Genomic DNA, 66,999 nt, shown 5'->3' with positions numbered 1-66,999 from the left:
TGTGTACCCACTGCCCACAGCGGGGTGCACTCAATCCCATGGGCCCTTTTGGGGGAGCTTCGCCACCTCCCACAAGCTGCCTGCACCAGCTCAAGCCCGTGGGGCAGCCCTGGCAAGCCGCGCCCAGCTGTGCCCAGACCTGGAGCTTCCCGGTGGGGCTGGGCCAAGGTCAGTTTTCCCCTTTACCACCAAAAAGGATGGCTCTTTAAAAAATGGGTGTCAATCCTCAAAGGCACTTGTCTGAAAAAGTACCGCGCTTATTAAGAAGGGAAAATTGTTCTTTGGGAGAAGCCGTGCAGGTTACCAACCTTTTATTTGACCAAATAAGGGCTTTCCTTACATCAGAGCCATCGCCGCTGTCACCATCACCAAGGACAAACCGTTCTGCCACCAAGCACACTGGACAGCAGCCCCGGGTTCAGGGCGGCCCTGCCCTCCCCGCCTTTCCTCTGCCACGAGCCCGTGACAGGTCGTGGCGGCTCGAGGGCGGCCATTCTCCAGGGTGAGTGGACAGGCGCTGGGGAAGAGAATGGGGACCAGCCTCCCCAGTCCCAGCCCCCACGTGCACCCCCATTCAGCGGCCAGGAAAGGAGGCTACAGACCTGGCGCCCCTGAGGCTGCGAGGCTGCAGGACTGGGGTGGCCCGTCTTCCCACGCATCTCTGGGGCTGCGCTGGCCCCGAAGAGGAGGGGGCTGGTGAGCCTGCGGTCCCACTGGAGCCAGAGGGGGGGTGGCCGGCCCCTGATGGCCACGTGGAAGCCGTGGAGGGCAGCCCCCCCACCCCACCCCCGCCATGCCCTGCGAGCCCCGCCAAGATGTTGACACGGACGGCTCCAGCCGCCTTATTTATTATCTGATAAAGGGTTCTCGGCACCGCTGGTGGACGGCGTCTGGCCGCGCTGGGGCCTGGGGGAGGGAGGAGGCTGGGTGGGGGGACAGGAGGCCAGACTAAGCCTCCACACTGGACGCTGGGGCAGGACGCACTGAGGAATCTGGACTTTTCCTTCGGCCAACCGCCTTCCCTCCCCACGGGCCAAGGAGTTCAGCTCCTGCAGAGTGGTCCCAGGGAGCTGCTGGGGGAGGTCACACCCCCTGAGACCTGCCCCCCCATGCTTCTAGACCCTGCTCCCCACCCCCACCCCCGTGCCCAGAAGACCCCCAGCCGGGGCTCCTCTCCCCCTGCCCCTCCCCCATCCCTGCCGCTGCCCATCCCCCACGCTCTCCGCTAGGCCCTAAGCTCAGACTTTCCATGATGCAAATCCAGGCTGTTTCTCCTTTGCTTCCAAACACTTTGGCCCAGGTATGGCCCTGTAACGGCACAGGTGGCCCAGCCTTGATGGCCTCGGGGCTCCCCTCTCCGCAGCTGCTTCCACTCTCGGCCCCGGACCCCGCCCGCATCCAAACATCTCTGGGTCTCGGCGTCTGCCGTCCCCTCTGACTGTGATGCCTCCCTTCTCTGCCCCTAATTGGTGACCCGGGAGCCAGGGGTCAGGACCCTCTGACGCCACGTCCCCACAAAGGCTTTCCGGAGCAGCACTGGGAGGTTGGAACCCACAGGTCCCCACCAGCAGAGCCATCGCGGAAACAAGCCAGGTGACCAAGAGAGGATCAGGCAAATGACCGGGGGAGTATATCCAGCGAGCCTTTAAAGGTCAGAGCTCCTGAAAGTATTGATGATTACCAATTATGAATGACTCCAAATTTTTATCACCCTGAGTCTTTTTGGGGGGAGTGGCGAAGTGCTGGGCCTGTAGCCTATAACAGTTCCCAGATCAGGGATCAAACCCGCACCATAGCAGAGATAATGCCAGGTCCCTAACCCACTGAGCCACCAGGGAGCTCCTCCCTGAACCTTCCTCCCGTAAGCCTTTGTGACCATGGAGGAGACAGCCACGGCCCCTCCAGGGGGTCTCCATGGCCAGCCCTGCCCACCAATGTCACTGCCCCTCATGCACGGTGGGCTCTGAGGGAGGCCTGCAGGAGGCTGTGTGGGAAGGGGAGGCGGGAGCTCTCCAGGAAGGTGGGGACCACCTGGGAACCCCGGGAGCCTGCTCGTCCTGGAGAACAGGCCAAAACCCACCTACCTCTTGCCGAATGGCACAGGGTGGGAGGTGGTCCAGCAGAGGCAGGTGGTGGTTCTGCCGCAGGCTGCCTGTGCCCGCCCAACTGGGACAGTGACGCTTCTTCCTCCCGCTGGTCACTTCTTATCTGTTCATCTTCAGCTCAAAGTCAGAGTGACCCTGCTGGCCCGGTGCTTCTCCCCTGCACGTCCTGTGGCCTTTCTGACACCTGCCCGTCCTGGAACCACAGATTTGAATGTCCTGTGCCCTCTCAGTCTCGCCCATGAGGAAACAGCTTCCCTGAGGACAGGGACTCGTCTGGCCCCTTCCTGCCCCCAACCCCATGTCCAGAGATGAGCCCAGTGACAATGGAGTGAGGGCAGTGTGACCCACGTGCCTGGCCCTGCTGACCAGCCACCCCCACCCTCCACCCCGCAAAGCCCATCCATCCACCTGGGGGGGGGGGCTTCTGACTGTCTCCCGTGACACTTCAGACCCTCAGTCCTGCAGGGGCAAAAGAGGTGGGGTGGGGTCCCCAGGGCCCTGGGTGAGGGGGGTCCCCAGAAGCACGTCCCCAGGGCAGGATTGGGGTGGGGGTGATTTTTGAAGGTGAGCTCCTAGATGCCATGCGGGGGCCAGGGAGGGAGGAGCAGCTGATGCCATTTCGGGTGTGACCCAGCCCCAGCCTGACCCACCAGGCGCCGAGCGTCCAGGATGCTCAGAGGCGGCCCTGGCCCGAGCTGTGGAAGCCGCTTTCATCCCCCACACTGGTGGGACCCTGTGCTCGCGGCCAGGGGGCTCCAGGGGTCAAGGACCAGGGTCTGCCTGCCTGGGGCTACAGCCTCGACCTCCAAGACCACCTGCCCCCACCCTCCGAGCCAGATTCCTGCCCTCTGAGGCCCCCGTCCCCAGGGCCAATTCCGATCGCGGAGACCCCAGGCCTGTTCTGGGCCGGGGGCTGGGCAGACTAGAGGGGCCCTGTGGGATTCCCCCTCACCTAGACAGCCATGTGTAGGAGCCGTTCAGGTGCCACGCGGCAGGCAGGCCTCGCCCCGGCAGGCCTGTGGACACTGGCCAGGCTGAATCCACCAGATCCTTTTTCCCAGACATTTGGAAATGACTCCAGGTGGGGGAGGGGCAGAGGGCCCTAACCTGCTCCCAGGGCTTCACATCTGACCTCTGACACTAACCAGTGACCTCTGACACTAAGTCGCGTCTCCGTGTGTAAAATGTCTAGTGGTTGTAAATTACGCAATTGTCAAGTTCGGCTCCAGCATTTCTTGGCTTTTTAACATGCAGGGGCCTCGGAACACGGCTGTGGGCAGCGTCCTTGATCTTGACCTCTGGGAGGCCCTGGTGGCCAGGAAAACCCACTGGGGGGCATCCACCTGTGTGCAGGGAGAGAGGAAAGAGGCCGTGAGCCGACAGACAGAGATCGAGGACGGAGTGGGACACGGACGCTCCGGGCTGACACCTGAGCCCCCTTTCCCCCGTGGGCTGTGCGGGGGCTTGTGTCCCTGGGGGTGACACTGGGGGCAGGAAGGACAGGGATCCTGCTTTCCCAGGCAGCAGGGGTGACGGAGGCTTAGGGAAAGCAGGTGAGGCATTTTCCGAAAGATTCTAAAGACCCGGCCCTGCCCCCTGCGGGGTCCAAATCAGGAGGGGCTGTGGGGGGAGGAGTCGGGGAGGGGCCCCCCAGCCAAGAGCCCGCCAACCTCTGCTGGGGAGCCTCCCGAATGGGGGCACCACCCGCCCCCGCCCCCCAGGCAGGGCTCAGAGGTCACCCAGGGTACTGGCCAGCTTGAGCCGGTGAAATGGGTCCTGCGGGCCCCTGGGCCCAAGCCCGCCCGAACCCACCTGAGAGACCTCAGCCCTGTGGAGGGTGGCCAGGGCTCCTCCGCTTGAACGTGGCGTCCACGGGCCCAGCTCTCACTTCTGGGGACAAGGGCTCGGGAAGGGGCCGGGGGGCTGGGGTGGCAGGCTGCCCCCTGGCTCAGGTCAGGTGGGTGGTGTGATTTCCTCAGCCAAGCCCGGAAGTGCATCCCGGACGTGTGGGGACAAAACGAGCTGAGCAGAATGACTGGGGTCCTCCCTTCAGGGACTCCCCTGCTGGCTTCCAGAAGGATGGGGTGGGGGACAGTCACCCCCATGCAGTCCTATGAGGCCTCCCTGCAGAGCCCGGAGCCCTCAATTCAGACCCAGCGGTTAGGGGGAGCATAACGAGTTTCTCTGATGCTTTAGCAAATCACAGAAAAGCCTGAATTCGGCGGCCTCCTTAACCCAGCACGCAGCCAGCGTGCGCTGCCCGCTGAACAGACAACCAGGCGGATCTCCTGGAAGCTGCGCCAGGATTTTCTGGAGAAAGACTGAAGACACGCCAGCACGGCCCCATGAACCCTCCTAACGAAAGCACGGGGCCCACGCTTCCGGCCCGCACACACTTGAAAGCAGCCACTCCCCTGGTCCCGCTCGGAGCCCTTTCCTGCGCTGTGGTCTCGGGACAGCGGAACGCCTGCAAGCGCTCATAGCCACTTGCAGACAAATCTCCTTGTTTATTTTATGAATGAGAGGGGACGTGAACGACTCCGATTAAGTACATTTCCAGGCTCCAAGGCCAAGAGACACTTAGCGCCAGCCCTTCGAAGCCCTAGAGAAGTCAGAGCCAGGTCCGCAGCGACGGCCCCTCGGGGTCTCCAAGCAGCTACAGGCTCCCCAGACCCACCATCGAGGCCCCAGGAGGATATTCAACTCTTGGGACAGAGCAGAAGGGTCTCAGACAGGCAGACAGACCAGCACTAACCGGCTGGCCAAGAGCAGGCACTGGGCCCCCTGGCGTAAGGCATCAGTCGGGCTGACCTGGGCAGGGATGGGGCAGAGTGGGGACTGGCATAAGCGCCCAGCTGCTCTGTGCCAGGTGCCCCCCTCCCTGCACCCCATCTGGAGAGCCCACGTGCTGTCAGAGAAAGCCAGTGTGGGCCTGCGTGTGCCCCCGCCGGTCCCGGGGGGCCAGCCTCAGGCCCTGTCCTCCGTATCCTCGCCACAGCCTCTGGGGCTTTTACAAGGACCCCGCAGCATTTCTGCCAGCAGAGAAAACTCGGGCAAAACCCCACAACCTGCCCTCCCATTGTCTCACCCACGAGGGGCCTGCCCAGGCCAGCGCGCTGGGACACTCAGTCCTGGCCTGGTTCTGGGGTAGAAAAGCAGGTGGCGTTCCCATTGTGGCTCAGTGGGCTACAGACCCAACTAGTGTCCATGAGGATGCGGGTTTGATCCCTGGCCTCGCTCAGTGGGTTAACGATCCAGCGTTGCCATGAGCTCTGGTGTAAGTTGCAGATGAGGCTAGGATCCCGCGTTGCTGTGGCTGTGGTGCAGGCCGGCAGCTATGGCTCTGATTCAAGCCCTAGTCTGGAAACTTCCAGTTGCCGCAGGTGTGGCGGCCACGTAAAAAAAAAACAGAAACAAAAAAAATGAAAAAATAAAAAAAATTTAAAAAGATAGAAACAAAGAAAGGAATGCCTTCCTGGGTCCTCCCTGTGGACCCCAAAGGGAGGGGCAGCCCCTGGGGCCCCAGGAGGAGAGGAGGCCACTCTTAGGTCCTAGGGACAGCCTGGCCCACTCCACTGCTCACTGGGCATCCGCTTCCTCCACTCCCAACCCCCAGTCCTCACACACACTTGCTCCCTGGACAGGGCGGTGGACTCCCAGCCTGTCGCCCCCTCCCGCCTCCCCCAGACCCCAGCTCGGGGGTGGGCAGGCAATGGGTGTTCAATAAAGACCAGTCTTGGGCAGGTTAAGGATGGAAGGGGCCCAGGGCCCACTGCAGTCCTGCCAAGAGGGGGCTGGGCACCCCCTGCCTCTCTCCGGACTCTCACGCTCCCTCCTCAGCCAAGACCCTGCTCGAAGAACCCATCAAGCCAGACAATAGGCTCTAAAAATACCCCGAAGGCCGGCGGGATTTCCCAGGAACATCGGTAAATTCTGTCCAGCGGAAGTTATAAATACTAAATAATGCTAATTCAGAGCCATTCGTCATCTGGGGACAGCCTCGTCCTTTGTGGGGTTAAGGGATGTTTTTCCAAATTCGTAATTTATTGCTCTTTACAGTTAAATCCGGCCACGGGCAAAAAAGGAAAAATGAAAAAAGCAGGGTCTTCCCTGGAGCCACTGAGAGCCGGGGCCCCAGGAGGTCCGGAGCTGGGTCAGGCGGTGCCCGGACCCCCTCTGTCCTGGCCAAGGACCATGGGCGGCCACCATATCACCCCCTCTGCCCCCACCCCATCAGCAGCCGGGACTCTGGCTCCCCTGGGGTCTCAGGGTCAACCTTGACCTCTGCAAACGAGCCAGTCCTGGTCGGCCTCCTAAATGAGGCTCCGCTTCCTACACGCAGCTCTGCCCGCTCCAGCCGTGGGTGACCGGAAGCCCCCTCCTGCCTTTCTGATGCCCCCGACATCGGTCCCTCATGCCCAGCCCTCCAATAAGAGCCCAGCAGGGTTCACGCTCATCCGCCCTCCAGGCTCTACCCACTTGCCCCCTCGCAGGCACTGCTCAGGGCCTGTCTCCCCGACGCCCTGCCCTGCCCTGCCCTCACACTCCTGGCCAGGCTCTGGTCTGCCCTGTCTAGGGGGACTGGGGTCCCGTAGGCACCAGGCATGGCCACCTGTGCACCCGGGACCCAGCAGTCCCCAGGGACACACCAGGGACTCTCCAAGGTGATTCAGAGGCCACCTGCGTCCTCAGGCACAGATCCAGCCTCCAGCCCACTGGCCGGGGAGCAACTGGGAGCCACTGGGGCTTCAGGGACCAGCCACATAGGCCTAGCCCGCCTCCAACACCGGGACACGCATGGGTCAGTTAAGAGCATCCAAGTGGTCAAGAAAGGGCAGCTCATGTACCAGCGCCTTGGGTGGGGTGGCGGAGGTTAATGGCCCTGAGGACACAGGCATATGCAGGTGCATGGGGATCCCGGGACGAAGGTCCCAGAAAGAACAACAGCCATAAACCAAAGGGCAGCGTCCCCGACAGAGGTTCAGGCTGCAGCCGGCATCCAGGGGCAGGAGGCCATGGGTGCTGGGATCAGCCGCAGCCGTGAGGCTGGGCAGGCGGGCATCAGGCGGGGATGCGGGCCGGGGATGTGGGGACACAGCAAAGGCAGCAGTGATGAAGCAGGTGGATGGCCCGCCCTCTGCTAAGCCACGTGGTGGTTAGCAAGGAGGTAGGGCAGGGCGGACACTGTGAGGGGGCGAGCCCGGGGAAGGCAGAGCCACACACGCGCGTCGCTCCCACTGTGCGCCCCAGGAGAGGCCCACTGGGGTTCGAGGGCAGCAGCGCCCCCTTCTCGTGGGAGGAGGGCCCGTGTCCAAGGATCCCTCTGAGTTCCTGCTTCTCCTCTGAGAGCTTCGCGCGGGCACCGCGGGCACACGCGACGGGCGCGGGATGAAGAGATGACTATGCCTCCCACGCGGCGGCAGAGCGCCTGCGCAGGGAGGTTTGGAAGGTGGGCGGAGCCGGGCACGTCTGGGGGCTGCCCACCCCCGGGCCACTGGGAGCTGTGGCCCGGTCCGCTCACAGCAGCCACCTCTCTGGAGAACCGCCCCGGACCAGGGGGAGCCAGGACCTGCCCTCCCAGGCAGAGCCTGGAGGCAGATGACGCCCACCAGGCAGGGGCGGCCACGGTCAGGGACAGACGGGGGAGGGGAGGGGCTCGGGACCAGCCCTGTTCAGCGGTGGGAGTGGCTCTGGGCATTTCCCGTGGGATCAGGCCGAGGCTGGTCTCCAGCAAGACGCCCTCCTTCTTACCTTCCCGGCCCCATCCTGCATCCTGCCAACCCTTCTCCTGGGAACCCCTCCAGGGGCCACTGCAGGTGGTCACCATCCCAGGCTCTGCTTCCAGGGACCAGGACTGAACAGGAGCTGAGAACAAAGCCTGGGAAGCAAGGCTGCTCTCAGGACTTACTGGTCCCTTTTTTTTTTTTTTGTTCTGTTTTTGCCTCAGCATGTGGAAGTTCCCGGGCTAGGGGTCCAATTGGAGCTGTAGCTGCTGGCCTACACCACAGCCACAGCAACGCCAGATTCCCTCACCCACTGAGTGAGGCCAGGGATCGAACCCACAACCTCATGGTTTCTAGTCGGATTTGTTTCAGCTGCGCCACGACTGGAACTCCCGCTGATCCCGTTCTTTACCAGCCTCAGGTGCAAGTCAGATGTGGGCCTCTGTGTACGTACACAAGGTCCAGGGCTGAGGGCTGCTGAGTCCCCTACACCAGGTCACGGGTTGAACGGTCCCCACAAAATTTACCTGCATGTTCTAACTCCTGCCTCTCAGAATCTGACTTTATTTGGAAATAGGGTTCTGCAGATGTGATTAGTTCAGGTGAGGTCCTTAGGGCAGGCCCTGACCCAAGCTGGCCAGTGTCCTCAGAAGGAGGCAACACGGGGACACAGACAGGCTCACAGGAACACGGCTGAGTGCGGATCGAGGCAGAGATGGGCTGAGGCGTCCTCAAGCCCAGGACACCAAGACCGCCAGCACCTCCAGAGGCTGGACAGAGGCTGGACAGACGCCCCGCGGATCCTCAGACCCAGCAGAGCCAGCCCTGCCCCGCCTTGATCTCAAACATCCTCCTCCCGAACCAGGAGAGCGTGGGCTTCTGCTGTGCAAGCCCCAGTCCATGGTGCTTTGTGACAGTGGCCCTGGTCCCTGGCACCACCTCCCACCCCTCCCCCTGGAGTGTCCACCAGGAGAGACGACCACAAGGCAGCTGCACAGAGACCCGCCAGGTGCCAGACAGCACCCTGATCCTATCCCACATGTGAGAAGATTGAGGACTGGAGCCTGGAAGGCAGAGGTCCCGTGCCTGGGTCCAGGTGGGTCGGCAGAAGCCGCTAGGGCTCTGCCCACTCCGGTCAAGGGAGCCGAGCCTGTGGACCCCGCTGCCCAGATTCTGCTCCAAGTCCGAGAAAAACAGGAGCGGCCCCCTGACCCCCGTCTTGCAAGTTGGCCTGTTCACGTCCGACAGGCCATTGCCTCTAGCTGTGACGTCCTCTGTTGCATGTCTGCCCACCGTCCAGGCCAGTACTGTCCAGTTAATCACAAGTTGAGCCACACGTGTGCCCTCGGTGTGCCGGTGGCCACGCTGAGAAAGGAAAGAGAAACAGGTAGGACGGCGTTATCAGGCCGTGCGGTAGCGGCGGTATCAGCGCCCAGCACTCCATCACACAGCAAGAGCTAGGGCACCTTCGCATCTTCCGCTCCTGCTGCGTCTCTGCGATCCGTGTGCATTTCACGCTGATGGCGCAGCCCAGCTGGGACCTGTCCCGGCAGCCGCCTGCGACTCTGGACCACCAGGAGGGGCCGCGCAGGTAGAGACAGCGCCACCGGGCTACTTCCCGTTTCCATCCTCAAACCCAGAGAGCGTGAGCACAGGCCACGGACACTTTTGCTTGTTTGCTGAGCAAATGAGTGGCCCTGCAGGGCAATGGGCAGCAACCTAACCGGCCTTGAGGCCGCCTCTGCGCCTGCGCGGAAGGGCGGGGCTGCCAGGCAGGAGGCAGGGCGTGGCTTGGAGGCGGAGCCACCAAGCAGGGAGCGGGGCGTGGTTTGGGGCGGGGCCCGCACCTGGCTCCAAGGTGTGGAGGGCGCCCAGACCTGGAAGCAGGGACCCAGGTGCAGGGGACCGGAGCTGGCCATGCCCCCGCTTCCTGGAGGTGTGGGAGAGGAGGAGGGAAAGGGGAGCCTGGGTCGCCCACGTCCCCTTCATGACACTCAGGGGAGGGGGAGGCAGGACCTCGTGTGGCCTTGCTCCATCCCAAACCCAGGAAGCTGGACTTCGACTTTGTGCTCAGTTCCCACCCCAAAGGGGAAGGTTGCGCTGGTGTTTGGAGACGAGGCCTTCGCGTTCAGAAGCCCCAGGCACACAGGCCCAGCCCCCCCACCATCCCCTCGTCCGTGACAGATGGGGTGGGTTTTCCATGCAGCCTCCTGGCGGACACCCCAGAGTGGCCAGGCCACGTAGGTGGGATGGTGGTTGTGCCAGCTCTGCTGCCAGGCCGAGGTGTCTGCTGATGCCCCAGGGAAGGAAGGGCCTGGTGGGGAGCCAGCCGCGGGGGAGGAGACTCACATTTTCCGATGATGACAGCAACACCGCCGGGCAGCTGGGAGGCCTGGGTAATGAGGGCCCTTAGTCCCCTCCTGGGTCAGCCCCAGCCATGGGTGGGGGCGCAGGGCACACCCGGGGCAGGTCTAGCCTGGACCATGGAACGTGTCCCCCAGAACCCTGAAATCGGCCGTAGGTTCCTTGCCCCAGTCTCACTGCCTACACAGGCCGCAGGGAGGACCATCCGAAAGGGAGGATGAAGGGGTGGAAGCCCCCGGCCCCCAGGGCACCTGTTCCATCCCATTAAAGCTGAAGGTCCTACAGGGCCAGCAGCTTGACATTGGTGAGCACAGGCCACTGGCCCCGGCCCCACACATCCCCCAAACCACCAGGCCTGGTCAGACGAACCACACACCCACCTGTAACCTGTCATCAGGGAGGGGCAGGTGCGGGCTGTTCCGGAGCAGGGCCCAGACCACACAGCACGCGGCTCCATTCCCAACTCTGCATGTCCTGGCTGTGTGGCCTTGAGCAAGTCACTTCACCTCTCGGTGCCTCCGACCAGTCCTGCTTGTTATTGCAGAGATCGGAAGCCCCCACAGCATCAGCAGGGCCAAAAAGAGTACTCAGGGGGGAGCAGGGGGCCGCTGAGGGAATCTCCTGGACACCCCACACCCCTCGTGCAAAACACCAAGTTGCCACGGAAGGCATTTGTCCAACCGCCACTCTCAGGTCCATGTTCCTGGGGCTGACACAGAGGCGAGGTCCTAGAGGGGAGAGGTGGCAGCCACATGGGCAGGTCACCTTTCTGCAGCCCCATTCCATGGACAAGGGCCCGGAGGCCCCCAGCACTGGGTGTGCCCCCACCTGTCACCTACAGGGCTCCCCTGCCTCACAGTCCACTGGGCTCTGGTTAGAGCTTGGGACGCGTGTGGGCAGAACCAACCCTGGCACCCTCTCTGGGGCGCTGTGGACGGGGCCGGAAGCCCACAGTCCAAGGCCTCCCTCATGAGTCCCTTCCAGCCAGGGTCTCAGACACATGGGGCCACTGGCCAGCCAGCAGGACTCCTCCCCACATTCACAAGAACGGTGGCTGCCTGAGGCCAAAGAAAGGGCCACTGACCAGAACATTCTGAAACCCCTGAGCAAGGCAGGTCTGTCACTGCCCTGAGGCATCGCAAACCCCAGGTGTGTGGGTCCCCTCGTTAGCCCCACCCCTGGGCCCTGGAAAGGGGTTGGGCCCACTCCCCCCCCCCCGCCCCCGCATTCATCTGCCTGAGGTCAAACGGGAGCAGCAGAGACCCCGGAGGGGGCCCAGGTGCTGGGCTTACCGCTTGGGAAGGCCTGGCTGTCCTGGGCCAGACTGGCCCTAGGACTCTGCAGGCAGGGGCTGTTGGTCCTTCGGGGCCTGGGGGTGACACCTGGCAGGGAGGGGCACATGGTCTGTGCCTGAGGGAGTGAGACTTGGGAGGCTCCCAGGCCCAGAGGCCAGCCTGGCCCAGCCTGGGGGATGCCATCCATTATTCAAGCCATCAAGTGCCCCCTGTCAAGTGCCCGTCCTGGGCTGTGTTCCTGTCTTGGGGCGGCTGAAGCAAAGGGCCATAAACTGGGAGCTGACAGCAACGGAAGTTTACTTTCTTGGCCTGAGGGCTGACCCCAGGGCGCCGGCAGGGCTGCGGCCCCTCCGAGGATTCCGGGGGGAGGGTCCTTCCCGCCCCTCCCAGCTCTGGCGCTGCAGTCCCTGTGTCCCTGTTCTTGTGGCCTTGTCACTCCAAACCCCTCCCCCCGGCACATGGCTGCTCCCTGGGCCTCCTGTGGACATCTCTTCAGAAGGACCCACCCGGAGTGCCCATCGCGGTGCAGCAGAAACGAAGCTGACCAGGAACCATGAGGTGGTGGGTTCAATCCCTGGCCTCACTCAGTGGGTTAAGGATCCAGCATTGCCGTGAGCTGTGGGGTAGGTCGCAGACACGGCTCAGATCTGGTGTTGCTGTGGCTGTGGTGTAGGCTGGCAGCTGTAGCTCCAATTGGACCCCTAGCCTTGCAACCTCCATATGCCGCGGGTGCGGCCCTGAAAAACGCAAAAAAAGAAAAAAAAAAAGAACTAGTCGTTGGCTCAGGGCCACTCTGGTGACCTCTTCCTGACTTGACGACATCCAGGATCACAAAGGCCCTACTTCCAAAGGAGGTCAGGTTCTGGGGGTCACATGCCTCCTGGGGACATGGTTCAACCACAACAGATGCCAGCCCCTTTGGGCTCCGTGCAGGTGGCCGGGAAGGGGGCAGAGGGGGGACCGCTCGGCAGGTGCAAAGGCCCTGAGGCATCAGCCGTCCGGAGAATGGGGTGAACAGCCTAGGAGCCCGAGGCTGCTGGGGATTCGGAGGTGAGGGATGCACTTCCTTTAAAGGGCCCTCTGCTGTGGCGCTGGGCACAGATTGCTGGGAGGTAAGGTGTGCACGGTGCAGGAGGTACGGCGGCCATGAACCCGATCCCGCACCATGGAGCCAGGACACAGAAGGATTTTTTTTTTTTTTTTTTCTTTTTAGGGCCGTACCTGCAGCAGATGGAAGTTCCCAGGCTAGGGGCTGAATTGGAACTGCAACTGAAGCCTATGCCACAGCCATGGCAACACAGGATCCAAGCTGCATCTATGACCTACACCACAGCTCAGGGCAACTCTGGATCCTTTACCCTCTTGCCACCGCAGGAACTCCCAGGGTCGGAATTTAAACACCACGCTGAGCAGGAGGACCCAGCCCAGGGGAGGCAGGTGTTTCCAGGACACCGCAGGTGAGAATAGAATGTCCCAGCTGCAGCCCACACCCGCAGGTCCTGGGCCTGGGGAGAGGGGCCCCCAAAGCTGAGGTCGGGGAAGCGGCCTCCTTCCCCACTCGTGTGTTCAGCCAGCCCTGGGCCGCGTAGGCACAGAGGGTGAGGGGCCCTCCGCATCACCCCAGGGGACACCCCTGGCTCTGTTATGCTGCCCGTAAGAATGGGGTCTCGGTGCTCCTGGGCGCCCCAAGTGCCTCCTCCAGCACAGCCCCCACGGTGCCCCAGACCCCTGGGCTCTGAGCTCAGGAGGCAGCTACCCCTGTGGGGACCTCAGTCCAGCCCAGGTCCCTCGGGCGTCGGTGACATCTCCCCTCCAGCTCCCGCCCCCGTGCAGTCCAGTAACAAATGTCCAGGTGCCCACAGAGAGACCCTGAGCAGGCAGCCCCAGGCAGGCCCCTGGGCTGCACTCAGGTATCCGAATGTCTGGGGTTGCCCGGGGGGCCCACAGGACAGAGCCCGTCTCCCGGGGGCCGGGCGCACGTGCTGGGGCAGCCGCGGGGCCTCCACCGGCCAGCTCCCTGGCGCCAGCCCTGGGCCCCAAGGCCAGGCAGCTGGCGAGGCGCCCGGCCGCTTGCTGGCGCTCACTGACCAGCACTGAGTCCGTCCCGAGCACCCTCGCTGGACAGCACCAGACATCAGCGGTGAGACCTGGGGAGCAGCGGGAGGCCGAGGACCGGGGCGGGCGGGGGGCTGCCCTGGACTCCTGACTACCTGCCTCCCGAGCCCTCACCCACCCGCCTCCGCGAGGACCACGGTGGGCTTCGCCCTGCTCTCTTCCTCCACAGGCGTCTCTGCCCCGCCTTTGATCTTCCATCAAGCCCTCGGCTTCTGCTCCGTGTCGGCCGTGACATTGACAATTGTTTATTAGTTCTAAAATAGCTGAAATTCATGTCAAACATTCCGCATGTTAGAAAAATGTTTATGAAGTGTTATCATCGTTTATGTAACTGTGTGTGTTTGGAAAGCAACATAGGATGTAGGGACCACACAGGCCTCAGCCCCAGGCCACGCCTGCCCAGCTCCGGGGCTCTCGCTGCCTCTCAAGTTCAGGGAGCTGTCCCTGGTGCCCTGGCCACCCAGGTGTGTCAGGTCCAAGAGGGCAGGAGTCCATGGCCTTCATCTCTAACGCAAACAGCCCGGGAATTCCCAGCACGGCTCAGGGGTTATGACCTGACTGGCATCCATGAGGTGGCGGGTTCGATCCCTGGCCTCACTCCGTAGGTGAAGGATCTGGCGTTGCCGTGAGCTATCGGGTAGGTCGCAGACACGGTTCAGAACCCATGTTGCTGTGGCTGTGATGTAGGCTGCCAGCTGTAGCTCCAATTCGACACCTAGCCTGAGAACCTCCATAGGCTGCAGGTGCAGCCCTAAAGTTAAAAAAGAAATAAATACAGCAAGCCCCCTGGGATGGGGGGCATTGCTGAATCCTTGAGGGGTCTCTCCCACCAGGCTGCCCAGCCCCAGTTGGGGCCAAGTGCACTGTCCTGCTCTACCCCCGGACCTTTTTTTTTTTTTCTTGCGTTTTAGCGGCATATGGAATTTCCCAGGCCAGGGGTCAAATCAGAGCTGCAGCTTCCAGCCTACACCACAACCACAGCAACTCGGGATTCGAGCCGCATCTGCAACCTACACCACACCTCACGGCAACACCGGATCCTGAACCCACTGAGCGAGGCCAGGGATGGAACCTGCAACCTCAAGGATCCTAGTTGGCTTCATTTCCGCTGCACCACAACGGGAACTCCTCCTTTCCCCAGAGTTTGATGTATCTACGTCCCTCCCACTGGATGGGCCTTGCTTTGGAGGCCGGTCCCTCCTGGGACAAAGGTGCCCACACAGGCCCCACAGTTTGGGAGGCGGCGGCCCTCGGAGCGGGGCTTCGTCGCAGACAGGCTCTGATTCTGCCCACCGCCCAGCACGCGGCCCGGACAGCTCACTTCAGCTCTCGGCCTCCGCTGTCTTATCTCCAAATTGGGATCAATACCTGCAAGAATGGCTTGAACCAAGAGGGACAAAGGGCTCTGTGGGAAAGATGGGCACCCCTGGAACTCACGCGTGCTGGCAGGAAGGCGAGGCGCTTGAGTAGACACTGCGTGACCCGTGGCGCCCTGCTGCGTGTGGGCCCTCGGAGAGGAGGACCTGCGCTCACGCAAAACCTGCGCACGAACGCCCACGGCAGCTCCGCTCACCAAACGGGCGTCAACAGGGAAGCAGGTAACAGGTGCGGGAGGGAACGCAGCTCAGCAAGAAGAAGGTGCCCGCTGGGAAGGGACCCCGTGGGTGCATCTCCAACACAACTGTGACCAGACGGGGCCACCCACAGCATGGCTGCGGCCATCCCTGGAGGCAGAGTGTGGCCCGGTGATTGTGTCGGGGACTGGAGGGGGTGAAATGCCCAGAGAGAGGCAAGAGGCAGCCCCTCCAGGCGAGGGAAGCCCTGTGATTTGGGGCCCCATCGTTATACGTGTTCATCAAAGCGCACCAAACTGGGAGTTCCCGCTGTGATGCAGTGGGTTAAGACTCCAACTGCAGGGGCTCGGGTCGATGTGGAGCTGTGGTCGATCCCCGGCCCAGCGCAGTGGGTTCAAGGACCTCATGTTGCCATAGCATCAAAGCTTCAGCTCAGATTCAGTCCCTGGCCGGGAACTTCCATGTGCCTCAAGTGCGACCACTTTAAAAACAAAAAAAAGTGGAGTTCCCATCGTGTCCCAGTGGAAACGAATCCGACTAGAAACCATGAGGTTGCGGGTTCGAACACTGGCCTCGCTTAGTGGGTTAAGGATCCAGAGTTGCCATGAACTGAGTTGGGTAAAAGCAAGTCCTCAGGGCACCCTGGCCGCGCCAGAGCCAGCGGAGCCGGCTTACGGGAGGCCCAGCTGCTGCTGCTGTGTCCAGCCCAGGACACGCGTTGGGCCCACTCTCCAGGCCTGTGAATGTTTGCACAACCCCAACAACCCTCGTCCCATCACCGTGCCTTCCTCCCCACGGGGGAGGCTCCCAGCGGGCCTCGGGTGCACAGAGGGGCTGCCAGGCCGGGTACGGGCGTCAGCGGCACCTTGTCCCCAGGACGCTGAGTCAGCAGGAAAGGATTTTGACCCCCTACCCATGTCCTCATTATTTAACTTTTTTGAAAGGCTGTAACATTCTGACTTTTAATATTTTCAATTCTTGTTTCTCATAAAACAACAATATTAGTGTTTCTGTAAAGCGCAGCAACCATTATTGTATCTTTACGACGTGTGCGGGATCCGTGGTGCATGGGCCGCGGCTTCCTGACATCACACGCCCGGTCGCGAGCCTCGTTACAACATCTGGGCGCACACAGGCTCCTCCTGCGCTGCAGGACGATGTGCTTTTACTATCGGTGAGCTGCCAGTGGACGGTGCGGCTCGGCTGCGAGCACTGCGTCACAGACCCCTCCTCCCCTAAAAGCACGATCCAGCCGTCACAACTGCCAGCGACGCGCCGTCCCCATCACCCGCTCCTACGAATCCCTGTAGCTCGTGGGAACCAAGGCCGCCCTGGGCAGACACACACGCCCGGGAGCCCTGCCATCCATCGTGGTCCAGGCTGTTTATATCCGGGGACAAATAAGCAGAAGAACGAGTTTTCGGCTTCCTGGAGTCAGGCGAGGTGGCCCAGAACTGCTGGCCCGGCTCCGGGCGGGCATCACAGCCCTAGTGACCAGGACGCCGTGTCCAGGGACAAAACCACCCTCACTGACAGCCCGGCTCCCTGCACCCGTGTCCCACCTGGCGGAAGGCTGAGGGGTCAGCGCCCTCTTCAGCCACTGACCCCAGAATGGCAACGAAAAAACAATCTCGAGTCAACTTTGGGGGAAAAAAAAAAAAAAAAAGGAGTTCCCATTTTGGCTCAGTGTGAAAGACACCCACTGGGATCCATGAGGACACGGGTTCAATTCCTGGCCCCACTCAGTGGGTTAGGGTTCTGGCATTGCTCTGGCTGTGGTGCAGGTTGCAGGCACGGCTTGGATCTGGCATTGCTGCGGCTGTGTCATAGGCCAGAAGCTGCAGCCACAATTGAACCCCTAGCCTGGGAACCTCCATACCCTGCGGTGTGGCCCTGGAAAAAGAGTGCGCTGTGGGCAGGGCTCAGCGGGCTGGGCCTGCCCTCGGCCTCCCACACCGGTCCTGCCCTCATCACATCCCCACACGTGCCAGGAGACAGGCACCCAGAAGCCACCGTTGTCCCCAAAGGAGGCTGAGGTGGGCAACAGTCCACGGCCCCAATCTGTCCCAGGCCCCTCTGCCTCCCTCCCCCAAATTTTTGAACACTCTGGAGTTAATGTTTGTCTTTTTTCTTTCCATTCCATCTTTGTTTTTAATTGTATGGCCGCACACACGGCACATGGAAGTTCCCAGGCCACGGACTGAATCTGAGCTGCAGCTGCGGCAATGCATCCTTGAACCCACTGCGCTGGGCTGAGCTGCTGAAGTCGAATTCTTAACCCACCACACCACAGTGGGAACTCCTCTTTCTGTCTTCTTATCAGCAAATAGTTCCGAGACCTGCCAGCAATCGTCCACATCTCTTCTCGACCCGTTCGCATCCCTCTGAGACCAATTCCTGCTCCACCTGGCTTCCCCGCCCCCGCCCCTGCCCCCCAACCCCAGAAGCTTCCGTGGGACCCATCCCCCCAGAGCTCCCCTGCACTCCCCTGACCGACGCCTCGTGAGCTAGGAAGCTGCCTCATGCCTCAGAACTCAATTCCGCCCTAAAATGCCTGGCAGTGAGCTGCTGGTTGATGCTTCCAGGTTTGGAATCACAGATTTGCTCCACTGCCCTCCAGGCTCCAGAAGCACTGAGGAGAAATCTGAGGTCTGCGGAATCCCGACTCCTGCCTAGGGCCTTTCCCTTCCTTTCTGGAAGCTTCCAGGGAGGCCTCTTCCTTCCAGGTCCTGGGCAACTTGCCCTGAGATGCCCAGATGTGGGGCTTGCCCATCACACGCTCTGAGCCCTCTGGGTCCCTTCCTTGTGCACCCGTGCGTACTTCCGTTTGGGGAAATTTTCTCATTTTATTTCTTCAACTGGGAATAAAGTCTGCCAGGGTCAGAATCATGCCAGGGTCCCCCATTCATGCGTTCATTTAAGAAGTGCGTGTGTGTGACCCAGCAATCCCACTGCTGGGCATCTACCTGGAGAAAACTCCAATTTGCAAAGATACATGTACTCCTATGTTCATGGGGCACTGTTCACAACAGCCAGGACATGGAAACAACCATTGACAGAGGAGTGGATAAAGAAGAGGTGGTACATACGCACAATGGAATACGACTCAGCCATGAAAAAGAATGAAATCATGCCAGCTGCAACGACATGGACGGAACTAGAGAGGATGATGCTGAGTGAAGTGAGTCAGACAGAGAAAGACAACCGCCATATGATATCACTTATACTTGCGTCTAAAATATGACATAAATGACCTTAGCCGTGAAACAGAGGCAGACTCACGGACACAGAGAGCGAACTTATGGTTACCAAAGGGGACAGGGAGGGGGGGACACGTGAGCAATCTGGGAATAGCCGACTGCCATACACACTACTGCCCAGAAAACAAACCAGGACCTACTGTGGAACATGGGGCACTGCACTCGGTATCTTGGAATAACCTAGAATGGAAGTGGCTCTGAAAGAAAAAAGAAAGGCCCACGGTACCCCACCACGTGCCTGGTGGCGGGACTAGGAGATGACAATCTGAAGTTACTCCACAGACCAGGAGGCCACTGAGACCTGCCCCCTGCAATGCTGGGAGAGGAGGGCCTGACCCAGTCTGCAGTCAAGGAGGGCTGCCCTGAGGAGGTGGTGCTGGGGCCAAGGCATAAAGGATGCCCAGGAGTCGGCTGGACAAAAGCGGGGAGCTGGCTGCAGAGGACCCCCACCACGTGGGCCTCGGTGGGCCCGTCCAGGAGGGACCAGACCCGCAGGCTCTGAGGAGGCTGCTGGCTGCACTGGGGAAATAGAAGTTTGTGCCCGGGAGCCGTTGGTGGCAGGTCGAGGACAGCAAATGTCCCCCAGAGGGGACCACCTGCCCTGGGCTGTGTGCTGAAGCTACTGCCTCCTTCAAGCAACCTGCTGACATGGGGGCGTGGCCAGCCCCCAGAGTAGAAAACAGGGACCTGCAGCCAAGCCTCCCCACCCCGGGGCCTGCCTCGGAATCCACACCAAGCTTGCACAACCCGGAGAGCCGGCACCTCCCTCCACTCTCCCTTGTCCTGTCTTTATTTAGCTAGTTTCTTTTTTTTTAGGGCTGCACGCACAGCGTATGGAGGTTCCCAGGCTAGGGATCCAATCAGAGCTGCAGCTGCCGACCTACACCACAGCCACAGCCACGCCAGATCCAAGCCATGCCTGTGACCTACACCACAGCTGACGGCAACGCCGGATCCTTAACCCAACGATGAGTCCAGGGATCGAACCCGCATCCTCATGGGTACTAGCCGGGTCCATTACCACCGAGCCAAAGCGGGAACTCCCGTCCTGTCTTTATTTAAAGTGTCCACACTTCTTTCATCACCAGTCGGGCCGGGGGCGGGGGGTCATCCTAAGGTCCTATGAATTTTGTCCTTCTAAAGTACTGCACTTCATCTTTGGAGTTCCTGTCATGGCGCAGCAGAAACAAATCTGACTAGGAACCACGAGGTTGTGGGTTCAATCCCTGGCCTCACTCAGTGGGTTAAGGATCCGACGTTGCCACAAGCTGGCAGCAACAGCTCCGATTAGACCCCTAGCCTGGGAACCTCCATATGCCATGGGTGTGGCCCTACAAGGACAAAGAGCCCCCAAAAATTAAAAATAAAAATAAAATAAAGTAAGGCATTTTAATATTATGGGCTATTTCTTTTAAAACTAAACATACAACTCCTGCATGAAGCAGCTGTGGCACCTCAGACCCCCCCTCAGAGCTGTGAAAACCTGTGCTCACAGAAACACCTTCACAAGAATGCTCACAGCAGAGTTCCCGTCCTGGCCCAGCGGTTAAGGAAGCCAACGAGGATGCATGAGGACGCGGGTTTGATCCCTGGCCTCGCTCAGTGGGTTAAGGATCCGGCGTTGCCGTGAGCTGTGGTGTAGGCGGTGAATGCGGCTTGGATCCGGTGTTGCTGTGGCTGTGGTGCCGGCGGGCAGCTGCAGCTCCCAGTCGATTCTGAGCCTGGGAACCTCCAAATGCCGCGGGTGCGGCCCTAAAGAGCCAAAAAAAAAAAAAAAAAAAAATGTTCACAGCCACTGATGTGTGGTCAGCCACCGGGGGCCCGGTGACCTTCGGGCGGGGGTCGGGGCCGGCTGCTCGCCTCCGGGTACACGGCAGATCTCCAAGCATTAGCGATAAAGAGAAAGAAGCCACTGTACAAACGGAGGGCTTGGAGGACCTCAGGGCGTTACGCTGAGAGCAAAAGCCCGTCCCAAAAGCTCGCACACGGTGGGATCCCATTGATGTAGCACTTTCGGAATGACAGAGGTCAGAGATGCAGACCAGATGAGCGGCTGCCGGGGTTTGGGGCCGGGGTTGGAGGGAGGCGGCGCGGTCACAAAGGGAATGGGGCGTGTTCTCTGTCTCGGCTTCGGCGGCGGGTCCAGGCAACTGGGGGAGAGAAAACCACGCAGGACCTTCACACACACGCAGTGCGAGGGCCCTGCCACCCCTGGGCGGGTGTGCGTGCCCGCCGTGGAACAGGCACGTGGGACTCTGTATTATTTCTCGCAGCTGCCTGTGACTCTGCAATCATCTCAATCAACATTTCAATTGAAGCGACACCAGAAGTCCCACTGCGGTGCACTGCGGTAAGACTCCGACTGCAGCGGCTCCCGTTGCTGCAGAGTCTCGGGTTCAGTCCCTCGCCCAGGAACTTCCATCAGCCGTGGGTGCAGCCATTAAAAACAAAAACAAATCAAAAAAACAAAAACCCACAGAATCCAGAAATGAATGTCACATCTCTTGACTTTTGGTGTGGCCTTGAATTTTGTCCCCTCTCCTCACCCAGATCCAGCCCCGGTAGAGACCCCCTACCTACCAGGGTCTCCTCCTGACTCGGCCGCTTGCTCCCTCCCCGCCCCAGACGTCTGTGGACCCGCCTGGGCCCTTCCGCTCCGTCTCCTGCACCGCCCAGTTCAGAGCCAGGCCCACAGCCCTTGGCCTGGAGCCCACCCAGCCGGCCTGTCCTCATCTTTCCTCAAGAATCAGTAGCACCCGGGCAGCAACCTGAGTGTCCATCGACAGGACAGTGGGCGCAGAGACGTGGTACAGACACACGACGGACGGACGACCCCTCCGGAAACGGCAGCAGCAGGAAAGCCTATGGGAAGGCGAGGTGGTTCACACGGAGGGAACCTGGAGCCGAGAGAATGGGATGCGGGCCATCAGGCTTCCAAGATGAGCCTGAGAGCGGCTCTGCCTAGATCCCCAGGGGAGTTCCTTGGTGTCTCGGTGGGTTAAGGATCCAGCGTTGTCACCACTGTGGTGTGAATTCGATCCCTGTCCCGGGAACTTCCGCATGCCGCGGGGGCAGCAAAAAAAGAACTAGATCCCCGGGTTTCGCCTCCAACCTGCCGCGTCCCGGTGTCCACACTAGCCTGGCCGTCGGTCCCGTCCATCCACTCCCTCCCTATCCAGCCAGCCAGCTATCCGCAGACCCATCTCCCTGTGCATCTGTCTCCGCCCTCTGTCCAGGCTGGTCGTCTCCTGACCTGCCTTTCACACACTGCCACAGACACACGAACAACCGTTTTCAGCAAGGACCCCGCTGACTCCAACATGAGGGTGTGCAAAACCCAAACACGGTGCTAAAGGCAGCGGGTGGTTCTCACTCGCTGCTCAATTAAATCACTTCAGGTTTGTTGAAATCCTGAGCCCTTTGGCAGCTCCCCAAAAAGTTAAACCTGAGGTCACTGTACGACCCACCCCTCCTGCTCCTAAGCATCTGCCCAAGAGAACTGGAAACAGGTGTTCCATCAAAACCGTGTAGGTGAGGAGTTCCCGTTGCGGCTCAGAGAAAGTGAACCCGACTAGGAACCATGAAGACGCAGGCTGGATCCCCGGCCTCGCTCTGTGGGTTAAGGATCTGGTATGGCTGTGGCTGTGGTGTAGGCCAGCAGCTACAGCTCCAATTCAACGCCCAGCCTGGGAACCTCCACATGCGGCGGGTGTGGCCCTACAAAAACCCCACCAAAACCACGTAGGTGAATGTTGAGAGCAGCCCAGTCCACTGCAGCGGAAAGGTGGAAAAAAACCCGGGTCCTTCGACAGGTGGGGGATACACGAAATATCTGTTCCTCGGAGGGAATAGCATTCGGCCGTGAAAAGGAGTATTAACTCGCTCTTGGTGTGGATGAACCTTGGAAATGTTATGCTCAGTGACAAAAGCGCCACCAAAGACAGCACAGGGAGTGATTCGGCTTACGTGCTGCGTCCAAACAGGCAAACCTACAGAGACAGAGGGCAGCCTCGCTGCTGTCGGGGCCGGGGGCACGGCAGCTAAGAGGTCCTGGGGTTCCTGCTGGGGTGATGAAAATGCGCTGGAATGAGGGGTGACAGCTGCACAGATTCAGGGATGCGCTGCGTGTCCCTGGGCTCTACGCTGTCCAGACGGTTAAAAGGCAGAGGGAGGCGGTGACACGGGCAGGAAGCACAGCCAGGCCGAGCGGAGGTCCCGGGGGAGGACGCGCGGTCCTCACGGAAAGAGACTTCGGCCTTCCTCGTGCTGCTTTACTGCTTTGCCGGGTGGGTCATCCTCGCAGCTCTTGCTGTCAGAAAGGAATTTTAAAGCTAGGGCGCCTAGGTCGAGGCCGCATGGAGGGCGGGCTCTGGGGGCCTCACCCTTTTCCTCCCCCAAGAAATCCCAGGCCCCCTCTGCCCTCCCAGCTGCCCGGGCCGGGCCCCTCCCCAAGCCAGGCCACCCAGAGCCAGACAGGAGAGGGACCGTGGCCCCAGACATCACCGCAGGCCCCTCTGCAGCATTAATAGGTGACACATTTATCTGGGGGCCAGGGCTACAGGGCTGCCCCTGGCCTGGCCTGGCCAGTGACCCCTACCTCCCCCCACCCCGTCCCCTCCCACCCCATCTATCCATCCAGTAACACAAACAGCAGGCACAACAGGCCCTGCTTTTAAAGGTACTTTCGCAGAAGTCTTTGAAGCCTTATCTCCGACCCTCCCAGCACTTGGATAAAAGCCCAGGCCTCGCCCCGCCAGCCTTCTGTCTCCAGCTGTCCGAGGAAGCAGGGCTGGGGGCCCAGAAGCCCCGCTCGCAGTCCCAGCCCCAACCCCAGCCCCCTGGGGTGAGAGGAGGCACCGGTGCAGGGGTCCCCTTGAGCCGCCCTGACGCCCCACTCCATGGCCTCAATCTGAAACTGAAGACTGGGAGTCAGGGGGTGACCCCCCTGCTCTGCCACCTGGCCCGGCCTGCAGGGTGGGTGAATTGAGGGTCGGTGCGTTTCCCATGAGCCTGGACAGCGTTTCTCCCACTCCCCAAGATACGGTCACATTTGCTCCTCGCATCCGCGCTGTGAAGTGGGCGTCTCTGTGCAGGCGGGGCTGAGCCCCGAAGCGGGTGTGGATCCCGGGAGGGGAGAGGGAGCGGATGGAAGCAGCGGAGCCGCCTCCGTCAGTCCAGACGCCTCCCAGACGCTCTGAGGAGCGAGGAATCCCTTTGTCACACAGCAGAAACTAGCACAACCTTGTAAATCAACATACTTCAATAAAACTAAAAAATGAAGAAAAATAAAAGCATTTAAAAAAAAACCAAGAGGATAGAGTTCCCGTCGTGGCTCCGTGGTCAACAAAGCCGTCTAGGAACCATGAGGTTTCGGGTTCGATCCCTGGCCTCGCTCAGTGGGTTAAGGATTTGGAGTTGCTGTGAGCTGTGGTGTAGGTTGTAGAGGCGGCTTGGGTCTGGCGTTGCTGTGGCTGCCGTGTGGGCCGGCAGCTGCAGCTCCCATGTGACCCCTAGCCTGGGAATTTCCTTATGTGCAGGTGCGACCCTAAAAAGAAAAAAACAAAGAAAGAAAGAAGAGAAACAAGCATGCCCACTCTCTCACCCACTTCAGGGCGTCTCAGACCCTCCCCCCACCTGGTAGCCCATCATGGACCCCAGGCCACGAGCCCCCAGGGCCAGATACGAACACAGAGGTGGGGGGAGAGTTTGAGAAACTCCTAAGGGTGTTCGGGTAAGACAAGTGCAGCCTGGGACCCAGCCCGGGGGAGGGCTCGCCTCCTCCAGGACCTCCCCCAGGGAAGGCCCCCTCCCCCCAGGCCCCCGCCTAGCACCCCACCCGCCCCCGCCACCGTGCACAGAGGGGCTGTGTGGGGCCAGGAGGCGAAGGTGAGCTCCCAGAAAAATCCCGGCTCAAATGCTTGACCGGGTGATGCCCAGAGCACCCCTCACGGGCCTGGGCTCAGTTTCCGCGGTGAGGGGCCAGGGCGGAGGGGCTGAGGCAGGAGCACCCTTGGCCGCTGGTCCGCATCCAAGGACAGCTGTTGAGAGTCGCGGCAAAGCAGGAAGACACTTATTCCTCCTGGGCTCGCAGCCACCCGGCAAACAGGTGGTCCAGAGCAGGTGGCGGGATCAGGTGTCAGGTCCAGCCACCGGCCTCCCAAGACGGGGTGGGAGCCGTGGCCTTGCCACAGCCCGGGGGCCACACCAGAACCCAGACAAAGCCTGAAAGAAATCAGGGCACCCCGGGAACATCAGGCCAGCACCCGTGTCCTGCCCCAGAGCAGGCCAGGGCTGGGGCCGACTGGCAGCCAGGGCAGGAGTCAGGGGCCAGCGCTGCGGGCAGAGCATGGACACGCCCAGCTCCCAGCCCTAAGAAGCATTTCGGCTTCTTCTTTAATTTTTTTTGTCTTTTTGTCTTTTTGCCTTTTCTAGGGCCGCTCCCACAGCATATGGTGGTTCCCAGGCTAGGGATCGAATCGGAGCTGTAACCACCAGCCTACACCACAGCCACAGCCATGCGGGATCTGAGCCACATCTGCAACCTACATCACAGCTCACAGCCACGCCGGATCCTTAACCCACTGAGCAAGGCCAGGGATCAAACCGGCAACCTCATGGTTCCTGGTCGGATTCGTTAACCACTGCGCCACGACGGGAACTCCCTCGGCTTCTTAAAAATCAGCTTTATTCTTCTCATGCAGTCCGTCCATCACGCTCCTTCATATTTACGCAAAGGTACTGAAAACTATGTCCATCCATGACCCACACGCGGGTGCTTCGAGCAGCTGTCGTCACAGCTGCCAAAACTTGGAAGCAAGCAGGATGCCCTTCAGGGGGGATGAGTAAATGCACTGCGGTCCTCCAGAGCGGGAGAGCTGAACGACCGTCACAGGAATAGCACTGGAAAGGAGTGAGCTTTCCGGCCGTGAAAAGACATCAAGGACGCGTAAGTGCCTTTCACTACGTGAAAGGAGACAATTCAGAAAGGGGACGGAACTGGTGATTTCAACCCCAGTCGAGTTCTGGAAAAGGCAAAACCATGGAGACAGGAAAAAGCTCAGGGGTTGCAGTGGCGAGGAAGAGGGGGTGAACAGGAGGAGCGCAGAGGACCCCCGGGATGGGGAGACCACGCCGGTGACACTGCCACGTGGACACGCACCCTGCTCCGTGTCCACACCCACAGCAGGTCCAGCACGCGAGCGAGCTCTCAGGGAGACTGGGGGCCCTGGGGACAATGACGTGCTGGTGCAGGTTCAGCCGTCACAATGAGGCCCCACCTGGGGGGACGTGCGAGATGGGGGCGCTGTGGGTGGGTGGGCAGAGAGGGTATACGGGACATCAGTGTCCCTTCTTCTTGAACCTAAAACTACACTAATAAATAAAGCTATTTTTTTTTCAAAAACTTGATTGGGGTAAAATTTGCATACAACACAATTCACGTTTTTTAAGTGTAAGTTGAATTTTGTCCACCTAGCCCTCCCCTGTAATAGCAACCACCACGATCAGAATCTAGAACTTTCCATCCTCCCAGGGATTTCCTGCTGCGTGTCCCTGACCCTGGTCCCCCTGGACCCTGGCAGCCTCTGGCTATCACGGACCAGAGGCTCCTTCCTGGGCTCTCATCAGTGGGGTCGGCGACACCCCCAGGGGGACGTCTGACATTGACCGTATCACGGTGTCAGAAGTCTCTCCTCCTGACCAGTGGTGTGGACGCCCTCGGGCCGTCCATCCACTCACCCGACTGAACGTGGTGCTGGGAGCACCTCGGACCCTGGGTTGTGGGGTGGCAGTGAGCTGACCTTGAGGAAACCCAGAGCTTGTGTCCTGTCAGAGCCCCTGGCCCATCTGCTGGTCAGCACCGTGAACACCTGGGGGGGGACCCTGGCGCAGCAGGTGAAGCCAAATTTGCGGCCAAGACCCTGGCTCAGAGAGGTTGGGTAACTGGCCCCAGGTGATCCAGCTCTCAAGGAGCAGAGTCAGGGTTCAGAGCTGGCTGGGGAGGGGAGGGGAGCAGCGCAGTTAGGCTGACGCTGGCCGATGCGAGGGTCAGCCCTCCCCGGGGACACCCAGACTCACACATGCAAAGCCACGCAGCACACACTCGTGACCTTGACACCCACCAGCCACACGACGAGAACATACCAAACCCACGAACACACAAGCCGAGGGGTGAGCACATGCAGGAACACACAGTCCCCACAGGCCAGGCTGTGCCCACACTCCCACGTCCACCCCCTCACCCAGGGCACACAGGCACTGCAAAGTTCCAGGGCCTGGCTGGAGCCTGGGGGTGCCCGGCTGACAGCTCCGCCCCTGGGAGCCCAGGGCCGGCAGGGGCCTCAGCAGGAAGTGCATCCCAGGACTTCGCCAGGGCTGCTGGCCCAGAGCCCGGTCCTCCTCCATGGAGACCTGGGCACCGCCTGGGGTTCACTTGGGCACCCTTGGGGGAGCTCCTGCACAAACCAGTGATGGTAACACGAGGGGTGCTTGCCAGGGTCAGCGAGGGAGGCACAGGGTTGGGGGCTGGGAGAGGGAGATTCCGGGGAGGCCTGGGGGCAGGGGGCAGGAGGCAGGGGGCGGTGTGTGGGGCGGCTGCGGCCCTCGGAAGCCAGCTCTTTTCTGCATGAGTGCTGCCACCGTGTCGCCAAGCAGAGAACAAACACGGAAAACCACAATGACCGCCTCCTCCTGCACCCTGGGCCATGGCCCCTGGGCCCAGCCCCACAGGGCACCCCAGCCCACCCTGATTCCCAGAGATGCCCACGCACCTGGCCACCTGGCCCCCCGCCTGCTCTCCATGGGCTGGGATGGGGGCGTAGCGCTGGGTGGAAGGCCTCCCGACAGGGCCACTGCCAACCTCCCTTCTGGGTTTCTGTCTGCTGAGCTCCAATAGGGACAGGCCTGCCCTCGGCGTCCCCACTGTGCCGACAAGGAAACTGAGGCTGGAAAGGCCAGCCCTCGGGAAGCCAGGGGGAGAGGCAGGAGGGGGCCCTCGGGGCCAGAGGCCCCAGCTGCCCCCCCTCCCGCCCCAAGGTGACAACCAGGACCGATGCACCTGCTCCTGCTGGTGTGCCCCTGAAGCCCCGCCCCGCCCCTCAAGTCCAGGGTCTCCCTGTGAGCCGGCTGGCCAGAGGCGCGGGCCACGCGGTAATTACGGAGAAACAATCCAACCTCTATGAGCGCTCAGACCGACCCGTTCTGCCACTTTCAGGGATGGCAGAACCCGTTGGGCAGCTTCGAGCAGTCTCTGCCTCCTTTCTGCTCCTGGCCCCGGGAATTGAAAACCAGTCTAGCGGGTTTGGCCAAAATTATGTCTTGTTCCCAAGCAAGTTCAGCGCCGGCTTCTATCTCGCAGGCGGGAGGCTCCAAATCGGAACCGAGGGGAGGGCCACGGACGTCGATGCGGCCGAGGGGCCGGGTGAGTACCCGGGGGACCCCCGGGTGGGACCCTGTCTGCCATCGGGGGCAGGGGAAGGGGGCACGTGGTCTGGGGTCGCCATAGGGGCGGTCTTCCCCGAGGTGGAGGCCCGGGCTGCTCAGTGAGTAGGAGGTGGGGCCGGCCACCTGCTGGGGGCACCCGGCCCAGGAGGCCCAGTGGGAATGTGGGCCTCAGTGAGCTCCCTGGGCAGAGGGCTTGGGGGAGCCAAGGCTGGACCTGGCACAGATGTGCCAGGGAGTCCCCATTGTCTGCGGAGGGTCTGGGGGCACCAAGAATGGACCAATGGCCAGGGTCTTCATCCTGGACCTGCCCACTGCTAGACCCTCACAGTGCAGAGCAGGTGCAGCCCGGGGGGAGAGGGGCAGAGCGCCGTGCCGCCAGCCTCAGCTCGGGGCTGGGTGCCATGGGACCCTCGGCTGCCCCCAGCTCAGTGCCCCCTGGGAAGCAGTACAGATGGCTCCTCGGGGACTCAGGTCCTGCTCAGTGTCCCCAGCCAGGCCTCAGGAAGGCAGCCAGCTCAGGCACAGCGGGCCCCCGGGGCCACCCATCCCTAAGGAGTCAGGTTGCAGGGCCCGCTGTTATCTGAGCCACGAAGCGACACCTCAGCCTCACTGAGCAAGAACGCGCACACCTGCCTGGTTCCTCTGCGTGTGTGCACATGTGCAGGCGTGCACACGCGTGCACAGCTCTCCCGGCGCCCATGCAGTGCTGTGTGCGTGGCGGGGGAGGTGGCTGAGGGTGGCACCCACGTGCACAGCGTCTGTGTTGGGCATGCACTCGTATATGGTGGAGGTGTGGGTGTCACACGCACATGTGCACGAGTGCCACGGGTCTCTGTGTCGGGCGTGTCAGAAACAGTCCCTGGAGTGGCCCCTCTCTGGACTCAACCTGCCACCTGAACCAGCCCAGGAGGTCATAGGAGGCTGCACTGGTGACTGGACAGTGACACTGCTTTGAACCTCAGGTTCCACATGTGTGAAGTGGGGGCCACCCTGGCCACTCGGTGGGCATTTGTGTGCCCCGTAAAAGCACTGCACAGGGAGCCTCTGCTGGGCACCTGGATGTGGGGCTTCGTGGACTAGTGACCACCTCTGTGTTTGATTGGTCACTGGGCGCCCGTCACATCGAGCCATCCCAACAGGCCAAAGTGGCACAGATGCCCTCCAGCCTCCAGAGCTGGGCTGGGGCAAGCCACCCTCCACGCTGTGGCCCAGACCACCGAGGCACAGCCATGGCTGGAGTTGCCATGGAGGGGCTTCGTCCATCACCGGGTGGGCCCCCCAGAGGCCGCGCAGAGACACCAGAGCCACTGCTTCGGGCCTCAGTGGCTGAATCTAGAGAGTGGGCACCTCCGCAAAGACCGCGTGGGCTCCAATCACGCGGGCAGACAATCGGGAGACCGCGGTTACTGCTGCTATCGTTGGCACTGTTATTCGGGGAGAAAGAGCAGAATCGGGGGCTCAGCACGCCCGCCTCCCAGGGGCTGCTGGAGCTGAACCCCCACAGGGAAGGAGCCCGGGGGCACCCGGCCTGGGAACAGGGCAAGAACTCTCACCCTCATGGGCTTTTCTGTTCAGCCAGGCCACGCTTGGTCCAGGGCCACAGCTGGGGGTTCAGTGGCCCCCTCCATGCATGGGGGCCAGGTGGCACCTTCCCCAGGCGCAGCCACCACGATTCAGTGGACCCTAGGACAGGCATTGTCCGGCAGGTGTCACCTGGACACGCATTACTTGTAAGGAGCCTCAGGACGAACTGACAGGGGGCTGGAAGTACCCCCAGGTGAGGAAGGAGGCCCAGAGATGGGAAGGCCTCCCCGAGTGACACAGGGGAAAGGCAGGACGGGGACACACCAGGGCTGGTGGCTTGGACACCCTTTGCCTGGGCTGACTCTGCCCAGTGTGAGTGGCATGTGGGCAGGGCCACCGGCTGACCCACCTGCCCTTCCCCCCACCTGCTCCTTCCAGGTCCTTGACCCTAGCACGGACCTTCCAGCCTGGGCATGGAGGGGCAGGGGCACCCCTGGGGGCCTTAGGAGCAGAGCTCGGGCCTCTGCTCCCCCACCACCCTCACCCCAGTGGGCCATGCAGGCCCCCCTCTCCTGCGCGCAGACCCCTGCCTCCCGAGGGCATCGCCCCTCATTATAGCACCTCCACGGCTCCCACCCCAGACCCTAGCGTCTGTGTCCAGAAGCCCCCAGGCCTGGGGGGGTGCCCGCCTACCTTGAGTTCCCAGATCCCAGCCCCCCATGCCTGGCAAACAGAGCAGGGCTACCGAGGTGCTGGCCCGCCAAGCCCCTGGTGGGAGACAGGTTGCACTTTCACAGCCCAGCCCGGGTTCTTTCCACCCACAGCCACTGAGCTCCTGCCCAAAGCCCAGGGCTGGCAGACCTCACCTCGGGCAGGGACCCGCCTCCCTCCACCTCCTCCCGCTTCCCCGGACCCTCCCCATGCTCCAAGGGTGGAGGCTGGAACTGGGGGGGCTACCTTGCCTCTGCCAAATGCATTTCTGTCGCCTGCCAGCCCAGCATGGGTCACAGCGGCCCCATGGTATTGTCACCTGGGCTGGAGAGTGCTGGTCCCTAGGAAGCAAGGGCTCCTGGCAGGATGTGAGCCTTCCAGCGCTGCTCCCAGCACCTCCTGCAGGGCCATGTCTGAGCGTCCCCCTGCCCAGCAAGCAGGACCCTTCAGAGACCCTGAGAGATGCGGCCGGGGGGGGCCCTCAGATGGTTTGGGCCATTTGGGGAACGACAAGGAGCCCAGTCTGGGGGCAGGGGAAGATGGCCTGGGCCTTCGCCAGCCCAGCCTCCACACGCAGTGATGTCATCGGAACAATGCCGGCCTCTCACTCGGACACAGAGCCCGCCCAGCCTCTCCCTCTCCTGGCCCAGGGGCACTGCAGGCGCCCCGAGGCTGCTCCTTGCTGGTCGGCCCAGCTCAGACGCAGGCGCAGGCGGCTGCTGGGAAAGGGCTGCCTGTCGGGCGGGTCCGGGTGGAATTTCAGGCACAGCGGCTCAGCCCCTCCCCGGCCCACAGGCCCCGCCTGCCCAAGCCCGAGCTCAGAGCCCCCACCACCTCGGTGCCCAGGAGCCCCACTGCCCAGCAGGGCCACCCGGGTGCGTCCCTGGTCCACGCCAGTTAAGGGCACGGCATCCTCAATCCCAAGTGGGTTCAAGCCCCACCACCCACTTCCCACTGGGCAGCCAGGGAGCGTGACCTGACCTCCTTGGGCCTCGGTTTCCCCATCTGGTGAGTGGGCTCCCTGCAGTGAGGTCAGGGTTAGACAGGCTCCAGAAGTGGGGCCAGGATGCTCATTTATACCCCCTCGAGCCCCGGCCTCCCCCGGCCTCTGGAATTGGCCTCTTGTCCCCTAGCCTGCAAGGACATCCCTCAGCAGGTGAGCTCTGGCTCCAGGCCCAGAGTGGGGGACCCTCCCAGGCTCCCCTCTCCCCAGAGCCCTCACCCACCCAACAGAGCCAGCAAGTAGGCACCCCCACTCTGCCGGCCATCGCTCAGGAGGGCCCCAGAGGCCAGGCAAGTCTGAAACGAGTTTGGACTTTGGGGAGCCCCGCCTCCCCGCCGCTCCACCCTCCAGCACACCCCAGCTGGTCCTGACCAGGCAGCTTCCGTGGCCACTGTGGGACACAGGACTAGAACTGCTCTCTGTCCTCTTGCCGGGCCCAGCCTTGCATCCCCAAGTCCAGGCTTCCCCAGGGCTCTGACACTTGAGCTGGGGTTCAAGGACCCTGCTAGGAGCCAGACTCCACTGTCAAGCCTCCCTGGGGACAGCTCCAGCCCAGAGCTGGCCCCGGCCCCTGGCTCCTCTTGGGGTCACAGGGTCTGCTCCCTCAGTTAGTGATGCCCCAGCCCCGTCACCCCAGACACCCACCACCCCAACTTCCAAGAGCCCCTTCTGTGCTCTGTGTGCGTAACTCCTGCAGTGGGCTGGCTTTCAGGTCTGGCCCCCGTTGGGCAGTGTCACCCTGTAATGGCACTGGGTGTCAGGGAGCCACCACCAGACATTCACCAGCAGGAGTTTGGGGGCTGCGGCCGGGCCAATTTTAAAGGCAAGCAAGACCACGCCCCTTCTTCAGTGCGTTGTAGGGGCCCAGGGGGGCTCTGATCACACTTTCCAGGGCCTGGGCAGCCTCGGGGGCGGGGCGGAGGCAAGGACGCCAGTGCCCTGGCCCAGGCAACACACCAGGGGTCCCGCGGTGGTTGGGCCCAGGCGGGCACCGTGAAGCAGGGAATGGTGAGGTTCCGGGCATAGCTGCTGCTGACAGTTCAGTGCGGGATGCTGGGAGGAGCCGAGAGTTCCAGGAGGCCAGCTGCTCATTTGCGGGTCCCCCTTGTCCAAGCTGGACCCCAAAGGATCCAGCAGGATGCTCGCCCATGCCCACTAGGCGGGCACTGTGGCCACGGCCACAGGGAGGAAAGGGCAGCTCAGTGGGGCCAGCGCTTGCAACAGGCAAAATCTGTCCAGCTCCCAGCGTGGGCTCTCAGCCCACACTTCATCCTCGGTAAAGGCTTCACGGATGTGAAACCCAAGCAGGAAAGGGGCTCAGGCCATGAGGGGCGGCCAGGGGCTTTCCCGCCGATGCAGGGTTGCCAGGTCCTGCAGGGGAAATGGGTAGCTGGCCCCCACAGAACCCCTGCCCACCATGGCCCCCCGGGGTCACCCATGCCACGGCGGGCACCTGTACCCCGCTGAGTGGTCTCCCCACTGGGTGCATGCACCCTGCTCACTCCCGCTGGTGGTGAGCTGGTCTCCAGTCTGCCTGAGCAGCAGGCCCACGGGCACCATCGAGGCCCTGCAGCACGCCTGAGCCCGTGCCTTCAGACCCCTGCTTTGCTGGGAGAAGCAGATTAGGGAGTTGAGGTTAAGGGGCGATGTCCCATCCCCAAATGTCCCCCTCCAGTGGGGACATGACCCAGTGGGAGCCGTGGGGTGGCCCACAAGACAGGGGTCCCACACCCACGGGGACGGGCACCCACCTCCTCTCCAGGCCGCTGCCAGACCTGCAGCCCACAGGCCCTTGCTGAGCCCCGTGGCCCTGACCCCACTTCCTACCCCACAGGCTGGAACCCGAGGGGCGGTCGAGGCCGGGGGCCTGTCCCTGCACCTGGAGCACAGAGGGGCCTGGGCCAGGGCTGTGGGGAGCCATGGAGAGCTTCGTGGAGTCACTCAACAGGCTGAAAGACATCCACGAGAACGAGGTCATGGGTGAGCACCTTGGGGAGGGCCACCCCTCACCTGGACCTCGGTCCAAGGGCCAAAGCCAAGCCGGGGCTCCCCAGGCCGCCTCCGATCCTGGGCACCTTGCCCTCCAGGCGCAGAAGGGGAGTCCTGGCTCAGAGCCCGGAGCTGCAAAGTGCCGGCGACGGGCCTCGGAGCCGCAGCCCAAGCGCGGCCCTGGAGGGGCAGTGCCCGAATGATCAGCTCGCATCAGAGCGCACATTGAAAGCCGACTCGGCTGCAGACAGCCAGGAGCTCCGGCCAGGGTGGGGCCCTCACCCAGGGTGGGGCGCCCCAGTGTCCCCCGAGAGGTCACCTACTTTTGGGGATGGGGTCTCAAGGCTCCAGGGGCCTGTCTGGAGCCTTCCAAGGACTGGAACTGAAATCCCTGCTTCCCCCCACGACCACCCCGCACCGCCCCCCCGTCTCCCCCCGCAGCAGGCCTGGGCCGGCTCCTCCCCAAAGGGCCTGGTCACCTCCTCAGAGACCCAGAGGGATGGGGAAGCGTGGGTTAGCCTAGGGCCCAGGCTGGACCCCAGGCAGGTGGCGGGTAGGGCGTCTGCTGGGGTCTCCATCAAGAGCCCATTTAATTTCCACCCTGGCAGTGTCCCCCAAAACTCTCCTGGGACTTGGCCAAGGGGGTAGTCACTCCCAGCATCAGGGTCCCTCCCACCAGAGCCAGAGCCGCCGGGAGGGGAGGGGCCTGTCCCCAGGCAACCGTGAGGCAGAGGCAGGGTGGGGGGCAGGCAGAGGGTATGGACTGGGAGCCCTGGGGTGGGGGCAGCCTCAGGAAGCCAAGGAGGGCACCCAGGCAGGCAGCGGGCGTCTGGAGAGGGCCCGCCAGACACCCAGGGACAGGAGGGGCCCGGGCTCTGCCACGGGGGTGGCCCGGGTGGCAGCACAGCTGGGCCCGACCCTCTGCCCCTTTCCTCGCTCCTCCAGGCCTGCAGAACAAGCTTCTGGAACTGAACTCAGAGAGGTGCCGGTGAGTGAGGTCAGGCCCTGGCCCGGTGGGAAACAGACGAGAAGGGCGGCAGCCGGCCGCGCCCCGCAGCCCCGGGGACGGGTGCCACCATCATCCTGCAATGCGAGGGGGACCCAGGGGAGTCGCCCGTCCAAGGTTGTGTGTCAGGTTGCTGGTGGAGCCCACCCGAGGGAACAGGGACCTCCAGGGGCTGGGCAAGCCGCGTCCACGCAGGCCAGCCCCACCCCCACCCGGTCCCAGTAACTATCAATAGCAGCACCCCCGTGAGTCCTGGAGACCTGGGGGCACGCTCCCCATACCCCCATTTCACAGAAGCCTGCGTAGTAGTCCTGTGGCACGTGAGTGGCACGTGGACAAGCCAGCGTCACCAAGGTGGCCTTGAACGCCCGCACGTGGGCACGCTGGGTCAGGCATGGCCCATGTGAGGTCCACTCCTCAAGGACGCCCCCCAGCCCCGGACCTAAGCCAGTGGCCATGGGCGGAGGCGGGCGGGGGGGCAGCAGGGGCTCCCCGGCAGAGAAGAACCTCCCCCCCTCGGCTCATCCCCCCCACAGGGACGCCCAGAGGGTGGAGGAGCTGTGTGCCAAGAACCATCAGCTCCGGGAGCAGCAGAAGGCTCTGAAGGAGAACCTGCGTGCGCTGGAGAACAGGTGGGGGCGCACCTGATGGCCACCCCACGATGGTGGGGGCGGTGGGTGGAGGGAGGGTGAGAAGGGGTCTGTGAAGAATGAGTTTGGGGAACTGGAGTAAATCAGCCAGGCAGGTCTCCCCTCTGCAGGACTTCTCAGAGCCTTAAGAACCTTGTACTTTCAAGGTTCCTTCCCAAACCCCACGCACATGAAACGCTTAACCTGCCAGGCGGGGCGCCCACAGCACATGCTGAGCGTGGGCAATGAGGTCCCAGGCGATGAGGCCCCCGGCCCTCCATGGCCCTCTTGCCCTCCTCGCCCCGCAGGCTGCGGGCTGGCCTGTGTGACCGCTGCATGGTCACCCAGGAGCTGGCCAGGAAGAAGCAGCAGGAGTTCGAGAGCGCCCTCCTCCAGAACCTGCAGCACGTCTTCCTCCTCAGTGAGCCCTGAGCCCCGTGCCCCCCTCTGGCCCCAACAGCCCCCCCACTCCCCAGGCCCCCGGGCTGGGGCGTCGCTGCCCTCCGCTGCCTCCTTCCTGTGATGAGGAGGGTCCCGGGGGTCCTGCCCACGAGGACCAGCCCTTTCCCTTGGGGAAGCCCCTCCAGGCTGGTGGTATTCCTCCGCGCCCCCCCCCACCCACGCGGGCAGCAAGCAGCTCGGGGGCACCTGCTGTAGCCCAGGCCCTGGGCCAAGGGCTGGAATCCCCGCTGGGGGCAGGAGAGGGGGGCTCCTGGGGGCTGTGCAGACCCCACCCTGCCCTTCTTATCCCCACCCCACGCCCCTAATCCGTGTCTCCTGCAGCCAATGAGCTGACCCGGCTGCAGGAGGAGAACGACACTTTGAAAGAGGAGGTGAAGCGGCTTCGGGGTCCAGGGTGAGTGGGGGTGGGGGAGGGGGAGGCATTGGGTCCAACAGGCCCAATCCACGTACCCCCAAGAGCCGGTGGAGCAGAGGGGCTCCCACCTGCCATCACCCCACGACAGACTCGTGACCTGCCCTGGTCCACAAGCCCAGGACCGAGTAATGGGCGCCTTGGGAAGGGAGCCCCCCAACCCCCACGGCGGCTCTGCCACTTGGGCTCCACCAGGACATCGGTGTTTGAAAGGCCCCAGGAGGGTGCGGCTTAGTCCCCACTGTCTTTCCTGGTCACCCGAGTGTCCCACACAGGCAGCTTGGTCCCCAGGAGGGCAGGTGCCTTAGCCTTTCTGGGGGTCCCAGGGCGCTGGCCTCCCTCAGCACCCATCTTTGCCTTCCCTCTGGAGATAGGCCCAAGCCCCCGCTCAGGGAGGGCTCCTCGGACCCCCCATCACCCCGGCTGCCCCCCTCCCTGGGCGCCCAGAAGGCCATCACGGAGAAGCCGCTGGGAGGCCACGAGGAGAGAGAGGACGACCACCCAGGTGCGGGCAGGCCCCAGGGAAACGGTGAGGTGGGGGCGGGGGAGGCCAGCAGGCTGGGCCCCCCAGGGCCAGGAGCCCTTGGGCCGGGGCTGAGCTGCCCCTCTGAGCGCCCCCCAACCGTCCCGCCTCTGCTGCTTCTCCCACAGAAAGGCCGGTGGGGTACAGGACGTCTCCCGTGGCCAAAATCTCCCCGGGGGCCAACCTGCCCGAGCCCCGGGCCCCGGACATGGTGAGGGCAGGGGACCCAGGCGCACTCCCCTTTCACAGGCAGCCCGAGACGGGAGACTGGTGGCCCTGCTCTGTGCCAGGCACCCCAACCATCCCATGGGGCACGTGCCTGTGCTCCCTCCCAGCAGGGCCCCTGAGCCCCGTGGGACCTGGGTGGAGGTGAAGGGGTCACACAGAGAAAGGGCAGAGGTCCACGCCGACCCCCACCGAGGCTGACCTGTCCACCCCGTGCAGAGCCCCCAACACATCTCCAACCAGCTGCATGGGACCATCGCCGTGTTGCGGCCGGGGTCCCGGGCCTGCTCCGCCAACCGAGGCTCGGCCAATGGAACGCCCCCGCTGCCGCCCCCCAGGAGCAGCCCACCCAGCCCACCTTGCGGGCACAGCCTCCCTCTGGACAGGTGAGGCCCCGCCCACCGCCACCACCAGGTGCCGCCTGCGTGGGGCGCCCAGTCTCCATCCTGGTCCCACCTTTCCAGAAGGGGCCAGCAGCCCGGGGAGTCCCCCCACCCCGTCCCTCCAGGAGCTCCTGCTCTTCCGGGCTCGGCTTCCCCAGGTACCCTCTGCATGGCCACCTTCTGAACAGCCGGGGCCCAGTGGGGGTCATGGGGATAGGAGGGGGCCTGAGCCCTGCAACTCCCCTCAGAAGGGCCACGCAAAGCCTCTCACGTGGACCGAGACCACTCTCGGTGTCTGAGAGGAGCGAGGGGTGCGCGGGTGGGATGGGCGCTCCAGCTGATCGGACAGGCAGCTGATGCCCAGTAGCGGCCTTGGAGGGTTGGTCCCCTCTCAGAGCCCCAGGCCATGATCGCCAGGCTCCAGGAGCTGCCCCTCCATCCTCGCCCCACCGTGTGACTCCCACTCCCACACCCCAGGCCTCGGAGGGCAGCTCCCCTCACCTCCCTGTGAAATGAGGGCCACCTGAGGGCCTTGGTCACTGGCTTCTCCTTGCCCGCAGCTTCCTGCAGCCCTCACAGCCCGCGGCCAAGACCTGTGAGTCCCTGAAGCATCCCCTCCCGGCTGAGCGCCTCTGCCTCCTGAACCGCCACCTGGCCCTGCACCTTCGGAGCCCCTACTGCAGTCCCCGGGCCTCCGCCACAGCCCCCAGTGGTCCCCAGCCCCAGGGCCTGAAGGCTGGGGAGACCGAGGCCTGGGAGGAGCCAGCGGGCCTGCTGGGCCTGCCGGGCACCCTGGCAGGCGTGCGGGATTCGCAGCTGGAAGGGGCGCTGCACCTGCTCCTGGCCCAGCAGCTGCGGGCACGGGGGCGGATGCGTGGGCCCAGGATGAGGGGCCAGCCAGCGCCGGGGGAGCCGCCACCCTCTCCGCCTGCCAGCTTCAACTCCGAGGGACCCGAGGGCGAGGCGGCCGGGACAGCATTGCCCAGAGGGCGGCACCCACAGCCCACAGCCCCGGGCAGCCCCAGCGGGAAGGAGGCCACAGCCACACAAGACGGTGCCCCAGACAAGCCCCTGGACCTCTCAGAGCGGGGCCGGGGCCGGGACAGCACCCCCAAGCCTGCCAGCCTGTTGGGGTCCCTCAGCCCCCCGATTGCCCACACTCCCAGCCCCAAGCCGCCCCAGGGAGCAGAGGCACCTGGTCAGCCTGGAGCCCAAGGACTCAGCAATGGCACCAAGGGGGCCAGAGAGCCGGAGTCGGAAGGGCCTCCAACCCCGGCGGTGAGGGCCCCAGCCCTGTTCCTGGCCTCCACCCAGAGCATCCGGCTGCCCCAGGGTGCTGTCAGCCCCTCCCAGCCAGCTCCCAGTGCGCCCAGCCTGGTGCACCCCACACGCACACGCCGAGCCCCGCTGCAGCCCCCGCCGGGGTCCAGGGCTGCCCCGAGGCTGGTCTGGGGGCAAGGAGGTGGCCTCACGTGAACTCAGGTCACTCTCTGCCTCCCCCCAGGATCCCCCACGTTGTCTCCCAGGGCCCCACCCCAGCCTGCCCTCTCCCAGTGGCACAGATGAGGACAGAGGGCGCCCCAAACCGCCCCCCCGCTCGCAGAGGCCAGAGGGAGATGGCTGTCCAGGTGCGGATGAGCCGGGGGACACGGGGAGAGGAAGCACGGCGAGGAGAGGGGCGAGTGGCGGCATCAGCCGGAGGCCCCACTGTGGGACCCAGCTCAGCCCCCTGGGCCTGGTCCACCCAACCCTGGGTCTGGGACCCCCTCTGCCTCCTACAGACCCAGAAAGGCGTCGGGGGCCCGGGGAGGGCACGTTTCTGACCACAGGGGGTGGAGGGGGAGCGTTCTAGCAATGAGGGCCTTGGAGCAGGTCGCGCATCCGTCACCCAGGGCCGAGCCGGGGGACACCCAGCTGGTGGCGACATCGCACGGGTGCTGGGGACACTGGGCCTGGATCTGACTCCAGGGCAGGTTCCTCAGCCCCTCAGGGCCTCAGGTTCATCATCTGCAGAGTTGGTCACCCCCGGCCCCAGTCTGGCAGGTCAGCGGGGCCCGTGCTTTCCCTGGACTTCCAGGCCCCCGGCCTGGCCTGACCCACGCCCTGCGCCCTGCAGAGCTCAAAGCCGACGTGCAGCAGCTGGAGTCGGATGAGCTGGACGCGTCGGACGCCTCCGACAGTGAGGTGGGTGCCGGCCCCCCGCCGAGGGTGGGGGTGCTGGGCTTGGGGGCGGGTCCTCACCATGGCCACACCCCACACCCCTCAGGTGGGCCTGGACTTGGAGGCGGGGGCCACGCGGAGCGCCCCGGGGGAGGGGCCCAGCTGCTTCTGCGCCAAGGAGCGTGGCCGGGGCCTGCAGCAGAAGAGGAAGAGGGCCTCGGACCCGGACCCGTGGAGCAAAGGTATGGGGGGTGAGGGGGACGCAGCCGCAGCACCAGCGCCCCCGCCCCCTTTTCTGGCTGCTTGGAGCCCAGAAGCCAGCCCTCGGGCCTCTCCCAGAGCGGCCCAGGAGGGAGAGGGCTGGGTCAGGCCTGGGTGAACCCTGACTCGCCTCCTCCTCCCAGGGCCAGTCCCTTCTGCCCGAGCGTCAGTGCCCTCCGGAAAGGGGGCAGTAGCCGAGCTAGCAGGAGGTCCAGCAGGATAAATTACAGGGCAGAGGGGGCGTCCTGGGCCACGAGAAGCCCCCAGGCCTGATGGCCTTGGACCCCTGTCCCCCTCCCAGTCCCACCTGGAAGGAGGTAGGGATTCCAGAACCCTCCAAAGACGAGCAGCACCCTCTGGGGGTGGGTCGGTTTGCTCCCTCTGGGGGTGGGGTGCTGCTCACCTGTTTGCCGAGGGTGGTACCCGTGCCCCGTCCCCACCCCGGCCGAGGGTCTCAAGACGCCCACCCCCCTGCCCTGCTGAGGTCACAGTGGGAGTTGGGCTGGGCCTCCAGACGCCCGCGAGGGCCTTTGAACAACCGAGCTAACACGGGATGCGGCCCTGGTGTTTTTCCAAGCAGGCCGGCCTTGCAGCTGGGCTGTGGCCGCCACAAAGCGCCATTGTTGCCAGGAAGGTGACCGCGGCCTTGTTTGCAGGGCCAGCGGTGGAGGCCGGCACGCCCGTGTGATCTCGTGGCACTTCCTCCTAGGCATCTCTGGAAGCTGTCCTGGTGGGCACAGCGGCAGCGGTGTGCCCCGCCAGCCCCCAGCCTCCACCCTGAGCCGAGCCACCCCACCACCACCTGCCCGCCCAGCCGGGGCTCCCCAGCAGGCAGCCCTAGCACTCACAGGGTGATCAGTGAGGACACAGCCCTTGCCAGCTTGCGGCGCGTGGCTCAGCGCCAGGGGCAGCATCCTTGAATCTTGTGCCCGTGGAGAGGTTCAGTGGCATCCTGTCCTGAGTGCCTTTGGGCCTCATGACCCGGCCCAGTGGGGAATGATCTCTGTCTTGTTGACGGGGAAACTGAGGCTCAGAGGCGCAGTAACTTGCCCAAGGTCATGGAGCTGGTTCGTGGGGTCAGGATTCCAGCCTGGCCCGTCTGACCCAGAGCTGGTTCTGCATCAGAGATGCACCTGGAGCCCAGCATCTTGGCGGGTCCCACCTGCAAGGGTCTCAAGGACCAGATGCGCCTCCCCCGTAGCCCCAGAGGGCAGGCCCGTGGAGGCAGCAAACCAACGTCTTAGGGACTCTGAGGGCGTTTCCTGTGAGCTGGGTTTATCCAGAATGTCCCAGACCCTCTGCAAGGAGGCACTGGGGCCAAGCCGATTCCAGGACGATGCGCCTGGGGAAAGGTCCACCCATCCCCCCAATTCCCTAGGCTCACATCCGCTCAGGGCCCCTGCTCCAGGGTCCCTCTCTGTCAGGAACAAGTCGGATCTGCCAGGGTGGGCTCTTGAGTTCCCAGAAACTGCCACGAGGCCCTGGGCGGGAGCCCAGCGTCACTGCAAGAGAGACACGCAAGGCCACTGCCATGCCTCCTGGCCTGACCTCGGCCCACTTCCCACAGCCTCCAAGAAGCCGTCCTGAGGAAGGAGTCCGGGGAGCCAGCCCCTCAGCCAGCAGCTGGGAAGAGACCCGGGGCACCACAGCCCTCCCCAAAGTGTCCCTACCTGACCGCCCGCAGCCAAGACAGCCCACACCACCAGCCCAGCAGAGCAGAGAGGACTGGGCCCCAGCCCACATCCAGAGACTGGGAAGCCAAGACGGCTGGCCTTTGGACCCCCTCTATCTGAGACATGTGCCCGCAACCCCCTTCCCAATATCTGTCCCCTTGGGGGAAGCAGGAGCCAGAGAGGCCCAGATGGCTCGGCCTCCAGCCCAGCCCCACCCCCACCCCTGCTGGGCACAGGCAGCCCTTCCTGGGCAGCAGCCCCTCCTCTGACCTACCCAGATTCCACAGCACCCCTGAGCCTGGGGCTGAGCGCCTAGCTGCCCAATCCTCAAGGGGTGGAGCTCAGAGCGGCGGTCTGGGGCGCCCCCTTGTGGAGTCCCACAAACAGGTGCTGGGCGGTGAGGGTGCAGGAAGCCCAACAGGCGGCAGTGCAGCACCCTGGCAGAGAGGGGTCCCAGGGCACCGAGACCTGAAGTCTGAAGAAGGATGGCGTGTGCAGCTGGCAAGGTCGGGGGTCAGCTGAGCATGCACCTGCCAGGGCAGGTGACTCATGAGGCTCTTGAGTGCGTCCAGGGATGGGGGGCGGGGGTCACTGCCTTTCTGAAGGGCAGGATCCAAACCAGCCCCACTCACAGAGCACTGCAGGGACCAGGGTACCCTCTGGGGAGGACTGCAGGAACAGAACAGCCCCCTCCTCACCGACACCTCTGAGTCCTGGCTCCACGCCCACGCTGACCTGTCGGCCACCTGCACGGCCACAGGGCAGCTCAGCCAGGCTTCCACTCTCAGCACTGGGAAATATTCTGCCATTGTCACTGTAGGAGGGGGTCTCAGAGCGCCTCCATGGAGGGGGGAGTCGCTTAAATAGGTTCCTGGGTCCAACCCCAGACTCACTGAACCAGGAACCGCAGGCGCCTGGGAATCTGAGTTTTAAGAAGCTCCCCAGGCAGTGCCCCTGCACGTGAGGTTTGAGAACTGGCCCTTCCAAGGCCAAGGCAGGACACAGGTCAATGCCTAGGCTGGGTGAAGCCTGGGGCAAACTGGGGGCACCGGCCTGAGTAATGGGGGCACGGCTGCCACCTTGCTCACTGTGGCCTGTCTGCCTGTCTGAGAGGCCAGAAGGACTAAATTCCCAAGAGAGACATCCAGGCGCCCTGCCCCTGTGAGCACAGGCGCATGTATACGCCGTGTCCCACTGTTAAGAGCTGTGAAAGGCTGCTTTGATTTCTCTGCAATAAAACAAAACCTGTGTGCTCCATTCACATCCGACTAGTAGACCAGGTTTGGCCCGTGGGCACCCATCTCCAGGAGCCTGGGGAGAGAGAGGGCACCAGAACCTGGACGATCCGGTTCCTCCCCCACCCCCGTCCCTGCAGCACCCCCAACACAGTGCAGCTGGCAGGGGACAGATCCTGAGCAGACGGCATGGTTTTGGAGCTGAGGGGCAGTAACACGGTCCATGTCCCCTATGTTTTCCTCATTTGGTATCAAGTTAACTAAGAGCTACCAGTGGGTCAGCCCCCACCTGCCAGGTGCTCCTGCTAGTAAGAGCTGGCCAGCAGAGCCAGGCCCTGGGGCCCTAATGGATGTTGATTCCAGCCTCCTCCTGCAAACAGGAGCTCCACCCCCACTCCCAGCACCTGCTCAGAAGAGAGAAGTGTTGAGTGCTGCCTGCAGTTCCATGCAGGAGCATCCACGGAGAGGCTGGGCAAACCCCACCAAGTACCCCATCTCCAGGCGCCCCTGTCAACCCCCACAGCATCCTGCAGTCGGAATCACTGTGCCTACCTGAAGGAAAAGTAAGCCCACAGGCAGAAAGGTGGACAGAGCAAGCCAGTGACACAGAGGTGGCTGCGGGACCCTGCTTCCCTCCCCCCACCCCCCAAGACACAAGGGAGTTCCTGGAGGTTCCAGAAGGCAACACCTGAAGCAGGAAGCCACAGGCTCTGAAGTCAGGGGTCCTGGGTACAGAGGAGGAAACAGGCCGGCCCTCCTCCCCACACTCAAGGTCGCCTAGATGCCGAGGGAGGTGCAGGATTCTGCCTGGGGCTGAAGGCCCCGCCCTGGCCCCGCCCGCCTGCCACCCAGGCAGGTGCCTTCTCCCCTCAGACCCGCGGTCTCGTCTTCCGTCAATGAGGGGGGCCCGGTGGTACCGCGGGCCATTCCTGGGGCTCCTCGAGGGGCGACCTAGACCCCAGACGGCGGGTGGCACAGCTCCAGCCCCTGCAACCCAGCCTCCGCCCCCGCAAAGATACACCCGGAGAGGGAAAGTCCGTTGGAGCCTAAAGACGAGGCTCGAGGGAGGCCGCTAACGTCACAACCCGGCAAGGGGAACCGGGCACTGCCACCCCGAAGCCGTGGCTGCCGAGGCGGGGAGGCGAACGTGCCGCCTCGCCGCTGCGAGGCTCCGAGCCAGACCTCGCGGGACCGGTCGGCGGGCAGACGTTCCGCTCCCGGCTCCCAGGAGCTTCATCCGATCCTCCGAGACCCGGGGGAGCCCACCCCCGGCCCCAGCCGCCCGCGCCGCTCTGGCCAATGGGAGGGCGCGATGCCGATGTATTTGCATGCGGGTGCGCCCCGGCCAATGGGCGGCGTGCGCGTGCGCGTGCGCGGCCGGCCGCGGCGCGCGCGGCCGGCCGGCGGGCTCAGTCGGAGGATGGCCGCGGCCGCGGCGGGTGGAGCCGCGGGCCCGTCCCCCGGCCCCGCCGCCAGGGCCCCTCCGCAGGCGCTGCGGCGGCGTGGGGACTCCCGGCGTCGCCAGGCCGCGCTCTTCTTCCTCAACAACATCTCGCTGGACGGGCGGCCCCCGAGCCTGGGCCCCGGCGGCGAGAAGCCCCCGCCGCCGCCCGCCGAGGCCCGCGAACCGCCTGCGCCGCCGCCGCCGCCGCCGCCGCCTCCCCCGCTGCCCGCGCCCCCCGCCGGCCTGCCGCAGTCTGGTCCTCCCGGCAGGGCCTCGGCGCCCCAGGGTCTGCTCAGCCCCGCGCCCGCGCCCACCGGCTTGGGCCTGGGCCTGGGCCTGGGCCTGGACGGGCAGCGCCAGAGGTAAGTGCCACCCGGGTCTCCTGGGGCCTGGGGGCGGCGGGGTGGCCCCGGGCAAGGTCAGCGCAGGGGTCGGGGGCTCTTGTCAGAGTCACCCGGGCTCAGGGTTGGGGTCACCTGAGGGTGGCAGAGTGGCCTGGAGCTGGGTCAGCGCAGAGGTGAAGGTGGCCTGGGGACCTCACAGCCCAGGACAGAGGGTCAGGGTGACCTGGGGGCCTCCAGCACAGGGGGCAGGGTGGCGAGGCGGCCCAGGCTGGCCCAGCTCCTAACGTGGGGGTGAGGCGACCCTCAGAGGATCCGGATCTGCTGATGACATGGGGTCAGAGCGGCCGGTCAGCGTAGGACTTGGAGATGCGGAGGTGCCCCTCGGCCATGCGACCCCCGACACACGGGCGGGGGGTCCTGGGCCCGGTCAGGGCGCAACAGGTTGGGATCTCCTGGGCCTTGCCAGCCCTGGAAGGGAGTCTTGCCTGGGCCCCGCCAGCCTAAGATGTCCCCTGGCCCTCTGTCACCCCTGGGATGTTAGGGGTTCCTGGAGCCCTGTCCCTGGGCTTAAGGGTCATGGTCCCTGAATTCCACCCCCACCCCGAATGTGGGGTCAGGGCCCCCGAACACGGGTCAGGGTTCCCTCGGCCGTTCTCAGACCGCAGACACAGAGCCTGTCGGCCCTGGACACGCCCCCTCCCCAACCCTCTGTCCTCAGCGCTGTGGACACAGGGGCTCAAAACCCTCCCCTGTGTGCTCCCCGCATTCTCTACACTGGGCGGCCGCCCCCACGTGGGCCGGGGTCCTCCCCATATTGTGACATCTGGCATCAGAGTCTCCCGCGCCAGGCCAGCCTCCCTGCCCCCCACAGCACAGCTGGTGGTCCCCAGAGCCCCCCACGCCCCCGCCTCCATTGTCCCGGCTCTGCTCAGCACCCCTGAGCCTGTAGACTCCCAGGTTGCAGTGACTTCCCTTGTGCCCCACCCCTGAGCTCTGCCCGGCTGGCCTGCCTTGTGCCCACATAGCGCCTGGCTGCTGGACACCCCACTTCTTCTCCCAGAGACCCTTCTCCCACAGCCCCCCCACAAAGCTGCAGCTCCCGACACCTTTGCGCACTGGCCCCCGGGTGACCCCTCTCCTCGCACCCTTCCTCCAGACCCCTGCACTGGCCTGGGCCCAGGACTGGCTGCTCATCACCTTCCCTTCTCAAGGGCCACTGTTGGCCTTTGGTCTGGGGGCAGAGCTGCTGAGCAGGCTCGCTCCGGGGCAGGCTCTGGAGCTGTGCAGAGTCCTGCAGCTGGTGCCCCGTGTGGGTGGGTGAGACCTGGAAGCCACCGTGGTTCCCTGGTGTCCGTCCAGAGGTGGCTCTTCTTACCTGGAGGTCACCATGTGGTTGCCTCGCACCCCTGGTCCTCAGGCAGGTCAAGGTGATGTGGGGTCTTCCCAGGGACTCGTGGTCGGGATGGAGTCCAGGATACAGCGCTTCTGGCCACACTGCTTGCCCTCACAGAGGTCTCCGTGGCCCTGAGGCCACCGTCCCACCCCATAGGTGGACAAGGGGAGGCAGAGGATGCCTGTGGCCTGACCCTATCCGCCGACAGGCCAGCCAAGGCTCCGGAGGGGCTTAGGGCCCCGGTGGGACAGAGGGAGCAGTTTGCCTGACACCTCGCCCCCACCTCCCCGGGGAGATGGAACTGCGTCTCTGACGGGGCACTGATGCTTCTCGGTGGAAGGCCGTCCAGCTGGTCCTTGGCAGCCTGTCCCTGGCAGTGGTCATGCCCCCTGGCGGCCATCGGCCCAAGGACAGTCCCTCGCCACACCCAGTCTCCCTGGGGTCACTGTGACGCTCCAGGGCAGAGCGGTGACACCTTACGCTGTGTGAGGCCTCACATGCGCGGATGCGCGAGTGGTTCAGCAAGCAGTGCAGGCGCCCGGGTCGTGGGCCAGGCCCATTCCTGTGGGAGGGGCTTCTGGGAGGGTGGGCATTGCAACCCAGCGCCTGGGACCAGGGCCCTGCTGGCAGCGCTGCCTGGTGATGCTCTTGCCGTTTGTGAAGGCCGTGTGTGCAGAGGCCTGAGCTCTGAAGGACATGGGGACGGCTGGGACGTGGCACACCTGCTGCGCCCTCCACGGTCCCCTCGTCCCTCCACGCCTGCCCTCCCTGCCACTTGGCCTTCAAGTCCCATTCAGATGTCTTCCAGGCCCTTCGCGCAGTCGGCCCCTTCTCGGGCCCTAACAGCTGACGGCTCCCAGGGCAGGCACTGCCCGTCTTGCACTGCTCCCCAGGCCCAGAGGAAGGGTGGCTGGCCTGGCAAAGGGGGCTGCCAGCTACAGGCTGTGGACTTCGAGGGTCGGTTATTTGGGGAACAAGATGCAAGGGTCTCTCCCCAAAATCTGTGTTATGAGTGCGGCGGTGGGGCCCAGGCCCTGGGAGCAGAGCTGCCTGGAATCCCAGCCCCACTGCCCAGGGGCTCTGTGACTTGGAGCAGGTGGCACTGGTCTCTGAGCCTCCGTTTGCTCCTTTGTGAAATGGGCTTGCGTTAGGCACTACCTGCCTGCCAGAGGGCTGTTGTGAGGTCAGATGCCTGGCAGGGGCTCAGCGGGGTTGGCAGAGTGGCCAGGGCCAGGCGTTATGTCCAGGTGGCCCAGGGGGGTGCTCCCTGCTCAGTGCACCTGAGGCGGGGGTGGGGGGGGGTCCCACCCTGGCATGGCTTTTTTCTGCTAAGGACCACTCATTCAACAAGCACGCACGAGGGCCTGCAACGTGCCGGCCCGAGCTCAGGCCAGATAGAGTGGGGTGCTGGCTGACCGGCAAGACCGCCGCCCACCCTCTCCAGGCAGAGCAGGGTTCAGTGTCGTGCTGGCACCTGTCCGCTGCCCGACGTGAGAAAGCGGTCACAGCAGTGGCTCGGCCGGTTCCCGGATGGTCTGACCCCCTGACGGCAGCCCCTTCGCTGGGCCCCCGGCCGGCTCTAGGTGGTCCCCAGACCTGACCGCAGTCCTTCTTCTCTGGCTGGGTGTGCTTTTCCGTTACAAAGTGAAGGAAGTTTATCCGGCACGGAAACAAGGTGGGAAAAGCAGCCGCGGGCCCCTGTCTGTGAGCGCGTCTCGGGGCAAGGCGGGTGTGCAGAGGGGCCACCCTAAGCGTGAGCGGGGGGCGGGCAGGCCCGAGATCGACGCAGTGGTCGCTGTGCCCTCTTGACAGCCTCCCCTGCCCCGACCCCTCATCCCTAAAGAGGCAAACGCAGGGGGCCTTGGGCCAGTCGCAGAGGACGCAACTGGGCTCGTGTGACGTGGGCGCGGCTTAGCAGAGACAGGCCCCTGGCTCCCTGGGCCTCGTGTCTGGCTGGACGGCCGAGGCAGCGGAAAGCCCGGGCTTTGTTGGTGGCAGTTTGTGTGAGGCACTTGTACACACAGCGGGGGCGGGGGGGGGGGGGGTGGGGGGGTGGCGCAGGCACCCGGCACCGCCCCTCCCCACACCCGGCGCACCGCGGGGGCTGCTTCCAGTGGGGTCCGCGTCCGGGCGTGTGAAGGCGGCCTCCTGCTGACGGCCGGGCTGCTTCAGACAGAGCTGCTGGAAGGGTCCCTTCCAGCCTGTGGGACCTGGGGCGGCCCATGCTCAGCATTCGGACGGATTCCAGGAGTTTCCAGAATGGCTGAGCCGGGCGCGCAGGGTGCCGTCCTGCTGGGGGCCACGGGGGTCCCGCCTCAGGACTCCCAAAGGGCGACCGGCTCCGCCCGGTTTGGCCCCTGGGAGGCCTCCTGTCCACCCGGGCCCCGTGCCTCCCGTGGGGCGGCATGGCCCCCGTTTCCCTTGCTCTCTGAGAGGCGCGGGGCCCAGCGGGGTCCCCTCAGCACCTGAGCGCGGTGGTGTTCCTGGGACTGTGCAGACCCCTTCTCTCCCACTCTTGAAGTGTCACACGGGGACGTCCCAGTCACCCGATCACCGCTGTGCTCGGAAGCAGCCTGAGGCTCGGGGAGCAGGAGGCGGGCCGCGTGGCCGGGGCTGGGCCTGCGGGGCTCAGGCTCCGGGCCGCCGTCGTCCGCCTTGGCCCAGCCTTTGGACCCAAACCGCACCACACAGAGCACGCCGAGTTCAGGAGCGGAGCCCTGAGCAGAGCAGCTCACCCGGGGTCGGGAGGGCCGTGCGGCTCCCGCCAGCTCTGTGCCTCCGGGTCCCTCCAAGCTGCGGGTCGTGAGCATGGAGCGTGTGTGCCTGCCGTGTCACAGAGGCAGAGAGAGGGGAAGCCCTCAAGACGGAGACCCGCGAAAGCCGAGCTCTGAGAGCCGAGGGGCCTCCTCCGGCGCTGAGCCGAGACCCACAGGGAGCGAGCCGCGCCGCAGGGCTGGCTCCCCAGCGCCCGGGGCCCCGCCGGGCGGTCCTCAGCTCTGCAGATGAGGCCCCGGGGAAATTACCTGAGGAAGCCACGCGGGATCCTCCCCGGGCGCCGAGCCCAGCCCCGCGGGGCAGGACACACACACCCCGCCAGGGATGGCGCGTCCCCGCAGACCGGCTTGGCTGCCCGGCTCGGTCCTGCAGGCCCAGCTCAGCAGGGCGTCCTCTCAGGGCATCGCCCGCTGTGGGGCCCTCCTCACCTGCCCCTTCCCAGGCCGCCTGGGATGCTGGGGGCCTGCCTGGCACCCTCCCCGCTGCCATCCTGGCCGCTCCTCCCGCCTGGGTCTCCCCACCGATTCGGCCTGCACGTTTGCATCTCCCCCACTTGCCTCCTGGCCGGGCCGGGCCCCTCCTCCACCATGTGGGGCAGGCGGGCGCACAGCCCCCTCTGGCTTCAGGGCCACCATGGGGCACCCTGCGTTTTACTGGGTTTCTCTCTTCAGTTCTAGTTTCTTTTCAACCAGTTTCTGTTGCCTTTGTCATTTTAAAGACTTAAGTAGAGCAGGGCCCTCACGTCAGGGTGTCAGCTGGCTCTGATCTTGGGCAGGTGCCGAGCCCCCTGTGCCACCGAACGCAGTTGAGCACTGGTGTGCGGTGGCAGCTCCAGCGCCCTTGCTGGCAGGTCAGCCCCAGCGTGATGGTGCCTGTCCCTCTCGCCAGCTCCTTGAGGACACGCTGGCTCTTAGTGATCTGGGCTAACCAACCCCCAGGGGGCCTAACCACGCCCAGGGGTCCTGCTGGGAGTGGGGGGTGGTCCGCAGATGCAGCGGGGAAGGTGGCGCCTGGACAGGCCTTAGCTTCCGGACATGGCCTCGGTGACGAGCCCTCCTCCGTGTCCCCTCCATGGAGGCCCAGGCCAGCTCATGCCTTATTGAAATGGCTGCTGTTGACCATTTCAGGACAGGACCCGCCTTGCTTTGCCTCCTAAGCGCGGAGCCCCACGTGCCAGGAGCCGTCCCTCATGAGGCAGTGGGCACGGGGCCCCCCTCTGTGGCTTTGACCTAATCCGTCCCTGCTGGTGAGACATGCATGTTGGCCGAGACCACAGCGGTGGCCTTGGTGGCAAGATTTGTGATCTTGGCCCGAGGGTGCAGCCTGCCAGTGCCAGTGCCTGGGGTGGGGGTACCTCCTGGCTCCCCAGTGCGCACCGGGTGCTGCTAAGGCCAAACATCCCGGTTTGTCTCTCGGGCAGCCCCAGCACCTCATCCCCCAGAGGGCTGGTGGAGCCCAGCTGTCATTGGCAGCTGATCCCTAGTCCCCTTCCGTGGTCACCGGTACACGCTCCTTCCTGGCCACCCGGCACGGCTGGGCCTCTGGGCTTCAGCCTCTGGCCTGACCTCGGCTGCATGTGCCCCTCCTGAGGAGTTGCTGCGGCCGTCCCCCCAGCTCTGGCGCGCCTGACCACGCGGCCACACACCGATGCTCAGATGCTCCTCGGTGCAGGTCCCCCAGCCTCCTTTCCTCCTTGTCACCGCGCAGGGCTTTGCTCCGAGAGGATCCCAGCCACCGGGCCTGGATGGTGCTGGCCAGGGGCTGTGCGAGGCTGGGTCTGCCGCACCCACTGGCTCCTTTGATGCCTCTGGCGGGGGTGGGGGTGCGGGAGGCGAGGGCCACTGAGCCAGGTGAGCTCAGAACGCTCCCTGCGTCCCCCCGCCCCGGGCAGCCCAGGTGTACGCCTCCCTGCCGCCGTCCTGGGGTGGCAGGTGGTGCCACAGCTGAGCTGAGCCTGGGGTCGAGGATGTGGCCACGGGAAGAGCTGGAGCAAGAAGGTTCCAGACCGAGGGAACAGCCCTTGCGAGGGCCCTGAGGCTCATGCAGGGAGCAGGGGCAATGAGGGCAGCCCGGCCAAGAATGAGAGGCCTGGGCTGCGCTCTGAGGGCTCCCGGGCCAGGGACAGAGGCCGGTTGTCAGCTCTGGCAATGGCTCTAAGCAGGGGCTTCATGGCTCTGGCACCGGAGTAAGCCAGAGGGTTGGCAAGACGTGTGCTGCTCTGACATCCAGCCCTGCAGAGCCGCTCTGGGCCCCATCTAGCCCCCCACACCGCCTCCCCAGGCTTCTGCCAGCCCCTCAAACCTGAGGGGCCTCCCCAAAGCACCTCTCTGCCTGCAGCCTGCTGTGGGCAAGCGGGTCATGCCCACGGGTCCCGGGCCTGCAAGGGCTGAGCTACCAGAGGCGGCTGGCCGCCACCCCGCCCAGCGCCCCATCTCCCTCAGATTCTGATGGCAAACTCTGTCCTTGGGTGGCCCTGCTCAGCACTCAGGCCTTCCCCACAGGAGGCTTCTGGCCCATGGCCGGGCCACCCTTCCCGAGGGAGGAGCCTGGGGCCTGAGAAGCAGGTGGGGCCTGGGGGAGGGGGCCCGCAAGGCAGCCTCCGGGCTGTGTCCTGAGCCCTGCTGTGTCCTCCTGACAGAAGGCGAGTCGCCTCCCAGCGCTGCTCCCTCGAGTTTCTGGAAGACGCCGTGGGATGTGCCTCAGTTCAAAGGTTAGGCGCCCGCCCGCCCCAAGGCCTGCGCCCCCGCCACACTCCTGGGGCCAGAACAGGTCGCAGGAGGGAAGACTGACCTGCTTTTCACCTGCAGAACCAAGCCTATCTCGGGCTCCCCGCGACACAAGGGCCTGAAGAAGACCCACTTCATCAAGAACATGCGGCAGTACGACACCAGGAACAGCAGGTACCCGCCGGCGGCGCCGAGGCCTGGGGCCCGGGCCATGCCCAGGGTCCTGTCCTCCAGGGCACGAGGGCGTACCCAGAGCCCGTTCCACGTCCCTGCCCATCCCACACGCCTCCCTCTGGAGTCACCAGCTGCCGGGGCCGCAGCACACCCCAGCCTCGGGTCCAAGTGCTGATGTGCTGGAGCACTGGCGACAGTGGCAGGCAGAGCGGCAGGATGTGTCCAGGAGAGAGAGGGTGGCTTTATGCGGGAAGCACAGAGGGCACCTGGCTCGCCTGAGCTGGGGAGCAAGGTGGCAGCAGTGCCCACAGCCCTCGGAGGCCCTGGGTCTGTAGTCCAGGCGGGGGCAGTTCCTGTCGCTTGTCCCTCACGCCCCACCCTGCTGACCCTGAGCCGGCACCCTGACCCAGAGGGCCCCCCACCCATCCCCCTTCCTGCTGGAGGCCACGCCAGGTCGAGGAGCCCACAGTGGCCCAGCACGGTCCCCAGCACCACAGGCTCAGCCTGGCGCTGAGGAGCGGGCCGGCCGGAGCCGAGCCCAGGGAGCGAAAGGCCATGCTTCCAGCTGGGCCCCACGCAGGGCCCCACTCGGGGCGGTTCGACTCAGGACACAGGGTGGGTGCCTTCGGAAGCTGTCAGGCTCCTGCCCTTGGGCCCCCTGAGGACGGTCCCCTGAAGAGAACGGTCCTCGGGGCTGGCGCCTCTGCCTCTTGTGTCCTCCAAAGCCTGGCCTCCTGCCTCCACCTACCTGCCGCCAGCGTGCACTGCGTGGAAGGGCTGGCTCGCCAAGGGGACAAGACAGGGCGCCCTCAGGAAGCCCCTGGAGGGAACCAGCAAAACGCTCCCCTGGCCACTGGGCCGCCTTAGCCCGCGGGCGCCCAGGTCTAGGCGGGAAGGAGCCTCCCTGCAAAGGCCTGCCGCCCCGTGCTGACCCCCGCCCTCCCCGCAGGATCGTGCTGATCTGCGCCAAGCGGTCCCTGTGCGCGGCCTTCTCGGTCCTGCCCTACGGAGAAGGCCTGCGTGTCAGGTGAGCGTGGGCCCCGCTGGCTGGGGGACAGGGGCCCGTGGGCAGCTTCCACCGAAGCTTCTCGGGAGCCCTGCAGCGCGCCCGGGTCCTGGTTCTCTGGGAGGCACCGCTCATTGATCAGGCTGCTGAACCCGGGTGTCTGGGCCGCTCCTCCGGGAGGGCGCCGCGTGCGTCCCCGTGACCCGTCCAGGCAGCTGTGTCCCGTCCTGTGTGTTGCAGTGACCTGAGGGTGGACAGCCAGAAGCAGAGGCATCCGTCGGGCGGCGTCTCCGTGTCTTCAGAGATGGTCTTTCAGTTGGAGGGCGTCGAGCTGGGGGCCGATGGAAAGGCAAGAGTCGCCACCACGTGCAGGCAGGGCTCACGAGTGTCGGGGGGCGCGCCCCACGTTGTGTTTCACTTAGCCTCCTAAGATGCACGTTCCCGTGGGAGGAAGCCACCTGGCCCCTACAAACAGGCCGGTCGCCCCGCAGCGGCCAGGTGACGAGAGCACCGCCAGCGGTGAGGGTGTGGGAGGCCAGGGGCTGGAGGAAGGGAGGAGCTCCAGGCTGCAGACCCCGGATGAGCAGATGAGCAACAGGGCTGGGGGTATTCTAGAAGCTTCCCGGGAGTGAGCAGCTTGAGCCCTGGGTGGTGGGAGCTGCAGTGGTCCCTTCCTTGTCCGCGAGTGTGGGAGCATCTGTGTGGGACCCTCCTGCCACAGGAAGGAGCGGGCAGAGCTGCCTTGACCTCTGGTCTTAGACGGGGTCGCAAGGCTGAGGCCACTGCCGCTGCCACTGCCTTTCCAGGTCGTGTCTTATGCCAGGTTCCTGTACCCCACCAACGCCCTGGTCACACTCAAGCCAGACAGCCACGTTCCACCGCCTCAGCCCCGGCCCAGCATCCCCCGCACCCTGCTGGCGTCCAGATGCAAACCTGGCCCCCCCAGGGCGGCGCCTGCCGGCACGGAGCTAGGTAACCTAAGGGCCCTGGCCGGGTGCAGAGCAGGCAGCCAGGGCCACCATGTGGCCAGCAGACCATGTCACCTCCAAGCCCCCGGGCCTCAGCCCAGGCTTGGGGAGTGGGGTCAGCCGCAGCCTCTCAGGAGGGGGCTCCCCACACAGCACACACCTGTGCATCTGCCAACGTCCTGCCTCCCACCCAGGTCTCGGGGAGGGGACCTCACCAGGAGCCCCCAGGACCCTGGCACTTCACTCCCCTTGTCCACAGTGACGCCCTGGCGCTGGACGGGCTCTGGCTGAGGCCTGGGTCGGCACAAGCCGTTGAGCGGCGCTCTAGGCTCACGGTGGCTCAGAGCCACGCTCTGCTTGCAGGGGCCGACATGGGGGATCCCCTGGAGTACAACCCGAACCTCCTGGACGATCCTCAGTGGCCCTGCGGCAAGCACAAGCGTGTCCTCATCTTCGCGTCCTACATGGTACACAGGGCCGCCCTCGGGGTCGGGGGGGGCAGCTGCGGTGGGCCACGCGCCCTGCCCTGGGGTCAGCCTCACCGCGGCGTCAGGGCGCAGCGTGCAGGCGTCCCCGGGGCTGCGTGGGGACGGCCTCCTCTGTTGCAGACCACGGTGATAGAGTACGTGAAGCCCTCCGACCTCAAGAAGGACATGAACGAGACCTTCCGGGAGAAGTTCCCACACATCAAGCTGACGCTGAGCAAAATCAGGAGGTAAGGGGGGCCGAGGCGGGCGTCCCTGAGCCCGCTGCTGAGACGAGGCCTTCCTCGAACCCACTTCTGGGAGTTCCCGTCATGGCTCAGTGCAGTGATTAAGGAATTCGACTAGAAATCAGGAGGTTGTGGGTTCGATCCCTGGCCTCACTCAGTGGGTTAAGGATCCAGCGTTACCATGAGCTGTGGTGTAGGTCACAGATGCAGCTTGAATCTGGTGTGGCTGTGGCCGTGGCCAGCAGCTGCAGCTCTGATTCGACCCCTAGCCTGGGAACCTCCATATGCCGTGGGTATGGCCCCAGAAAAGACAAAAAGACACCCCCCCCCAAAAAAAAAAAAAACCACTTCTGATGCGTAACCTGTGCCAGGCCTGGTTGGCTCTGCTCTCCTGTTTCCGGTAGATTCCTGAGCTTCATAAGCTCAGTGCATCCCTCCTAAGCCCACCCTTGCCAGCCAGCCAGGCCAGTAGCAGCAGCTCCGTCCTGCCTCCCGGGAGGTCAGGCCCTCTTGGTGCTTCTGCCAGCCCTTCCCAGGAGTTCCCCCTCACAGGTGCCCACAGCCCGTGAGGCGGGCACTGTGACCAGCCCCACAGCGAGTGGTCCAGACCACCATCAGCGCCACACCTCTGGGCCTTTGCACTGCTGCTCCCTCCCCACACCAGCCCCACCCCTGCTGCCCCAGGAGCACAGGGACTCAGTCCTCTGTGGGGTCCTCTTGAGAACAGGTGGAGGGGTGCCTCAGAGGCCAAGACCAGGCTGCTGCCTGCCTGCCAAGCTCTGGGCCTGAACACGGGGTCGTGCCCTCCGGCAGGAAATGTCACTTTTCCAGGGGCCCAAAGGCACATCAGGGAGCGCCACTTCCTGGCCCCACAGCCCTTGGCTCCCATGTAAACCCACAGTTTGAAACGAGAGATGCGGAACCTGTCTGAGGAGTGTGGGCTGGAGCCCGTGACCGTGTCCATGGCCTACGTATACTTCGAGAAGCTCGTCCTGCAGGGCAAGCTCAACAAGCAGAACCGCAAGCTGTGCGCAGGCGCTTGCGTGCTGCTGGCGGCCAAGATCAGCAGCGACCTGCGCAAGAGCGACGTGAAGCAGCTCATTGACGTGAGTCTGTCCCGCCCCGCCCCGGCCCCGCCCAGCCCTCCCGCCCCGCCCCGCCCCGCCCCGCGCTGGCTCCACCCCACCCCGCGCTGGCTCCGCCCCGCCCCGTGCTGGCTCCGCCCACTCAACCCCTTTCTCTTTCTCTGCGCAGAAGTTAGAAGAAAGGTTTCGATTCAACAGACGGGATCTGATTGGGTTTGAGTTCACGGTGCTCGTGGCCTTGGAACTTGCTCTCTACCTTCCCGAGAGCCAGGTCTTACCTCATTACAGGCGCCTCACGCAGCAGTTCTAGCCGGCCGCCGCGGGCGTTTGCGGGCGCTGCAGGGCGCACCCCGCGGGCGGTGCCGCCTCCTCCACCTTGGCTTCCTCGGAGCGGGCCTGCTTCCACGCCAAAGCACACTCCCCACCGCCACGGTATTTCTGAGCCCCCTGGCGTTCTTCCGCGAACCAGTGCGGGGTTTGTTACTGCTTCTTCTTTCCCTGTGCCTGAGACGGGTCTGGCACCAGCACGTGGATGTGCGCTGCGCGGGGCTGAATCCTGCCTCTTCAGCGCCTTTCTCCTTTGCGTGAGCCAGCCCTCTGCAAACCACCGTAGTCACTGCACTAGCATCTGCGGAGACCTGGGTTTCCAGAGCTCACTGGACGCCCTGAATTGCTGGAGTGACCCTGACAAAGCATTCATCTTGGCTCTCTCAGGTTTTCAGAAGTGGGAACTGCACTGGCCCCAGCAGCCCCTCGGGGGTTGCCGGCCCCACCTCCACCCCACCCTGACCGCCCGCCTCCGCCGGCAAGGCTCTGGCATCAGCCTGGGCCCCGGCGAGTGGACTCCTGGCTGGTCTTGATCTTGCTTTTACTCTCGGGCCTCTGTTCTTGCGAGGATCGTGTCACTGTGAAGCCCTGATGCCCCGACTGTCACACACCCCAGCAGGCCTCTGGTACGGGCACTAGCCCACCCCACACGCAGGGACGCGTCTCACCAGGAACACCCCACCGGCCCATGACACTTGGGACCTGCAGGAGGGCTGAGTTGCTGGCTCTTGGTCTTCCTGAGCAATACTGCAGAGAAAACCCATTATTTATTGTCATGTAGGACTTGCTTCTGTAGGTCTTTTTTTCCTGAGGGAACAAAAGCGTGTTAAAGAGACCTGAAGTTGTGACTTGAATCACACTTGACCCTCAAGCAGGAGGAGACTGATCACTTCCCGGCCTTGCCTCCCTGGAAGGGCTGGTGCCCGGGCCTTTTCCCCACGGGCACGAAGTGGCTTCTCCACACCACGGTCTCCAGCTCTTGCGTGTGCTTTGCTGCCCGCCCGAACACTGAAGACCAAGGAGGAGTTTCTCCCTTGAGAGTCGGCTGCTCACAAAAAAATGACTGTGTTGGCTGGGCCATGAAGCTGCTGTCCTACTGCTGTCCTAGAAAGCTGTCACTGGAGGGGCTCTGGGACAGCCCCACCCTGCATTCTGCCCATGTGGACTGGTGCTTTTGCAGAAAGGAGTTGCCAGCACTCAACCAGCAGCAGCTGCTGAGACCCCAGCAGAGGTGTGGGACGGCCACCTGCAGGCCTGCTCCCACCTGCCTGCTGTGTTCAGTCACTCAGTTGGGCTGAGGGGGACAGCAGGCCAGAGACAGAGCCCACGTGGGTTTACCGAGTGCCTCTTCCCCGTCCTCCTGCCCAAGACCGCCCTGGACCCGATGTGCACCAGGGGGGTTTTGAAGGATGAAGCTGCTAGGCCCCAGGCAACTCTTCTAGGTGACCTGTCCTGCCATCACAGGTCCCACGGACACGAACACGTGCTGCAAGGGACCGACTTCCAAAACTGTACGTTGCTGGTTTACAATTAGCCTCAAGGGACCCGTCTTGGGGGTTTCTATACAGACATTAGGATGGCTGGAGTAATTTAAGTTTGCGTGTCCACGTAGTGAGGTTTTCTCGTTCACCAAACCCATCTGTAACCTTCCCCTTTGTGTGCTGCACCCTTTTTAATGATGTCAGGAGCTGCCACTGTGTGGTACTCCAGTGAAGCCAGTATTTAAGGCATTTAACTTCAGCCTAAACTGTCCCCCCCCCGAACCTGCTCAGACATGAGTCCAAGGGCCTTGTGCCGCCCCCTCAGCACCGGGCAGGTGTTGTGGATTTAAATGTGTGCTTAGTGGTCATCTGACCTAAGTCATGTGTCATGGATCTGTTAGCAAAGTCATGTACTTGTGCTTTTAAGTAAAATCTGGTTTTGCAGTATGCTTTTCAGGTGACAGGCCCCTTCCACTCACAGCAGATACCCCAGCCCCGACCCTCAGAGCCCAGAGGAGAGACCACCATCCCTCCCAAGCAGACAGTGAAACAACAGACGGACTTGCACTATTTATTTATGACAAACATTCCACATGTGTGAGCCTCGCCAGTCAGAAGTTCCTAGAAAAGGAAGAAAGATATGAAAATCTGGCTTCTGAAGAAGCCCCCCCCCCAGCCCTCTGTCCACACGCCGACCCTCTTACTTTGAGACAATGCCGTCGGCCTTGGCCAGCCGGAGAATGGAGTCGTCTGACTCTCCCTGGCAAGAAAAGCACCCTGAGACCACTGCCCAGAGGTCCAGCCACACCCCGGCCCAGCCGGACCACAGGAGGCACAGCAGCAGTGGGCAGACACTTGGCAGTGCAGGAGAGGCCCTGGGGATCTGAGGTCAAGGCCCATCTGTGTCTCTTATCAGGATGGCCCTTTCTTGGGACCCCCAAGCACCCCTCTTCCACCCCCCTCCCTCCCCCCGGGAAGGGGCTGGCAGCAGCACAGTCCAGTCCAACAGGCTCTGGCCCGTTCTGTCAACACATCTGCTCAGACCTGAGGACACGCAGGGAGAGACCATTTCCCTGCTCAAAAGGCCAGTGAAAGAGACCAGGGGACACTCACCATCCTGCGAATGGCACCACAGATGGCGTAGGTTTTAAACTGGCCGTTGAACCTGCCTGTCACCTTGTCAACCTGTAAGTCAGGAAGGGGGGTCACGAAGAGGCGCACCCGAACGCCTTTAGCTCCAAGCCCGGGGTTCAGAAGTCAACACGCAGACCAGTCCGGCAGACCTTGCGCCCTCCCCGGCGCAGAGATCCTCCCGACTCACCTCGGCCACGTTCATCTGGATGGACGCGTGGTCCTTGGCGCCGATGATGCGGTTGCTGGCGGAGCTGCGGGGGGCGGGAGGGCAGTGAGCGGGGAGGGGCTCGCTGGGAGCGGTTGGGGGGATTACGGGGCGGTGGGGAGCGCTCACCATTTTCGAGGCACGTATAGGTCCACGAACTCGCCCGCGTCGTTCTGCATGTTGAAGGCACGCCTGCGGGACCCCAAGCGGTGCCGTAAGGAAAGGGCCGCGCGCCCCTTCCCACCCACCCGATCCCCGCGCCATGCCCTTTTCCAGGCCCGACTCCGGTAGCCGCGCGGTCCCCCGGGCCAGGCCCCGACCCCCCCCGCCGTGCCCCCGGCCCGACTCGAACCCCGATCCCCGCGCGGTCCCCCTGCCCAGGCCCCGAGCCCAGCCGCGCGGCCCACCTTGTGTCACCACGATGAGCGCGAGCGCAGAAAGGAAGGGCCGGTTCCCCCGGCAGCACTACTGGCGGACGGGGGCGGGGCCTCGCGAGTACTTCCGGTTCTCCCGCGCTGCCTCGAGTCTGCGCGGAGAGCGGTGCGGGCCGGGCCGACGCACTTCCGCTTCCGGTGGGCGGGAGCCACCGGGCGTCTGCGCTGCGGTCTCGGCCCCCCTGCGGCTCCTGGCCGTCTCGGCTGCGCCCCCAGGCTGGTTGGCGTGCGGGGCTGGCGGCCGGCGCGGGAGTGCTGGGACGGACCGCGCTCGTCTGAACGTGAGAGGTGTAGACCGTGCCGGGGACTCACCCCGGGAAACTAGCCAGGCAACGCGGAGATGGACGCAGGAGGGGCGTCGTGGGTTATAAGAGCAAAGGGTGCGGCGAGCCCCTGCGGTCCTGAGGGAGGCCGGGAGCAGCGGCGGGGCTGCGGCGGGGGACACCCTGGATTAGAAGCCAACCCCTCGGGAAACCAGGACCAAGCTGCGAAGGCGCTTGGCCAAGCCCAGTGGCAGAGCCCCCACAGCCCTTGCCCTGCACCATCGGGCCCCTCCCCAGGACTCTCCCCCACCGCATCACCCCCGCTACACCTCCATGGAGCAGTACTGACGGAGAGGCCCATTCCTGCGGCCAGGAATTTGTTAGTGAAGAAAACGGGAAACTCCTAGAGTGCAGAATTAGTGTCCCAGAGCCCCCTGCCCACATTCCTGGGAGTGTGTGCGCGGCAGCCTGTCCCTTTGGGACTTCATCTCCGATGAAACGGAAGGCCCCTCCCGGATGGACCCCAGGCCACACACGTCTTGTCTCCCGCTGCTGCCACCCTCCCATCCTCCAAGTCTGGTCTCCCCCATCACTTCCGCACCTGAGTCTCGGCTCGCCCAGGTGGGGGCTCTCCCAGGGCGGGCTCTGCTCACCGAGTGGGACTGCACATAGTAGGTGTACGAAGCCAGTGAACGTGCACACGATCCCTATCAGCCTGGCCCCACAGGGCCTTGTCTGAATCATGGCCAACTTCCGTGGAGCTCTGGGCCTGGCGGGGACTGAGGCCACAAGTTCCTTCATACCTGTGTTTGGGTGGGCAGCGTGTCTGCTGTTGCTTCCATGGGACTCCAGCGGCTGGGTATCAGGCGTGAGGTCACCAAGGCCAGCACCTTGTAGAAGGGTCACTCAGTGTCTGTGCCAGCCCCGAGAGAGAGAAAGAGAGAGAGAGGTGTGCTTTGTCCAGGCCCCCCAGCACATGCACAGGTATTACATGTTTATGTTTGTGGCAGGGGTCTGCACAGCTGGCCTACCTGTCCAGCTAGGCCTGGTCTTCAAGAGATTCTGTAGGAGTTACTGCTGTGGCACAGTGGGTTAGGAGTCGACTGCAGTGGCTCAGGTCACCCCCAGCCTATTGCAGTGGGTTAAAGGAGCCGGCCTTGCCGCAGCCGTGGCATAGATTTCAATCCCTAGCCCAGGAACTTCCACATGCTGCAGCATGCAGCCATACCATTTTCTAAAAATAAATTTTAAAAAAGATTTATCTCTAACTGGAAGGTAAGAGACAGAGTAGCAGGAGAGTGGCAGAGAGGGGCCTGCCAGAGTCTTAGCCCCGAAATAAACCCTCGTGTATACAGTCAAGTGATTTCTGATGAGAGTGCCAGGACCATTTAAGAGAGAAAGGGGAGTTCCTGTCGTGGCACAGCGGAAATGGATCCGACTAGGAACCGTGAGGTGGCCGGTTCTATCCCTGGCCTCGCTCAGTGGGTTAAGGATCCAGCATTGCCGTGAGCTGTGGTGTAGGTTGCAGATGAGGCTGGCATCCTGTGTGGCTGTGGCTCAGGGCAACAGCTGCAGCTCCAAGTAGACCCCTAGCCTGGGAACCTCCATGTGTTGAGGGTGTGGCCCTGAAAAGACAAAAAGCCAAAAAAAAAAAAGAGGGTGGTGTTCGCAGCAAGTGTGCTGGAAAGACTGGCTACCACGTGCAAAAGGATGAAGCAGGCCCCTTCCTTTGTGCCACGTGCAAAAATCAACACAAAATGAATCAAGGACACAAATGTAAAAATGAAACTCTTAGAGGAAAATTTAGGGCACAGCCTTTGCCTTGGCGATGCTTTCTTGCACATGAGATGAAAGACACAATCAGCAACAACAAAAAAGACAAAGTTTGAAAAATGTGTGCATCAAAGACACCATCAATAGAGTGAAGAGGCAAAGTCCCCACTGGCACAGCAGGATTGACGGCATCTTGGGAGCGCTGGGGCGCAGGTTCCATCCCCAGCCTGCCACAGCAGGTTAGGCTTGGGCAGCAGCTGCAGCTCAGAACTGATCCCTGGCCTGGGACTGCATGTGCCGCAGGACAGCCCAAAAAAAGGCAACCCAAAGAATGGGAGAAGGTACTTACATCTGATAAGGGGTTAATGTTCAGAGTATAGAGGGAACGAAAACCGAAGAACAAAAACCTGAATCAAAAATGGGCAAAGGACCCCAAGAGACATTTCACCAGAGAAGATGTGCCAGCAGCCCACTTGCACGGGAAAGATGCTCAACATCCAGAGTGTTGGGGCGCTGCAAACGCAAGCTGCAGGACGCTGCTCACGCCCTTCAGGAAGGCCTCCATGCGTTTTAGAAAGAGTAGGTGTGGGCGAGGATGTGGAGATACTGGAACCCTTGTTGGTTGGAATGTAGCCAGAACAGCCGCTGTGGGAAACAGCATGGATCCTCGAAAAATTCAGCATAGAACCACCACTGGAGTTCCAGTCATGGTTCGAAGGAAACAACCCAACCAGCATCCATGAGGATGCAGGTTCGGTCCCTGGCCTCGCTCAGTGGGTGAAGGATCCGGCGTTGCCGTGAGCTATGGTATAGTTCGCAGACAGGGCTCGGACCCCACATTGCTGGGGCTCTGGTGTAGGCCGGCAGCTGCAGCTCCAATTTGACCCCTAGCCTGGGAACCTTCACGTGCCGTGAGTGTGGCCCTAAAAAGAGAAAAAGAAAAGTAAATAAATATAAAGGTAGAACTTCCATATGATCCCGCAGTCCCGCTTCTGGACCATTTTCCCAGAAGAAGTGAAAGCAGTGTCATGAAGAGATCCTGGCACACCTGTGATGACAGCCTTACAATCACCAAGACGTGGGAGCAACCCAGGCGTCTCTGGGTGGGTGAGCAGATGAGCCAGACGCGTGCTCTGGGCACAGCAGGCAGCTGCGGGAGGAAGGAGGCTGGAACACCTGCATGGGGTGAAGCTTGAGGACGTTGTGAGTGAAACGGGCCGTGTAATTCCACCACGAGGAGGGACCTAAAGCAGCCCGGTTCAGGTAGAGAGTAGGACGGGGGCTGCGGGGGGCAGGGGCTGGGAGGGAGTTCGTGTTTCATGGCATGGAGCTCCGTCTTCACAAGACGAGACGTTTCTAGAGATGGTGGTGGCAGTGGCTGCACAGCAGCATGCGTGTATTTAATACCCGTGAGCCACACGCCTGAAAGTGGTCAAAGGCGAAAGTTTTAGATATATTTTATCACATAAAAAAAAAAATTGGGGGAGCAGTTTCTCGGGGCTACCTGAGGTGCTGTTGCCTGGACTTAAGTCCTAATTTCACCCCAAATAAAACTTAACTCTCAAAAAAAAGGAAAAAAATTTCTGGCCAAGCCGCCAGTGTGCCAGAGTTCCCAGGCCAGGGATCAGCCCGTGCCGCAACAGTGGCAATGCCAGGTCCTTAACCTGCTAGGCCACCAGGAAACTCAAAAAACCATTTTGATGACACACCACTCACGCACACATAGTCCCTGGTTCCCTGGGACAGGGTGCCAGAGTCCAGGTCTTCAAAAGGAAGCTCTGTGACCCCTCCCTCCAGACCGTGGCATCTGGATGAGCCCCTCTCTGAGAAGCCCTGCTGTCCAAAGTCCCAGGCCCGCCAACAGGAGGGAGGGGCCCCTGAAGTGGGGCAGCTGCGCGGGTGGAGCCGAGCCGGACGTCCCGGGCCCATGTGCTCTCCCCGGCAGCCACTGCGGGGCGTCCAGAGCTGCTCCCGTGCTGCTCCTGGCCCCGCACAGCCCTGCCCGGGGTCCTGCAGGCTGCCTCCCTCAGGCCCGGCCCACATGCACCCAAGGGGTGCATTGTTGCCCGAGCTTCCTGTGGGGTCTCCAGGTGGGGACAGGGCCGAAGCTGGGGGGCTGAGCGAGCCTGGCACTCCGAGGCACCCTTGCTGATCCTGGCCAGCCGCCAGGGCCCGGGGCAGCCGCGGTTCCGCAGGGTGGTCCCATGAGGACCCGCGAGGGCCCCTGTGTTCACGGGACACGGCTGTTCCTGCCCCCGGGGCCTGGACCGCGTGACTCCCAGCATCGCGCCAGGGCTGCAGGCTGGGTTTGCACGCCCTGTGCCTCTTAGCCGTGTGACACGCTGCGTCACTGCCCCCTCCCGGCTGGTAAAGCGGGGAGGTGGTAATAGCGCACGGGGCTCAGAACCCACGTGGAATTTGGGAGGCCCTCGGCGTGCCAGCACTCACCGCCACCACCGTCATCCCATCACTGTCACCACCACATGTGCTCAGTATGAGGTCGTGACACAGGTCACACAGCTGCAGAAGACTCTGGAAGCTGAGGACCAGTCTCTCCCTGGTCCTTGTTCAGGCTGCCCAGGCGGGGGCTGGAGGCCGGGGGCCCAGGTGCGGGTGGAGGCTGCAGGCCCACCTTGCAGGCAGGTGCCTGGGGCCCCTGGATGTGTGGTGACAACAGCCACCCGGGAACCTCCCCCCACCCCCAGCAGCCGTTTCTGGCTGAGCCAGGCCAGGTCAGCCCCAACCCCATTGTGTGTGGACGGGACCAGCCCTGAAACCAGGAAACCCTCCTTCCTGGCCTGAGTGCAGGCCCAGGGTGAGCTGCAGGTCAGGGCCAAGGGACAGGCTTGTCCCCGTGCAGAGCTGGCCCGGAGCTCTGGCCACGGGACCCTCCTGGCTGCCCTCTGCTCTTGGGAGAAGGCCCAGCCTCGGAGGGGCCCCAGGGGCATGGAGCACGCAGGCCTCAGTGAGCCACCGGCACGGCCTGGTGCCACCACCTCCCTCGGGATTCCAGACGGTCCTCCAGTCTCAGGGGGACACGGGCAGTCACCAGCCCTCCAGTCTCAGCGAGGCTCCAGGGAGGTCACAGCAGGTGCGGCACATGTGGGTCCCCACCGGCGGGCAGCCGGAGGCAGCCCGAGCGTGGCAGCCGGAGGCAGCTCTGTTCCGTCTTACTTTGTTTCACTTTGTCTGGTTATTTTTCTGCATTCAATTTTTTCTTGTGATCTAACCTACACGTGGCAAGGAACACAAACCCTAAGCATCGCATGTTCACCCAGGCAGCCGGGGTGTAGTGCTGACCACGCCGCCTTGGGTCAGGGTCAGGGCCGGGGACTGGGTGGGCCCGTGCCCCTCCCCACCTGCCCCCCGGGAGGCTCTCGCAGGCCCCATGCCCAGATGCAGGTGAAGGCACTCTGGAGGCGGGGCTGGGGGCCGAGCCGGGCCCCTGGATGCCAGCTGACGCCCGGGAGAGGACGATGAGGTCACATAGCCAGGCACGGCCCGTCTTCTGGCCCCACCCCTCCCTCGGGGCCTGGCTGTGAGGACAGAGCCAAGGGACAGGAAAGGAGGCCCTTCCGTCCCAGGCACACAGCGTCCCAGGCGCGCAGCTGGCTCATCCCCGTGGCCACCCAGTGGGCTCACCAGGCTGGCCAGTGGCCAGGATGTCCCAGTCAAACTGGGTGGAGTTTCAGGTTCAAAGGAAGGAGGCTGCCAGGCCCACCTTTCCCCCGGGACTGGGCCCGCCAGGGGCAGACGCCACGGTTGGTGTCCAAGCTGACCTCGGACCCCAGCCCTATCCTTCTCTCTTTCTGAGTCTCAGGTTCCCCATCAGAAGGCTGAAGCTGGGAGTTCCCTTGTGGCACAGAGGGCTAGGGATCCAGCATCACTGCTGTGACGCAGGTTTGATCCCTGGCCAAGGAATGGCCAAATGCCTCGAGGGCCAAAACCCAAAGAGGGGTGAAGCTGTTCTCCCTCCTTCCGCGGGTGGAGGCGAGGGTTCAACCGGACAGGGCACCCTGGGCCTGTGCACCTGGAGGGGACGACCAGTCACCCGCCTGCCCCTTTGTCACCGGTGTCTCCAGGGGAACGGTCCAGTGGTCGGTCTGTCTGTCTGGGAGGTAAACTCGGACCAGCCCTTCCTACCTCGGGACACGTGGGGGTTAGCCCAGCCGCCCCGCGCAGGACCGCGCATCCAGGGGCAGCTGCCCGCGGCCAAGGTCAGGGAGCCACGCGTTCCCACCCCGTGTCCTTCGCAGCCTCGCTCCTCTTGCCTGTGAACCGAGCCTTGGTCGGGCCCCCACGGTGGCCCCAGGGCAACCCCGTGAGGAAGGGCAGTTGTGAGTCCACTTCACAGAGCAGGAAACCGAGGCCCCGGGGGAGGAAGTGGCTCCCCCAGAGCCAGGGAGCCAGGGTCTGCGGCAGGCAGGGCTGAGGTGCAGTGTGCTGGAGGAGAGGTCGCCCCCAAAGCCCCAGGCGGAGCCCTAGAAAGGCCAGGACGGGAGTTCAGGCAGCGATGCAGTCAGAAGCCGGGCGGGTTGGGAGGTCCCACCCCTCTCTTCTGTCTGTGCCGTGGGGACGCCCAGCTGGGGGCCAGGGGTGGATCAGAGAGGAAGGTCCCCAGGCCCACGGGCAGCACAGGCCGCTCTCAGGCTTGCCCGGCCCCTGAGCACCAGCCAGCAGGGGCGTTGGCAGCTGCAGGAACGTGCCCGCAGGCGGAGGTTTGTGTGGCCTGGAAAGCGGGGGAGGAAGGTGCCGGGATCCACATTCCTGCCCCAGGTGAGCTGGTCTGGCCCGGGCTTGTCCTGCTCAGCCCGGCCGGCCGGCTCCTCGGAGCCCTGGGCAGCTTCCCCCTCCCTGCCCAGCTCTGCAGCTGTGCTGGGACCCTGAAACCCCAGGATGTGCCATCGCCCCCGCCTGCTGTGACCCCACGCGGTGGCTGTCCTGGGGCCCTGTCCCCAGGGGAGCTCGTGGCTGGGGAAGAAGACAAAGCAGGTCGTCTCGGGAAGGCCCGGGGCGGGAGTCTTCTCCCAGACCCCCCCACGACACACGACAGGCAGTGCTGGCTGTCGCAGCAGGGGTGGACAGGCACCACTGGCCACTAGTGGATGGAGGCTGGGATGCCGCCCTGTCCCGCAGCGCCCAGGACGGCCCTGCAGGGAGACTTCAAAGGGCAGTGTTCCCTGAAGAGGCTGGGGGGGGTCAGGGAAGGCCTCTCCGGGGAGGGGATGTGGCCTGCAGGGACCAGCCCTTTCACACTGGTCACCGCAGTGCCCCTGCAGCCTGAGAGACAGACCAGGCGCCCTCTCTGTGTGGGGGCAGGGAGGGCAGCAGGATCCGCTGCCAGGCCTGGAGGGTTCCAGAAGGCGGAGGCCCCCTCACACCCTCCTCCCGGCTCCTGGCTTCGGCGTGTTCCTCCCCTGGGTGGGCGGGGCTGGGGTCTCCGGGAATTCCTGGTGGCGGTTCCGGGAGGCCCTGAGGGCAGCCTGAGCCAGCCTCCCGCCGACCCAGACAACCTCCTGGTGGGCCCTGTCCTGCTCGGCTCCGGGGCTGGTGCCACAGGGCCTTGCCGAGGGCACCCAGGGTCAGCCCTCAATAGCCAGGCGGTGGGCACTTGTCCAGCCAGGACAAGCCTTCGTGGCGGGGAGTGAGCACCTGGGAGATCAGGTCAGAGCCCCGAGCCCTGAGCAGCGGCCCATCGCCGTGCCTCGGAGTCGCAGTGCTGGGGACAGGCGGAGGCCACAGGGCCGCTCTGACCCTCCATCTCCCCTCTGACAGGTGGGCTTCTGTGAGCGTCCAAGCAGGAGCCGGGGCCCCGGAAACAGCCACTCCCTAAGACCACTGGGCGCTGGGGCGTTGGGGCCAAAGTCGAGGCAGGAGGCACGGTCAGCCCCATTGCTCCCGGGCCAGGGAGGTAGCACTTCTGACCTGAGGCCACACGGCAAGTCCCCAGGGGACCGGGAGCACGGGGGCCACAAAGACCCGGCCCCCAGGGAGGGGCTCCGCTGCCCGCCTCCACCCTCACCACTGCTCCTGGGAGGGCCGGGCTCAGACCCCCAGGTCCCCTGGGAGAGGGAGGCCAGGCTCCCGCGAGCCCCCAGCCCGGGGTCTGGCAGGAGCCTCCCCATCTTGTGTTTACATTCCTCTAGGAAATCTTTCCCCAGAGCAGCCTCGGGACAAAAGTTTTGTAAATGTTGAAACTTGAGGCAAACGGAGGCCTGGAGCTGAGCCCACCCCCACCCCCACCCCCACCTCTGTGGCAGAGGGACTGGGGAGGGGCGCGGGGGCGGGGGGCAGCGGCCCAGCCGGGCGCCACCTCCATGCCCCTGCCTGTCTTCTGAACTCGCAAGCCCTCCTTTTATGACACTGGGGCGACGAGAGGTGTCATTGGCATTGGAAGCCCGGGGGGCCCTGGGGGAGCCCCTGTCAGGTCACCTGTCGAGGGGACGGGGGAGGCCTGGTCCTAGGGTGACGTTCCCCATCAGGCCTCCGAGGCACGAGCCTGCGTGTGACTGGGGGCCCCGTGGGCGCTCAGCGAGGACGGGGTGGGAGGCCCACGGGGGTCCGCGTTCCAGGCTGGGTCAGTTCCCTGTCGAGGGTTGCGTGTCCTCACCACGGCCCTAAACACAGGCCCGCCCTACACGTGTGCATGCACGTGTGGATATGTGTATGTGCATGCGTGTGT

At 63.9% G+C, this 66,999-nt stretch overlaps 3 protein-coding genes across 3 annotated transcripts; 2 read left to right on the top strand and 1 right to left on the bottom strand.

The window, feature by feature from the left end:
- RBBP8NL (RBBP8 N-terminal like) lies at positions 27,630 to 43,309 on the top strand. Its single transcript, XM_013998026.2, has 14 exons — positions 27,630 to 27,854; positions 32,950 to 33,095; positions 34,050 to 34,092; positions 34,647 to 34,742; positions 35,048 to 35,160; positions 35,523 to 35,595; positions 35,988 to 36,118; positions 36,265 to 36,347; positions 36,581 to 36,747; positions 37,305 to 38,022; positions 38,249 to 38,372; positions 38,861 to 38,928; positions 39,011 to 39,146; positions 40,733 to 43,309. Exons 2-14 carry the CDS (start codon positions 33,035 to 33,037, stop codon positions 40,750 to 40,752), a joined length of 1,833 nt encoding a protein of 610 aa, XP_013853480.1. The 5' UTR covers positions 27,630 to 27,854; positions 32,950 to 33,034; the 3' UTR covers positions 40,753 to 43,309.
- CABLES2 (Cdk5 and Abl enzyme substrate 2) lies at positions 43,494 to 56,955 on the top strand. The gene is made up of 10 exons (XM_001924509.4): positions 43,494 to 43,879; positions 50,668 to 50,739; positions 50,837 to 50,929; positions 51,879 to 51,956; positions 52,176 to 52,284; positions 52,742 to 52,907; positions 53,267 to 53,370; positions 53,512 to 53,618; positions 54,517 to 54,721; positions 54,870 to 56,955. The coding sequence occupies exons 1-10, from the start codon at positions 43,494 to 43,496 to the stop codon at positions 55,008 to 55,010; spliced, it is 1,461 nt and encodes a 486-aa protein (XP_001924544.1). The 3' UTR covers positions 55,011 to 56,955.
- Positions 57,065 to 58,282, bottom strand: RPS21 (ribosomal protein S21). Its single transcript, NM_001097480.2, has 6 exons — positions 58,255 to 58,282; positions 57,977 to 58,039; positions 57,830 to 57,893; positions 57,622 to 57,693; positions 57,213 to 57,268; positions 57,065 to 57,129 (listed from the first exon to the last, which is right to left on the bottom strand). The coding sequence occupies exons 2-6, from the start codon at positions 58,024 to 58,026 to the stop codon at positions 57,120 to 57,122; spliced, it is 252 nt and encodes an 83-aa protein (NP_001090949.1). The 5' UTR covers positions 58,027 to 58,039; positions 58,255 to 58,282; the 3' UTR covers positions 57,065 to 57,119.

The sequence above is a fragment of the Sus scrofa genome, chromosome 17, assembly GCF_000003025.6.
Source record: "Sus scrofa isolate TJ Tabasco breed Duroc chromosome 17, Sscrofa11.1, whole genome shotgun sequence".
Classification (NCBI taxonomy): Eukaryota; Metazoa; Chordata; class Mammalia; order Artiodactyla; family Suidae; genus Sus; species Sus scrofa.
This window is presented reverse-complemented; position numbering and strand designations above follow the sequence as displayed.

What these genes read in the sequence shown, in the direction of transcription:
- CABLES2 (XM_001924509.4), top strand. Translation starts at nt 43,494, where the DNA reads ATGGCCGCGGCCGCGGCGGGTGGAGCCGCGGGCCCGTCCCCCGGCCCC. An exon ending in GGAGAAGGCCTGCGTGTCAG is followed by an intron (nt 51,957 to 52,175) that starts GTGAGCGTGGGC and finishes TGTGTGTTGCAG; the next exon opens with TGACCTGAGGGTGGACAGCC. An exon ending in TCATCTTCGCGTCCTACATG is followed by an intron (nt 53,371 to 53,511) that starts GTACACAGGGCC and finishes CCTCTGTTGCAG; the next exon opens with ACCACGGTGATAGAGTACGT.
- RPS21 (NM_001097480.2), bottom strand. Translation starts at nt 58,026, where the DNA reads ATGCAGAACGACGCGGGCGAGTTCGTGGACCTATACGTGCCTCGAAAA. An exon ending in TCCAGATGAACGTGGCCGAG is followed by an intron (nt 57,694 to 57,829) that starts GTGAGTCGGGAG and finishes CCTGACTTACAG; the next exon opens with GTTGACAAGGTGACAGGCAG. An exon ending in GTGGTGCCATTCGCAGGATG is followed by an intron (nt 57,269 to 57,621) that starts GTGAGTGTCCCC and finishes TTTTCTTGCCAG; the next exon opens with GGAGAGTCAGACGACTCCAT.
- RBBP8NL (XM_013998026.2), top strand. Translation starts at nt 33,035, where the DNA reads ATGGAGAGCTTCGTGGAGTCACTCAACAGGCTGAAAGACATCCACGAG. An exon ending in CCACGAGAACGAGGTCATGG is followed by an intron (nt 33,096 to 34,049) that starts GTGAGCACCTTG and finishes TCGCTCCTCCAG; the next exon opens with GCCTGCAGAACAAGCTTCTG. An exon ending in CCCGGACCCGTGGAGCAAAG is followed by an intron (nt 39,147 to 40,732) that starts GTATGGGGGGTG and finishes CACTTCCCACAG; the next exon opens with CCTCCAAGAAGCCGTCCTGA.